Source organism: Antechinus flavipes, chromosome 4 (genome assembly GCF_016432865.1).
Source record: "Antechinus flavipes isolate AdamAnt ecotype Samford, QLD, Australia chromosome 4, AdamAnt_v2, whole genome shotgun sequence".
In the NCBI taxonomy this organism is placed as follows: Eukaryota; Metazoa; Chordata; class Mammalia; order Dasyuromorphia; family Dasyuridae; genus Antechinus; species Antechinus flavipes.
The window spans coordinates 43364460-43436548 of record NC_067401.1 but is presented as its reverse complement, the minus strand read 5'-3'; the positions used below and the strand labels follow the sequence as shown (position 1 = coordinate 43436548).

General features: G+C 37.8%; 2 protein-coding genes and 1 long non-coding RNA gene across 8 annotated transcripts; 2 read left to right on the top strand and 1 right to left on the bottom strand.

Annotated features, from left to right (window-relative positions):
* The first annotated feature begins 3616 nt into the window (after positions 1–3616).
* On the top strand, positions 3617–26668 carry HAO2 (hydroxyacid oxidase 2). The gene is given in 8 exon segments (XM_051992886.1): positions 3617–6211; positions 7849–8000; positions 10462–10650; positions 10653–10744; positions 13422–13631; positions 14247–14405; positions 17506–17575; positions 24051–26668. Coding segments are annotated over 8 exon segments (1059 nt in total). The 5' UTR covers positions 3617–6080; the 3' UTR covers positions 24107–26668.
* Positions 26669–46230: 19562 nt separating this feature from the next.
* LOC127559197 (3 beta-hydroxysteroid dehydrogenase/Delta 5-->4-isomerase-like) lies at positions 46231–65647 on the top strand. Of its 3 annotated transcripts, none has more exons than XM_051992883.1 (4): positions 46231–46501; positions 50261–50443; positions 56018–56179; positions 64437–65647. In XM_051992883.1, exons 1-4 carry the CDS (start codon positions 46246–46248, stop codon positions 65246–65248), a joined length of 1413 nt encoding a protein of 470 aa, XP_051848843.1. In that variant the 5' UTR covers positions 46231–46245; the 3' UTR covers positions 65249–65647. The 3 variants fall into 3 exon arrangements, with proteins under 3 accessions (XP_051848843.1, XP_051848845.1, XP_051848844.1); XM_051992885.1 differs by lacking the exon at positions 46231–46501 and adding an exon at positions 49603–49750; XM_051992884.1 differs by lacking the exon at positions 46231–46501 and adding an exon at positions 49603–49750 and having other exon boundaries at positions 50258–50443.
* Positions 56188–64236, bottom strand: LOC127559198 (uncharacterized). 4 transcript variants are annotated; one of them, XR_007953081.1, is made up of 3 exons: positions 63512–64236; positions 60908–62407; positions 56188–60828 (listed from the first exon to the last, which is right to left on the bottom strand). It is a non-coding gene; the product is annotated as an uncharacterized LOC127559198 (long non-coding RNA). The 4 variants fall into 4 exon arrangements; XR_007953083.1 differs by having other exon boundaries at positions 56188–60749; XR_007953082.1 differs by having other exon boundaries at positions 56188–60749; positions 61065–62407.
* Positions 65648–72089: the final 6442 nt, after the last annotated feature.

Sequence of the window (72089 nt, the reverse complement as noted above, 5' to 3'; positions counted from 1 at the left end):
TACATAATATGAATCATAAAATAAGCTTATCCACTCCATACTCCCATACTCCCTTCTTACTGAGGAGGAAACCGAGGCTTAGAGATTTAATGATTTGCCTATTGTCACAGAGGTAGTATAATAAAGTCTGTCTCAGCTCGAAATCCTAAATCCACAACCTATATGTTAAATGTTCTTTGTAGCTGTTTGTCTCCAGTTTTTCCATTTTCCTAACCTTAGACACATTTGTTTCTCTCTGATCTTGGTAAGTTTTCAAAAGCCACATATTTCTGCCACAGACAAGGACCTTCATTTATAATTCCAGGGATAGTCATGCTGTTATTAGGAAGCAGCTGATAAGAGTTTGACGCATGAACCTTACAAGAACATTTGTTGTCTAGCAAGTATCTAAGCTTTTAATCAAATGAAACTAGTATGGGAAATTCCCCACAAGAATATCACAAAAAGAATGTATTGTAACTCGTGTGTTCCAAGCACTGTATTCAGACTGAGAATACAAAGATAAAAACCAAATTGTCCTTGATCCTCATGTTACATTGTACTCTGTGGTTTGGGCAGAAAATAGTATGTGTACAAGTAAGGAAATGGAAAATCTATATAAAATCATTAAAAAGAAATTTCTAAGAGGGGTGCACTAACAGCAGGGAAAGCAGGAAAGGAGAACAGAGTTTGAGCTGAATATTGAAGGAAACTGAAATCCTAAGAGGTGGAAGTAAAGAGGAAGAATATTACATAGGGAATAGCCCTGCTGTGCTTAGTGAGGAGCACATTCCGGCTAAAATGGCTGGAACGTAGAGTACAAGAGGTGAGATTTCTAAAACCATCTTGGATGGTTTGGAAAGTTCAGCTAGAGTCAGATGGGGGAAGGCTCTAGAATTTCCATGGAGGTATCTGTATTTTATCCAGAGGTAACATGGAATTATTAAAGCTTTATGAGCAGGACAATGACATGGTCAGATCTGTGCTTTAAGAATGTCAATCTATCAATGATGTGGAAAATGGATTGAAGATAGTTTTGAGGCACGGAGTTCATTTAAGAAACTAATACAATAATCCAGACAAGAAGTGATAAGGATTTCAGTGAGAGTAGAGAGCAGAAAACAGGTGTGAGAAGGGAAAGGGTATGATGAGGATCTGTCTGTATATGTGGGGCAAAGGAAAATGAAAAGTCCAAAGTGTCTCTCAAGTTATAGACCTGGCTGATTCAAAGGATGGTGACACCATGGAAAGAAATTAAGAAATTAGGAAGGACTCAGTAATTTCATTCTCTGGGACTGTTTTCTCATCTATAAAATTAGGAAGTTAGACTAGATGAACTCTAAAGTCTGTTCCAGATTGAAATCCTATGACATGATCACAATTAACCATCTATGCATGAAGTAATCACTGATTAGTCAGAATAAATATTGACATAAATGCTAATAGATGATAATAGTGGAAAGACAATATAGCATGAGATTATAAAAGATTTGAACAGCACTGCTTGACCACACTAAATTTTTAAAATGAGAAATTAACAAAAGTTTATGTTGACCATGAACATTTTTTGGAAAAATCTAAGCAATGTGAATTGTAGTACAAATCATCCCTTCCACATCATGACTTTCCCCATTGTAGTTTTGATATATCACAGGCTAACATAAGAAATTAAATGGAAATTTCAGTGGAGTTTTGTGGAAACCAAAGATGATACACAAAGGTCAGCAGATGACACAGAAAACATTTAGAAACTCAGACATGTATAAAATATTTGTATAATATTGTATAATATCAACATATTTTATCTTTTAATGCCATAATATTCAGTCTTCTTTCTTTGGTGTGAAGGGAGGGCCAAAGATATTTACATGGATTTTCCAGATTTCAGGGGCACATGATCTATGGAATGAGTAACTATAATAATAAGTCAGTTGAAAGAGTCCCCACACTACATCAGCCAGAAGAGTATGTTGTAATGGGGAATGAATTTGAGTCATAGTCATAGAAGAAAAAGGAGGAGAAAGATGAGAAGGAGGAGGAGGAGGAGGAAGAAGAAGAGGAGAGGAAGAGGAGAAAGAAAGAGAGAAGGGAGGAAGGAAGGAAGGAAGGAAGGAAGGAAGGAAGGAAGGAAGGAAGGAAGGAAGGAAGGAAGGAAGGAAGGAAGGAAGGAAGGAAGGAAGAAGGAAAGAAGGAAGGAAGGAGGGAGGGAAAGAAGGAAGGAAGGGATTCCAAAATTCTTCAGAGAGACTTTGAGAGTGTCCCTGCATCACATTTTCTGATCATCATGTGAGCATTTGCTTTATAATAATCTTTCAGACAAATGTGTTTTTGGCATTCAAATGTGGCTAGCCCATCAGAGTTGTGCTTCCCGTAGTAGTTTGAATATTTGGCAGTTTTGCTCAATAAATAACCTCATTTTGTCAGGTAATCTTCGGAATCTTTCTAAGACATATCAAATGGAAGCGATTCAGTTTCCTGGCATGATGTTGTCCAGGTTTTACAGGACATCAACAACAATAACATCAGCAAAATACCTCAGTATGCAGTATAATTTTTCTTCCTTATTCACGTCTTTTCCTTCAGCAACCTAAGGTGGGATTAGCCTATCTCATATTCTTTCTTAAAGATGAAAGCCAAAAGTGCTCTAAATCATTATTGACCAGAGAAATATAAATTAAAATATATTATTTTATACCTATCAGATTGGCTTAAATGATAAAAGGAGAAAGCAATAAATGTTGAAGAGGATGTGGGAAATTGGGACACATTTACTGTTGGTAGAACTATGAATTAATCCAACCATTCTGAAGAACAATTTGGAATTATGTCCAAAGAAGTTATAAAACTGTCCTTTGAATCAGCAATATCATAATTATGTCTGTTTCCCAAATTCATTAGGGAAAAAAAGAAAAGAACCTATATGTTCTAAAATGTTTATAGTGGCTTTCTTTGTGGTGATAAAAAAAAAACCTGTTATTTTTACCTTCTGAATCCAGTTCTGCCTGTGCAACAAGAGAACTGTTCAGTTCTGCAAACATATATTGTATCTAGGATATACTGCAACATAACTAACATATATAGGACTGCTTGCCATCTAGGGGAGAGGGTGGAGGGAGGGAGGGGAAAAATCGGAACAGAAACAAGTACAAGGGATAATGTTGTAAAAAAAATTACCCTGGCATGGATTCTGTCAATATAAAGTTATTATTAAATAAAATAAAAGAAAATATTAAAAAAAGAAAAGAAAAGAAAAGCCACCTAAAAAAAAAAAAACACCCTGGAAATTGCAGTGATGCCCAGTACTTAGGAAATGACTAAACAAATTTTGGTATATGATTATGATGGAATACTACTGGGCTACAAGAATTAATGAGCTCAATTATCTTAGAAAAATATGGAAAGACTTGCATGAAATAATAAAGAGCAAAACGAGCAAAACCAAGAGAATGTGGTATACAGTAATAGCAATATTGTTTTAAGAACAATTTTGAGTGAACAAGTTATTCTGACTACTATAAATAATCAAAATAATTACAAAGGACCTTATGAAGGAAGATATTATTTGCATCCAGAGAAAGAATTGATAAATAGAAATAAGTATACTATGATTTTACACACACACACACACACACACACACACACACACACATATACATACACATACATATTTTTGTTTAATGATAGCCATCTCTAAGGTAGGGAGAAGGGGCAGTGGTGATGAAGGAAAAAACATTACATGATAACTTTGCTACATATTTTAAAAGAAAAGCAAATTGTACATAACAGATTTGGAGTTTTATGTGCAATTCTTTTTTTCCTATTGAACTTTCTTATGGAAGTGCTTGTTTTATTTTTTAAGTTGAAAATTTAAAAAAAGATGGAAGCCAGAAGTACCCAAAGTAACAATTCTTGAAGAAGGCTGGAAATTTGAAAAATACTGAAAGAGGCTAGTAGAGAATGGAACTTTTTTCCTTTCATTTGGGACAGGGTTTTGATCTCCACCAATAAGGAGAGAATATCATATCAATGAGCTTTGGGACAAGAGTTTCACTTGTGTGTGTGTCTATTGTTATATTATGATTTCATATCATTATATATTATGGTATATAAAATCAAACAATGATAGGTAACTAAGTATTGATACCAAAAATATAGCAAGTGCTAAACAGTGAATTAAACCTGATTTGAAAGAGATAGGCAAGAATTGCAGAAGATAAGAAGTATAGGGGTTGTGGTTTAACCTGATAGAGAAAGTGGCACAGAGTTATATAAGAACAAGAATATTTTCTTTCTAATGGTATTTTCCACTACTCTCTTATATTTATTATTATCCCTTCCAGACAGCCTGAAATAATGATTGTCCCTCCAATATATCATGATATTCCTGCCATCACAACTCTGTTTATGCCACTCCACCTCCACTGCCCACCCTACCACCGTATCTACCCATTTTCATATCAAGTTTCTCAAATCCTAACTTTTCCATAAAAACTCCTCTAGACCACTATGACTATAGAGACCTTCCTGCATTTAATTCAAAACATTTTTTATCTATGATATACACAGCTATGATTTGTTTGTAATAGATCCTCAATAAAAAGTTTATTGAATGAATAAATGATATATTATTCACCACTTCATATGTGTTGGGAGAAAAGTGATTCATTTTTACATAGTGATATAGCAAGTTGATCTTGGCTCTGAGGTAGCCAGGGTAGCAGACAATGCATTTTTCCCCATAGGGTCAGTATAATGGGGAGAATAGAAGCATTGATGGATGTTCAGGAGGAAGAGAGCCCAGTTAATGCCAAAGGAGATTTCCTGGGATGTTGCACTGGTTGGAGGAAATAGGTGAACTGAATGGAAACTGACCACACTGGTATACAGATATATTACAGAGATATATTATTCATCACTTCATATATGTAGGGGAAAAGTGATTCATTTTTAAAAGATATTATTCTTTTTCTTATCTAAATGCTTCACTGTCACATACTGTATTCAAATTTCTAGAAAATCCTTGGGATTCTAGATGTATGACAGTATAGTTTGAGGATTAATTACAAATTTGGAAGTATGGTCCCTCTTCCAATATATGAGCAATATATAGTCTATATTTCTTCCATCATTCACTACTTACTCCCTCAAATCTGGGTACACCTTTTGGGGTAAACTCTGCAGCATCATAAGCCATCATCTTAATAAACACTTTATTTTATGCCTGCTATTGTTTTGTGTTATGGTTATCTATATGTCACATCAGCCAACTTGATTACAAAGTTCCCAAGGATAGAGGTCAAGTTTTAGTTAAACTCAGCATACTTTGACTGTAATTCATACTTTCTGAGGGCAAAGATGGTTTCATTTTTGTGTTTTTATCCTCAGCACCTTGCCCAATGTCTTACACCTAATAAGTGTTTAATACATTTTATTAATACATGTTTTTAATACAATTTTGACCAAGGACAGCTTTGAATTCCTACTTACCTCAACTTAAACATGAATGAAGTAAGATTTAGCACTGACACCCTGAATGCCATCACTGAATAATGCCTTCCAGATCCAATTGCTCTATTCCCTGTAGCCACTCTATTAATCTCACCAATAGTCCTTTTCACCACAAAGTAAAAGCCAGTTTGATCCAAAAGAATCTCATTAATTGACTAAGTTAAGTCCCCATAAAAGATATACCTGTGTGGTTTGTTTCCATTCCGTGGAATGGAAACTGGGCTCTCTTCTTTTTCCATATTCATCAGTGTTCCCATTCTCCCTGTTGCACTGCCAACCCTATGGGGAAGAATACATTCTCTGCTACCCAGGCTATCTTAGGGCCAGGGTCAACTTACTAGCAATGTAAACTGACACCCACAATAATGGACAGAACTCATGAGCATGGAGAAAAACTAGAATCCATTCTTTCTTATTCTATGGTAGCAATGTTAACATGTCCCTTATTCTATGTTAGCAAAAGTCTAAAGTTACTATTGTTGCAAACATGATAGGGATTGTTTTTTCTTCTTTAACGAACTGTTATTTCCCTTTCTGTCACTGCCCCATATCTGACAAATTTTAACTGTTCTTTTTCCAAGGTCCTTCCAAAAATGGCTTTCCTATGCCTGTCTGACTTTCAAGCATATGCCAAAAACCATCTTCCTAAGTCCACTTGGGAATTCATTGAAGGAGGAGCTGATGAATGCATCACAAGAGATGAGAATATTTCAGCATATAAAAAGTTTGGTATTTCTTCTTCTCCTCCTTCTCTTCCTCCCCCTCCTCCTCCTCCTCCTCTTCTTCCCCATCTTCCCTATCTTCCTCCTCCTCTTCTTCCTCCTCTTCCTCATCCTCCTCCTCCTCCTCCTTCTTCTTCTTCTTCCTCCTCTTCTTCCTCCTCTTCCTCTTCCTCCTCTTCTTCTCCTCTTCCTCCTCCTCCTCCTCCTTCTTCTTCTTCTTCTTCCTCCTCTTCTTCTTCTTCCTCTTCTTCCTCCTCTTCCTCCTCTTTCTCCTCCTCCTTCCTGCATTTAATTCAAAACATTTTTTATCTATGATATACACAGCTATGATTTGTTTGTAATAGATCCTCAATAAAAAGTTTATTGAATGAATAAATGATATATTATAAATGATTATGGCTCTTCCTCCTCCTCCTCCTTCTCTTCTTCTTCTTCTTCTTCTTCTTCTTCTTCTTCTTCTTCTTCTTCTTCTTCTTCTTCTCCTGCTTCTCCTTCTTCTCCTGCTCCTGCTCCTGCTTTTGCTTCTCCTTCTTCTTTCCATCTTCCTCCTCCTCCTTCTCCTTCTCTTTGATTCCTGGTAATAAGAGACTGAAGAGAAATGACAAAAGAGCTCTCCAGCACTGAGGCTGCTAATCCTTCAAGAGGAGAATAGAGTTAAGGAGGATTACCAATTATATAGTCAATTATATTTAACTCAATTCCATTCTCTTGTCCTTTTATTAGATCCCTAAGTATATCTCATGAGGGAGAAAAGGACACAGGGGCAGATTTAGATTAAATCATAGAGTACAAAATTTGGGAGAGCAGTGTTAGAGATACATAAGAAATGTCATTATATATTCACCATGGCAAGAAATAACTACAATAATAGACACAAAGGGAGAAGGAATGGTCTGGTCCCAACCTTCAATGTGTTTATGGTCTAGTCTGGGAGACAAGGCACTGAAGATTTAGAAGAACATTGACAGCCAGGACAAGGAAGTGTTTGGAGTCTGTTACTAATAAGAGTTTGTTGAAAGAACTGGGCAGGCTTATTCTGGAAAAGAGAAAAATGTGAATGTACAGGAAGGGAGAAAAGACTTAACTGTTTTCAAGTAACAATAGCTAGCATTTATATGGCACTTTAAGGTTGCAAAGTGCTTTACAAATATTATCTCATACTATCTTTATAGTACTCTTTACAGGTAGGTGTTATTTTACAGATGAGAAAGGCAAGATTAAGTAATTTGCCTCCTTAGCTAGTGATCCACTGAATTCCACAGCTAGTAAGCATCTGGGGTGGGGGGCGGATTTGAACTCAGGTCTTCTTGATTCTGTACTTTCTCCACTTCACTACTTAGCTGCCTCTAAAAAAACATCCCCATGCTGATCCATTTTAGGTTACATCCACTAGCTCTGTTGTTTCTAAATATGCTCCACTTTGCCATATTCTTTCCAATATGGGAAGCTTAGAGGTAGAGGATCTGACTGCAAATTCTAGCATTTATATACTGTGTCACTTTGCACACATTATCCCCCCAAAAAAGACCAAAAGTTTTCAGAAGTCAGATACTTCCCCTCTCAGAATCTCTGATCTGAAGAGCCTAGAACCAAATAGTGTATTAACCAAGGAGGTAATCTTGTTATTTGTGCCTCACAGAATCCGTCTCCGTCCCCATTTCCTAAGAGATATGTCTGTGATAGACACCAGGACCACCATTCAAGGATCTGAGATCAGCTTTCCGGTCTGCATCGGACCCACTGCTTTTCATTGCCTTTGCTGGCCTGATGGAGAACAGAGTACAGCTAAAGGTACTGACCAACCCCAAAGATTCCTTCCAGGCTACTTAAAGACCTTGAGCTCTTGAGAGAAATTATGGTGTAAGAAGTGTAACCCAAAATCTTAAAGAAAACACTAACTTCCCCACATTCAGCCCTAAAAAATTAGCCATGTATTCCTGAATAGAATCTACCCCTTTCTGGTACAGGTCATAGAATTTGAGTCAGAAGAGATCTCATTGTCCATCTAGTCCAAGGCACTAAAATGAATCCTCACCAAAACATACCTTACTGATGGTGGCCATCAAGTCTCTTCTTGAAGACTTCCAAGGAGGGAGAACCCACCATTTTTAAGATAACCCAATCTACTCTTTGATAGCTCAAATTGTTGGGAAGTATTTTTTGTGACAAGTCTAAATTTGCTTCTGCAAAGCCTCTATCCCTAGTTCTTGGTTCTGCTCTTTGTGAATAAATGCAACATCCATTTTCTCTTCTAGATGGCTATGTGGTACATTGGGTAGAGTGGTGGCCTTGGTGTCAAAGGGAGCCAAGTCTGAATCCTCCATCAGGCACTTCCTAGCTGTGTGACCTGGATAGACTAGATAATCTGGTTAATATAACATAATATATATTAATATAATATTAATTAATTGTGATTGTATAATTAATTAATATTATAAAAATAAACCTGGATAATCTCTCTACCTCAGTTTCCCCATCTATCCTCTGAGGAATAAATAGCATTTATAGTGTAGGTTGTGAAAAGTAGATTTAAAGAACTTTGCAAACTTTCTAGCTATTATTCCAAATAACAACCCATCAATTCTTCAAATAATATTCCTCAAATCTATATGTCTCAAGTCCTCTCTTCTCCAGGATAAACATACTTGTATTGGTGTCTTTAAACAATCCTTACATAATATGAACTCTAGCCATTACTCATCCTACTTGGCTTCTTCTAGACACTCTTCATATTGTCAACAATGCTTCAGGTAAGATCTAATAAGGGCAGATTATAGAGAGACCATCACCTCCCTATTCCTAGAACATCTGCCTCTCATTACAGCCCAAGATTACATTTATTGTTAGGGCTTGCCACATCACATTATTGACCCATAAGGGGTTTACAGTACCCTAAAACCCCCAAATCATTTTTAAACCATTGCCTTGCAACCATCCTTTCATCTCCATAGGCAAAAATAAAACACCTTTGCGTTAAACAATAATCCACTGACTTTAGGTCAAGCAAATAATACTAATCATTACTATAACCCATCAGTTTCCAGATTCCCAGAGTAACTGACCTATAAATCCTGGTTGCTCATAATTATCAGGCTTTTTATGTTGCTTGTTAACATTTTGTTTTTATTCCAAAATTTGCAACACCAAATGCAATGGTCATATCCATATGCATGCTAGAATAGAAAGGAAGAAAGCAAACAAGCATTTAGAGTAAGTACCTACTATGTCAGGCATTGTACTAAATGTTTTATAATTATTATATTATTTTGAGCCTCACAACACTTTTGGAGGTTGGTGCTATTATTATCCCCATTATATAGTTGAGGAAATTGGACAGGTGTACATGTGTGTAAGAGAGAGACAGAGACAGAGAAACAGAGAGACAAAGAAAGACAGACAGAGAGAGAGAGAGAGAGAGAGAGAGAGAGAGAGAGAGAGAGGAGAAGGAGAGGGGGGAAGAAGAGAGGGAGAGATCATGTTTAAAGTTTAAAGTGAAGATTTTCAACTATGATAGACTTGAGTCTTCTAGTTCAGTAATCCAAGAAAATTCCAATAAACTTTGGGTAGAAAATACCATCCCTATCTAGAGAGATAAATTTTATTTAAAATTTCCCAATAACATTGTAATCTCATCAGAAAAGGGGGGTACTTTTGTAGGCTGCCTATTTGTCACCTCTACCTTGGATCATATGTGTCTTTTTGCCTACTTTCTCTTCTGTTGGAACTTACTCAAGTTTATTTGATATGTGGGTAAATTCCTTTCAACTCCTACTGTGTCCCCTCATTACTACAACTGGAACCATTCAGATTCATCACTTAACCACATTAGAAGAAATAGATGGAACTGGGGAATTTTTTCTAGCATTTCTGCATCTATAATCAAATATCTTCCTTGACAGAGAAAGAAACTGAGGCATAAAGATAACACCATTTTTTTCTCAAATTGCATCACAATCATGGTAATAGATTTAATTCTATTCCAAGGCTTCTTCACCTTTTTCCACTCACAACCCCAATTTTTGCCTGAGAAAGTTTTATGCAACCCTGGGCATATAGTTATAGAAAATAGAATCAAACATTATAGATAATTAATCATGATTTTGAGACATTCACATTCAGTTGTGTGACACCATATGGAGTCACAACCCACAGTTTAAGAAGCTTTGCTCTATACCAAGGGCTTCCCACTTCCAAGCCAGGACTTCTATAAAATCTTCTCTAATTCATTTCTTGTGTTGATTGTCTCTTATAGCTGCACAAGCTATGAATATCTGCTATATTACAAGTACTTTTTGCACATGCTCCTATGAGGACATCGTGGCTAGTGCTCCCAATGGCCTCCGATGGTTTCAACTATATATACAACAGGACAGGCAAATAACAAAGAAGCTGATCCAGAAAGCGGAAGCCCTAGGCTACAAAGCTCTAGTCCTCACTGTAGATGTCCTGCTTTGGGCAATAGATTGCAAGATAATCGCAACAAATTCTCTTTGCCAGAATCAATAAGGATGAAAAACTTCGTCGTGGACATTGAGGTATGGGGAATATTTCATGAAAGTTAGGGGTGGGAGTTAATGGGTGAGTGATACAAGGAAGAAGATTTGACTCAAAAGGAGAACAAAGTTTCAAACATTTAAGAGGTGAACTAGTAGAATAGACGGCCTCCTGAAAGAATTCACTGTTTCTGAAAGCAGGGCAGGTAAGGGGTAAGCAAAAACTGAAGGACCCTTATGCCATGGCATAGAGCTGATTCTGAATTGTATGGAATAAAAGACTAGATGGAGAGTCTATGGCTCTAAAAGACAGAGTATCCTAAGAAGAAAAGAAAAATGATAAAGACACAGTTGCTTCTGGTGATACTGGCGTTTCTAGAAACAATTTTACAATTGTGACTTTTGTAATAACTAGGCAGCTGTGGTAGCATTATGAAATGCTCAGATCTTGGACTCGGTATCTCTGGAGTTGTCAGCTAGACTTGGAGTGTGTTTTTTCCTTGTCATCCTTGGCTTACCTTAGTCTCTGAGGAAGAATGAGTTGAAGAGAAAATAGACATTATATAACAATGAAATTAGGATGATCAAAGTGATGTACCTGAAACCTGCAGAATTTCAAAATTGGAAGAATTTTCCTCCAGTGACAATTTGGGCTAAGCTAGACCATAGATAAATCCCTTTTAACAACAACACTTAATATCTTACCAAAATTCCTAGTTTTCTTTAAGACTCGTTCAAGTGCCATTTCCATGAAAACTTTTCTGATTCCTGCACAATAATTCCCTACTTTTCATGTTTTTATTTTGTACATATTATATAGATATTTAGATATATTCGTGCTGTCTCTCTCATTAGAAGGTAAGCTGTTTCTCAAACAAGACAATTCTCCAGATTCTGGGTATTTTTGCTGGAAATTCCCCATTTCTGGAATTCTTTCCCTCCTTACCATTGCCTGGGCTTTCTTCAAGCCCTGGCTATTGTCTTACCTTAACTTTTCCCAGTTCCCCTTAATTTCAGTGCTTTCCCTCTGTGATTTTCTTTCGTTTACCCTTTCTATATCTTATTTTTAATAGTTGTCTGCATATTGTCTTCCCCTGAGACTTATAAGCAGGGATTGCCTTGTGCCTTTCTTTGTAATCCCAGCACTTTGCATGATGCCTGATATGTAGTAGATGATAATAAACACTAATTGACTGACAGGCTGATTGATTCTCTGAGGGAGTAGTTCATATGTAGCTTACTATATCTAAAAGAGCTCTAACCATGTTTCTCTTTACTACCTGTTTATCTTCTCACCAGTTTCCTTGCTGCTACCCCTGTATATTCTGTCCCTTCTGTGTCTTTCTTGTTCAAGAATTATAATAAAATCATCACTATCATGCTCCTGAAGGTATATCAATCTATTCTTCTGTGCCTCTACTTACTATTCCTGCAATTTTCCAAGCAAAAGAATCCTCCATGACTATTGCTTCAGGTCAACAAATACTTGTCAAGTGGGAATTCTTGGCAAGAAGCCTCAGATTTTTTTCAGTAAATATGAAGCAAGATGAGAAGGTGAGATGAGGAAAAGTCATGGGAAGTTTGAGAAGAGATGAAAAGATTTGGAAATACCACTGTGATAAGTGGGATATTGAATCAATTAGGAAGATATGAAAAAATTACCTAACAGCAGTGTCAGACCGGTTGAGATGATATAGTATACATTTTTAGTGGATCCAGGAATTATTGTGTTGTATCAAGTGGTCAAGATGAGAAAAGGAGAAGAATGTAGCTAGAGCAGGAATGATAATTGGGGAAAGAACTCATCCAATATCTTGTATAGCTCAAAAACTTTGTTTCCTAAAAGTTCATCAAAGTACTAAAGGGCTTTACCAACCCCTCACTTTCTCCAAACTTTACAAAATCATGGGTGAAGCCCTCTGGCTATTCACCTTTCCTTTCAAACTTGCCAGTTGGCCATCTTGTACTCTTCCTCTAGAGTTCCTCATTGGTCAGACATTTCCAAATACTCACATCCCACCATAACATGTATCTCTAATGTCCTATGGGTGATACTTGTTTTTAGTTGTTTGAAGGGAGTCATAGTCTATGTGTTAGTGTCATATAGCAAGACCAATAAGAAGCTCACAGTTTAATGTGGGAGATAACATGCAAACATCTAAGTACACTCAAAATATATACAGTATAAATAGATAATTATCTCAGAAGGAGAGAGAGAGGACATAAGAGGGACTGAAAACAGCTTTTGTAGAAGGCAGGATTTGAGTTTTCTTAGAGGAAGTCAAGACATAAAATTAAACAGAGAAAGCATTCTGGGCAATCTGTGTCAGTGAAAAGTCAGAGTCAAGAGATAGGGATCATGTGTGAGGCAAAAGGTAGTAGGTTGGGATAATAGAGTAAGGGGATGAGGGAGCAAAGCATAAGATTCTAAGATAGAGATAACACAGGACTTGAAAGGCATGAAAACTAAACAGAAAATTTTATATTTGATCCTAGAGGTAAAAAGCAAGGTTGTGATGTCAATAAATAAACAGAATACTATTTATCTACATTGGAAGGGCAAGAAAGTTCAACTACTATGGAATTGTGGGTGGGGATAACAGTTCATAGTGATCCTGATCCAGAAGGCTGGTGCCTATATCAAAAGCTTTGATCTGGTATTCTAGTCCAAAAAAGTGTGGTTCACAATAATGTGATGTTTCCTTTTTTGCCACTTAAGGAAAATTCAGAGTCTCTTCTCCCAGTCTCAAAAATTGATTCATCTGCCTCCTGGAAAGACATTGCCTGGCTAAGGAGCATAACACAAATGCCCATCATCCTGAAAGGAATTTTAACAAAGGAAGATGCTGAACTGGCCATAAATTACAATGTGCAGGGTATTCTCGTCTCCAACCATGGTGGAAGGCAGCTGGATACAGTTCCAGCCACAGTAAGTGGCTACTATTTGCATGTTAAATACAGTCTGTGTATACACATCTCTATGTATTCACTTATTTCCCGCATGTTTCAAGACACTTCCATGTGTCTGTCTTTGTCCTATTTTAGCAGCTATAATCACTTAATAATAAAGTACAAAAGTGAGTCCAAAATTATAAGACTAAGAACATATGGTTCTTCTCCATATGTCCACATTACAGTGGAATATTTTTATAGATATCTCATATTTTTACATCTTCCCATAGGAATTCCAACATTGACTATTTCTACCTTTTGCCATCTTTTCCAATTTGCGAGATGTGAGGTTAGATGTCAGTATTTTTCTTTTACTGATGTAAGCTCTTTCATTCATAATTTCCCTTGACATTTTTAAGTTTTTTCTTGTTCCAGATGAATCAAAAAACATTTCCTGGAATATCAAGAAAGGCTTTGGTAGTTTGATTGTTATGGCATTGAAAGGGAAATTTAATTTAGACAATATTTCATCAATGGATTGTGTCATCATGTTCTCAGAATGCCATCCACTGATGCCCTGATTTCCATAAGTTCCCCATTTCTGCTAAGAAAGAATCAAGATCAGCAAGGACAAATGTGCTTTTCTTTTCAGATTGATGCCCTGACAGAAGTTGTAAATGCTGTGCAAGGAAGAATCGAAGTCTACTTAGATGGTGGCATCCGAACTGGAACAGATGTATTGAAAGCACTAGCACTTGGTGCAAGGTGCATTTTCCTTGGAAGGCCAATCTTATGGGGACTCACTTACAAGGTGAGATAATAGAAAGGAATACATCAGGTTAAAATGCATCTCCTCACGTTGTTGTTTGAGGTACTGCCCAAGATCTAGTCCCAGAAGGAGGACTTAGAGATTATCTCAATTTAGATACATAGAAACTGAAATCTTAGAGAGATCCAAGGACTTATTCGAGGTCATTCAGCTTGTACATGGTGGAGTTGATATTTGAGCAAATCCAATGCTATTTCTATTGTACAACATTTACATAAAACTACAATCTATGCTATAACTCTGTCTTAGTTCTGCTCTCCAACACCAAGTAAAAGAAATCTTATTTCTATCTCTTTCATTATATTTCATTTCTTCATTGTTCTTTCTGTAGAGTGCAAAGTTAATATGGGGCTAAAATCACTGCCAAAATCCTTTGGCAACGTTGTAAACAAACAAAAAAAAGTATTGTAAACAACACTGTTTACAGAAAATACTCTCAAAACTTCCCAATATGAAATAAAACTGGAAAGACAGATAGAGGAGGGTTTCTGATTTCATAAACTCTCATTTCCAATCAGATATTTTTATTCTTGTTCTCTGAATAAGCCTCTTGAAATTCTATTTCCCTGCATCAAATCATCCTTCTACTTGGAATATTTTCTCCTTTCTACTTCTGCCCAGCTCAACTGTACCTGTCTTGAAAGCCCAAGCCAACTTTAATTTCTTCCAATGAGACTTATCTGACTACCCCAGCTAGCACAGACCTCCTTTTCCTCTGAAATCCAATAACATTCATTATCTGTTCTACTCATTTAGAACTTGCTTCAAGATATCTTATATTTCTATTTGATCATTTTATGTGTTAGCCCCTATTACTTCAAATAGATCACATTATCCTTGAAGCAGAGATCACATCACATGCTTCTTTAAATCCCCCATAGGAGGCCTCCAATAAACACTTGCTTGTTGATCAATTTAAGGAGACCTAAGAAATAAGCTTCTTGATATCCTTTGCAAATGCTGGTGATTCTTAACAACAAGGAGTACAGAGTACTAGAATAAGCCAGGAGTCACAGGCCCCAGAGAATGAGTGTGCTGACACACCTAATACCTGTGAAATCCTAGGGTTCTAGCTTCATACAAGCTTAACCTATCATGCTGTGAGAATCAATGACATTTTTTGGATTTTACCAATTTTCAAAAAAAAAAGTTTGTATGGGATAGGAGAGAACTATAAACAACACTGCTGAGAATATTGTTGTGCAACAAGAAGGAGGTTTGCATGGCAATATGACGCAGAATACTAATATTAGTAAGGTAGTGATTATCATAGTTACCCAACCTTTTGACCATGAGATTAGATTATTCTTTAGGGATGAAAAACTTCAGTGCTTGGTTTAAGGAGAATAGTAGAGCATTCATGGCACTTAGGGGAAGTGTTTTGGGGAAAGATAGAGTTATTTCACCTGACAACTATCAAACAATTCCTCCTCTTGAATAGTACTGTTTCTTAGGTTGTTATTATTATGTTTTTGTTGGCTGGATGTCCAGCTGTACAGATGAGACCTACCTTCCCCATCCTTGTTCATAGTGTTCTACAAACATCATCCCCTTAATTTTAGAGTTCAATCTGAATGAAGATCATCGTATCATTTCCTACAGAAAACATCTAGCTAGCCTCTTGTCTGGTTGAAACTTGTGGCCATTCTACAATGGCTCACTCATGTCCCTACCCTAATTGTGGAAGGAGCATGAGAACAGAAAAGAGTGGAAAGGAATAGCAGAATCATCAAGATATTAGAAAGGATTGGTTGGGAACAGTCATTATTATTATGTCAACATGACATCATTATATCAACATAATATAATTAATATATAATTATGTCAACAAGTACAAGGCCTGATGCAAAAAAGTATCTATTCTCCTAGGAATGTTTGGGTCTTAGTTCCTTTGAGAAAGTACATGAGCAAGATAACACTAATATTATAAGAGAAATTTAAGCAAAAAATATATATGAGTAATAGATCATAAGCCTTAACCTATTCTTATAAAGTAAATCAAAACAGATGTTAAGTGTCCTAGACCTTGAGGGACTGCTTCTCTAATTGTCTATTGACCACTACTATGAGAAGTATTTTCTCGAGGGGAGAGAGATGTCCATTAAATTTGTAACATCTCCCCAGGGAGACTTGTAACCTTTAAAAATAGCTTGAAGTTGAATAATGAGTGCTGCAGAATCCTCATCAATTTGGGGGATGTCTCTCCACACAGAAAGGTCAGATGAGCTAAAAGGCTGGTACAGCAGATCTCTTGTCACCCCTCATTATATACCATTTTTTACCAAAGGAGAAAGATACTGGTAACAAGTTTGAATGTTTTAGGATTAGAATAGGTAAGAAGAGGTAGACAAAGGGCTTCTTTTTGAGGAACTGGTTATAGACCATCTGATAAATCAGCCCAACAGAGTCAATAATTCATGTAGCCAGGGTAGAGTACTTCAATAGCTGCTCTCAATTTTTTCAATGTGCAGTAATCAAAAATGCCATATCAAGGTCAAAATAATTTGTTAGCCTAAACTCTAGCAGTTCTAGACTTAACAACACATTATTTTGACATTCCTGGTTAAACTCAGAGTTTTCTCTGGTCCCATGACCTTAATATTTTCCCCAGGAGATACTATGACCATTTCCCATGATTTTACAATTTGTCTAATGCTTTAGAGGCAAGTCTGGTTTCCAATAGTCACAATTATCTTTGTACCACAGAGACTTTCCTACTGGCTGCCAAAAACTTAACAAAACCTCTTTGTTAAATTCCTTGTTTAGGTGTTTTAGGAATTTTTCTCATTGTAAAAGAAACTGCTGAATGATGAAAAATGAAGAAATTAATATTTTACTACAATGATGATTTAATAAGAGATATCTCTTATTTTAAAAGCTATCTGAAATAGGCTGAATAAGCAAAAAATATGTCATCAGGATGAGCAATACTAACTTAACTAGGGATTATCTCCTTCACAATCTAATGTAGGAAGAAAACATGCAAACAATTATGGACAAACAAGATATTGTTTGTAGATAAAATGGGTGATAATTAATAAATAAAAAAGTTTGCCTCACAATTCTTTCCATTTGGAAATAGGGTGAAGAGGGAGTTCAACAACTCTTGAACTTATTAAAAAAGGAATTTCATAGATCCATGGTCCTTACAGGTAAGATCACTTTAAATCTAGACTAAGTGTAAGACATCCAAAAAAACAAGCACAATCCTTTTTTTATCCCCACCTTCCTTCTATGGTATATTCCTCCTTAGAATGGGCATAAGGGAGAAAGACAATAAGGAAAACTTAATATGAGCAGATAACTTAATGTAACTGCTTAAAAAGGAGGAGGGAGTGTTGCACTGTTTGTCGAGATTACAGAGAGTCCTTTGCTAAGCTAGCATACTTCTACTTTACTCAAAAGACTACATCAAGAGTACAGGATGCCACTCTTTAAAAAGCATTTTCTATACTAAATTAAGTGTGGCTAGAGAAAGAAAATATTACAAGAAGGGACTTGAAGAACTTGGGATGTAAGGGACAATTAAAATATTCTTAATTTAGACTGTAGAAAATGACATTAAGAAGAGACATACTATCTGTAAGCATTCTGAGGGCTATTATGGGGAAGAGTAAGAATATTCTATTGTTTTTTTCATTAAGTCCTTTCAGTTATGAGTGACTATAGGACGCCGTTTGGTTGTTTTGTTCTTTGGCAGAGATACTTTTTCTTTTCCAGATAATTTTACAGATGAGGAAACTGAGGCAAACAGAATTAAGTGAACTTTTGCTCCAGAATCACATAGCTAGAAAGTGAATAAAGCTGGATTTGAACTCAAATCTTCCTAAATCCAAGTCCAGTGCTCTATCCAATGTACCATCTAGCTACAAAAATCAATAGAAGTTAGAAGAAAGCAAATGTCAGCTCAGTAGAACAATTAAATGCTCAATAATTGGAAGGGCTACCATTTATTGTATAATGCCTGACACTGGACACTGTCCAGCGTCCAGAGAAATAATAAGCAGTATAAACTTACTGGATTCAATTGAGATAGTGAGACAGAAGTTCTCAAATGCTATGAACATTAATTCAGCCTACTAGAGGTGATATTTCTGTTGCACTTAGTGGAAGATTAGGCTTCTAATGTCTTTTGTAGCTTTAAAATCTTTGGTTATCTTATTTTGGTCTGGACCCATGAATTCTTGGAGGAAAGGAACTTCTGAGGAGGAAATTCCCTTATGAAAATAAGGAGTGTCTGTTTAAAAGTAAAAGAATAAAATCAAAATATTCTAAAGAAGAAAAAATGTCCCTTTATATCCCACATCCAAACTTGTGATCACTCTATGTGTATATGTGTGTGGGTCTGTGGATGGGTCTGAATGTATACATATATATGGAGGGCCAGTGTGTGTGTGTATATATATATATCTATTACATATATCTGTGCTTAACTATAACATGCTTGAGGATGGAGTGGGGATGAAAGGGAGAAAAGAATAAAGTAAAAAAGGTGCACAGAAAAGAACAAAAGAACAACTTACAAGGTAGCAAAGAAAACATGAGTATTCATGAATATAATTTCTTCTACTGTTATATCTCTCTCTTGAATAGTTGATCATCTAAAATATTGCTGTTATTATATACAATGTTCTTTTGGATTTTCTTACTTCACTTTGCATCTATTCATATAAGTCTTCCCATCTTGTTCATTATTTATAATACAGTGGTATTCTACTAAGCATATAACATAACTTGTTCAGTCCTTCCTCATTGATGGATATTCTCAAATTCCAATTCTTTGCCACCACAAAAAAGAGCTACTATAAATATTTTTGTATATATAGGTCCTCTTTCCTTTTTTACATATCTCCTTAGATAACAGACCTAATAATAGTGATGTTTCTGGGTCAAAGGATATGGACTATTTTATAGCCCTTCAGACAGTTTCAAATTTTCTCCAAAATGGTTGGATCAGCTCACAGCTCCACCAAAAATAGTGATCCAATTTTTCCACATCCCTTCCAATATATGTCATTTTCTTTTTTATGTCATATTATCTAGTTTTACAGGTATAAGATTATTTTTTTCTCAGCCATTCATGGAACTTATACAAAAATTGACCATGTGTTAGGGTATAAAAACTTCAAAATCAAATGCAGAAAGGCAGAAATTGTAAATGCATTTTTTTTCAAATCATGATGCAATAAAAATCACATGCAATATAAGGCCAGGACAAAATAGACTAAAAGGTAATTGGAAACTAAATAATCTCATCCTAAAGAATGAATGGGTGAAACAGCAAATCATAGACACAATTAATAATTTCATCCAAGAGAATGACAATGAGACAATATACCAAAATTTGTGGGATGCAGCCAAAGTGGTAATAAGGGAAAATTTTATATCTCTAGATGCTTACTTGCGTAAAATAGAGAATGAGAAAATCAGTGAGTTGGGCTTGCAACTAAAAAGTTAGAAAAAAGAACAAATTTTAAATCCCCAATCAAATATCAAATTTGAAATTCTAAAAAATAAAAGAAGAGATTAATAAAATTGAAAGTAAATAAAAAGCTATTGAATTAATAAATAAAACTAAAAGTTTTATGAAAAAACAACAAAATAGATAAATCTTTAGTTAATTTGATTAGAAAAAGGAAAGAGGAAAACCAAATTGTTGGTCTCAAAAATGAAAAGGGAGAACTTTCCACCAATGAAGAGGAAATTAGAGCAATAATTAGGAGTTACTTTGCCCAATTTTATGCCAATAAATTCGATAGCCTAAGTGAAATGGAGGAATACCTACAAAAATATAGATTGCCCAGACTAACAGAAGAGGAAATAAATTACTTAAATAACTCCATTTTAGAAAAAGAAATAGAATAAGCTATTAGTCAACTCCCTAAGAAAAAATCCCCAGGACCAGATGGATTTACATGTGAATTCTACCAAACATTTGAAGAACAATTAACTCCAATACTACTTAAACTATTTGAAAAATTAGGGAATAAAGGACCTACCAAATTCCTTTTATGACACAGATGTGGTACTCATACCTAAACCAGGTAGGACAAAAACAGAGAAAGAAAATTATAGCCCAATCTCCCTAATCAATATTGATGAAAAAATCTTAAATAAAATATTAGCAAAGAGATTACAGAAAATCATCCCCAAAATAATATACCATGACCAAGTAGGATTTATACTAGGAATGCAGGACTGGTTCAATATTAGGAAAACTATTAGCATAATTGACTGTATCAATAACTAAATTAACAAAAAACATGATCATCCCAATAGATGCAGAAAAAGCATTTGATAAAATCCAACATCCATTCCTATTAAAAATACTTGAGAGTATAGGAATAAGTGGACTTTTCCTTAAAATATTCAGTAGCATCTATTTAAAACATCAGCAAGCATCATATGTAATGATGACATACTGGAACCATTCCCAATAAGATTGGGATGAAACGTTACCCACTGTCACCATTACTATTCAACATTGTGTTAGAAATGCTAACTTTGGCAATAAGAGAAGAAGAAGAGATTAAAGAAATTAGAGTAGGTAATGAGGAAACCAAATTATCACTCTCTGCAGATGATATGAGCCCAGAGAATCAACTAAAAAGCTATTAGAAATAATCCACAATTTTACCAAAGTTGCAGGATTCAAAATAAATCCACATAAATCATCAGCATTTTTATACATCACTAACAAAATTCAATAGTAAGAGATAAAAAGAAAATTTTCATTTAAAATACCTGTAGATAACATGAAATATTTGGGAATCTATCTGCCAAGGGAAGTCAGGAACTATACGCAAAACTACAAAACACTTTCCACACAAATAAAGTCAGATCTAAACAATTGGAAAAATATCAAGTGCTCTTGGATAGATCGAACAAATATAATAAAGATGACAATACTACTTAAACAAATCTATTTATTTAGTGCTATACCAATCAAACTCCCAAGAAAATATTTTACTGACCTAGAAAAAATAACAACAAAATTCATCTGGAAGAACAAAAGGTTAAGAATTTCAAGAGAATCAATGACAAAAAAGCAAATGAAGGTGGCCTAGCTGTGGTCATCAAAACCATTTGATACTGGCTAAGAAATGGAGTAGTTGATCAGTACAATAGGTTAGGTTCACAGGACAAAATAGTCAATAACCATAGTAATCTAGTGTTTGACAAACCCAAAGATCCCAGCTTTTGGGATGAGAACTCACTATTTGACAAAAACTGCTGGGAAAATTGGAAACTAGTATGGCAGAAACTAGGGATTGACCTATACCTAACACCATATACTAAGATAAGGTTATAATGGGTTCATGATCTACACATAAAGAATGATATCATAAACAAATTAGAAGAACATAGGATAATTTGCCTCTCAGATCTGTGGAGGAGAAAAGAATTTGTGACCAAAGATGAACTAGAGATCATTATTGATCACAAAATAGATAACTTTGATTATATTAAGATATTATACTTGTACAAACAAAACTAATGCAGACAAGATTAGAAGAGGAGCAATAAACTGGGAAAACAGTTTTACATTCAAAGGCTTCATTTCTAAAATATATAGAGAATTAACTCAAATTTATAAGAATTCAAGCTATTCTCTGATTGATAAATAGTCAAAAGATATGAACAGAAAATTCTCAGATGAAGAAATTGAAACTATTTCTAGTCATATAAAAAGGTGCTCCAAATCATTACTGATCAGAGAAAAGCAAATTAAGACAACTCTGAGATACTGCTACACACCTGTCAGATTGGCTAAGATGACAAAAAAAGATAACAATGGAGGGAATGTGGGAAAACTTCGATATTGATACATTGTTGGTGGAACTGTGAATGAATCCAGCCATTCTGGAGAGCAATTTGGAATCATGCTTAAAAAGTTATCAAACTGTACATACCCTTTGACCCAGCAGTGTTTCTACTAGGCTTTATATCCCAAAGAGATTTTATTATTTTTTTTAAATTTTATTTTATTTAATAATAACTTTGTATTGACAGAATCCATGCCAGGATAATTTTTTTACATTATCCCTTGCACTCGCTTATGTTTCGTTTTTTTCCCCTCCCTTCCTCCACCCCCCTCCCCAAGATGGCAAGCAGTCCTATATATGTTAAATATGTTGCAGTATATCCTAGATACAATACATATTTGCAGAACCGAACAGTTCTCTGGTTGCACAGGGAGAATTGGATTCAGAAGGTAAAAATAACTCGGGAAGAAAATCAAAAATGCAAATAGTTCACATTCATTTCCCAGTGTGCCTTCTTTGGGTGTAGCTGTTTCTGTCCATCATTTATCCATTGAAACTCAGTTAGGTCTCTTTGTCAAAGAGATCCACTTCCATCAGAATACATCCTCATACAATATCGTTGTCGAAGTGTATAATGATCTCCTGGTTCTGCTCATCTCACTTAGCATCAGTCCATGTAGGTCTCTCCAAGCCTCTCTGTATTCATCCTGCTGGTCATTCCTTACAGAGCAATAATATTCCATAACATTCATATACCACAATTTACCCAGCCATTCTCCAATTGATGGACATCCATTCATTTTCCAGTTTCTAGCCACTACAAACAGGGCTGCTACAAACATTTTGGCACATACAGGTCCCCCAAAGAGATTTTAAAGGAGGGAAAGGGACCCACATGTGCAAAAATGTTTGTGGCAGCCCTTTTTGTAGTGGCTAGAAACTGGAAACTGAGTGGATGCCCATCAATTGGAGAATGGCTGAATAAAATATGGTATGTGAATATTATGTAATATTGCTCTGTAAGAAATGATCAGCAGGATGATTTCAGAGAGGCTTGAAGAAACTTACATGAACTGATATTAAATGAAATGAGCAGAACCAGGAGATCATTATACACAGCAACAAGAAGACTATATGATGATCAATTCTGATGGGCGTAGCTCTCTTCAACAACAAACCAGTTCCAATTGTTCAGTGATGAAAAAAGCCATCTACACACTCAGAGAGAGGCCTGTGGGAACTGAGTGTGGACAACAACATAGTATTTTCATATTTTCTGTTAATGTTTCCTTTCATCTCAGGTTTTTGTTTTCCTTTCTAGTTCTGATTTTTCTTGTGCAGCAAGATATCTGTATAAATATGTATACATATATTGGATTTAATATGTATTGGACTACCTGCCATCTAGGGGAGGGGTGAGGAAAGGAGGGGAAAACTTGGAACAGAAAGTTTTGCAAGAGTCAATATTGAAAAATTACCCATGCATATGCTTTGTAAATAAAAAGCTTTAATAAAAAAAATAAGAATCTTCCTCACTAAATCTAATGAAAGAAAACTAGTTTAAGTGGTAATCTTTTTTTAATGAATTGCATTACTTTCCATAGTATATAATGCCTTTTGAGGACTACCTGAATAAAAGATAAAAATTACTTGTAATTCTCATAGTAAAATTTTGTTTTTAAATTAGTGCTTCAAAAGTATTTGAAATAATTTGCTTTTTCAAATGGGTTAGGGATTTCCTGTTAATTGGCTAAGATGACATAAAAGTCAGTCTAAGTCTGCTTTTATATGAATTAACATAGACCCCTGATTAGCTGACTAAAGGAATCCAGATACATATGGCTGTGTTTTATCATTTTAGGTTGCCGGTCAATCTCAGAGATCAACCAGGACTTGGTACAGTTCTCCAAGCTATAAGAGTGACCTTTCCAAGGAATCTGAGGACTGGATATATCAAATGACCATATAGACCCTGTATATATCATGTATGTGCCTGTGTGTGCGTGTGTGTACTCACACACACACACAAAAAATTTCATCAGGCCAGCTGTGTGATCAAACCGGATTTCAAGAACAAGAATGCCAGGATCAAGGATAACTGGAATTCTGATGCTATCCTATTATCAATATAACTGATTGGTTTTCTCCTTCCTTATGAGGGAATGATTGACTTCCTCCTTCATCTCCCTGATTGTGCTGGCACATTTTGTGCCCAGAGACTAAACTGAATAATTTGATCATCCCAATGAAACTGAAGATTTTGCAATATAGTACTCACTTGAAAGAACAGCTGCATTCATTCAGTGACATTTCCATCATCGGTGATCATAGGGCCCCCAGATCCCAAGGATACAATGTTGAAAAGAAAAGTTTTCTTTCAATATGTGGGAACTATTCCTTTTTTTGGAATGCATTTAAAAAAAACTGGGGATAGGCTTCTAAGCGATTCTAGAGAAGATCTTTACTGACACACAGACATCAAACTTTGTCTTTCCAGGCTTCAATTCACTATCTAGAGAAAGCTCACATTCAAGATCCTTACTTCTTTTCTAAACAAAGGGAAAACATTGAGCAACTATGTTTTGATTTTATTATATTTTATTCTGAACTTAAGAAGTAAAAAAGCATTTCCATATCAAAATGGGATAGAAAAATAGGAGACTGCACCTGAAATTGAAGATCCATTATGTAGAACTTGATATTCCTTTCAAATATATGACAAAATTATATTTTCTTTTTTTCCCTTCTTCCTCCTACCCCAAAATTAAAGGATGACTACCATTAGATATAAATCTTTGTGTATATATCTGTATGCTATATGTGTGTGTGTGTGTGTGTATCAGTTCTTTTTTCTGGAATCAAACAACATCTTCCCTCATAAAATCTTTGCAGTTAATTTCATTATTTATAATAATCAGGATGACTTGGTTGCTTAAACTTGTTCTTAAAATATTACTGCTGTTACTCTATAATGTTCCTTTGGGTCTGCTCATTTCACTCTTCATTATGTCATGGAGATTTTCATCATTTCTTATAGCAGAGTAATAATCCATCATAAACATATACCACAATTTGTTTAGCCATTGCATAACTTACAGACATCCCCACAATTTCCAGTTCTTTGCTACCACAAAGAGAGTTACTATAAATATCTTAGAACATGTACATTCTTTTCCATTTTTCCTAATCATCTTGGAAAACAGACCTAATAGTGGTATTGTTGGATCAAAGGGTATAAGCATTTAATAATTCTTTGACCATAATTTCAAATCTCTCTCCAAAAAATGTTGGATCATTTCACTGACTCACCAACAATGAATTAAAGTTCTAATTTTTCCACATTGCCTCCAACATTTATCACTTTCCTTTCTATCATTTTAGCCAATTTGGTAGGTGTAAAATGGTATCTCAAGATTGTTTTAATTTGCATTTCTCTAATCAATAATGATTTAGAGCATTCTTTCATATTACTATGAATTGTTTCAATTTTTTCATTGGAAAACCACCCCTTCATATCCTTTGACCATCTATCAATTAAAGAATGACTTGAATTTTTATAGATTTTATAAAGTTCTTTATATATTTGAGATATGAGACCTCTATTTAAGAAACTGTCTACAAAATATTTTCCAAGTTTTCTGCTTTCCTTCTTGTAGAGGGCCACAGATAGTGGGGGAACTCTGAGTGAGGTATAAGACCCTTCAGCCAGAGGAAATATATCTGGTTTGGCTCCCCATTTTCTCTTTGGACTTTCTCACCTCCCCCCACCCCTGAGAAGTCAGGGAGGGCATGACCACCTGTGCTCTACTTGAAGCAAGGATACAGGTGCTTATAGTTAAGCACATATCAGTGTAATTGATGAGATAATGGTTCTCTAGTTCACATATACTTAGTGTGATATAATGATGTAATCACTCTAGTTGGCATATACTTAGTGTGATGTAATGATTTATCATACTGAGGTATTCAAGGGGTGAGAGGACTGGAGACATGCTCAAACTCAGACACAGAGAGAGGAGAGACTCAGACACAGAGGAGACAAGAAGACAGAGACAGAAACAGAGGTCCTCCTGGTAGCTCTCCTGCCTTCATCACTCCTCCGCCTAAGACCAAGGCTCATCCAGAGATCCTCCAGAGAGCTAGTCCAAATATTACACCTTCTGATCTTGACTACATTTGTTTTATTTGTACAAAACCTTTTTAATTTAATGTAACTAAATTATTAATTTTCTGTCTCACAACACTTTTTATCTCTCGTTTATTCATAAATTGTTCATCTATCCATAAGCCTGATTAATAATATGTTCCGTAGTCTGCAAATTTTCTTGTGATATCTACCTTCATATCTAGGTTCATGTGTCCATTTTGATCTTATCTTGGTAAATGTTGTCAAATATTGGTCTATGCCTAATTTCTGCCAAACTGCTTTCCAGATTTCCCAACAATTTTTGCCAAATAAATTCTTATTTTCAAAACTCAGGTCTTTACACTTGTCAAACACTGGGTTATTATATTCATTTGTTGCTATAGATTATATATCTATCCTGTTCCAATGATCTATCTTTCTATTTCTTAGTACCAGACAGTTTTGATAATTACTGCCTTATAATATAGATTAAGATATAGTATGCTAAACTGCCTTCCTTTACATTTTCCCCCATTAGTTCCTTTGATATTCTTATATTTTTGTTCTTCTAAATGAATTTTGTTCTTATTTTTCCTAGCTCTGTAAGACAACATTTTAGTAATTTAATTGGAATGACATTGAATCTATAGATTTTGGTTATGTTATCACTTTTATTATATTGGCCCTGCCTACCCATGAACAATTAATATTTCTCCATTTATGTAAATGTGATGGTATTCATATAGTTTTTTTTGTGATTTTGTTCATATAGATCCTGAGTTTATTTTAGTGGTATATTTCCAGATATTTTATGCTGTCTAGCATTCTTTTATACTTGGTATCTATAACTCTATCTTCCTGCAGAATCCTATTAGTGATATATAGAAATGTGAATGGTTTATGTCCTTTTACTTTACATCTTGCTACTTCACTGAAATTATTTCAATTAACTTTTTAGTTGAGTCTTTAGGATAACAAGTATCCTAACAAGTATAACACTTGCAAAGAGAAATAGTTTTATTTTTTCTTTCCCTATTCTGATTCTTTCTATTTCTTTTTCTTTCTTTTATTCCTATTTCTAGAATTCCCAACACAATATTGAATAATATTTTTGACAATAGGCATCCTTGTTTCACATCTGTTTTTACTGGGAAGATTTCTGGCTTTATACCCATTACAAATAATGCTTGCTGATGGTTTTAAGTAAATATTCTAGTACAAAAACTTTTTTAATTTAATATAATCAAAATTATCCATTTTGCATTCCATAATTTGAAGTTCTTCTTTGGCCATGAATTCCTGTCTTCTCCACAGATCTGAGAAATAAACTATCCCTTTTCTTCTAATTTGCTTATAATAATACTCATGTCTAAATCTTGAGCCCATTTTGACCTTATCTTGGTATAGGGTATTAAGTATGGGTCAATGCCTAAAATAATTTCTAATTTTTTCAGCAATTTTTGTCAAACAGTGAGTTCTTATCCCAAAAGCTGGGGACCTTAAGTTTATTAAACACTAGATTACCATAGTCATTGATTATTGTGTCTTATGAATCTATCCCACTGATCAACTACTATATTTCTTAGCCAGTACCAACTGATTTTGGTGACTGCTGCTTTGTAACATAGTTTTAGATCTGGTACAGCCAGATCACTTTCATTTGTACTTTATTTTTCATTAATTCCTTTGAAATCCTTGACTTTTTGTTCTTCCAGATGAACTTTATTATTTTTTCTACCTATGTAAAATAATTTCTGAGGAATTTAATTGGTAAATAAGTAGATCAATTTAGATAGTACTGTCATTTTTATTATATTAGCTTTGTCTACCCATTAGCAATTGATATTTTTCTCAATTGATTAGATCTGACTTTATTTATGTGAAAAGTGTTTTATAATTGTGTTCATATAGTTCTTGACTTTGCCTTGACAAGTAGACTCCCAAATATTTTATCTTGTCTAGAGTTAATTTAAATGGAATTTCTCTTTGTATCTCTTGCTACTTGACTTTTTTGGTAATATATAAAAATTCTGATGATTTATGTGAATTTATTTTGTATCCTGCAACTTTACTAAAGTTGTGATTGTTTCTAGCAGTTTTTTTTAGTTAATTCTCTAGTATTCCCTTATTATGTCATCATACTTAGATGCAAAAATGATAATTTGGTTTCTTCATTACTTACTCTAATCCCTTTAATCTCTTTTTCTTCTCTTATTGCCAAAGCTAACATTTCTAATACGATATTGAATAGTAATGATGATTGTGGGCAACCTTGTGGGAATGCTTCTGGTTTATCTCCATTATATATGATGCTTGCTGATGGCTTTAAATAGATGCTATTGATCATTTTAAGGAAAACCCCATTTATTCCTATACTCTCCAATGTTTTTTTTTTTTTTTTTTTTTTGCTGAGGCATTTGGGGTTAAGTGACTTGCCCAAGGTCACACAGCTAGGAAGTGTTAAGTATCTGAGGTCGGATTTGAACTCAGGTCCTCCTGACTTCTGGGCTGGTGCTTTATCCACTGCACCACCTAGCTGCCCCCAACTCTCCAATGTTTTTAATAGGAATGGGTGTTAAATTTTGTCATTTTTTTGCATCTACTAAAATAATTATATGATTTTTGTAAGTTTGACTATTGATATGTCAATTATACTAATACTTTTCCTAATATTGAACCAGCCCTGCATTCCTGGTATAAATCCCACTTGGTCATGGTGTATTATCCTGAAGATAACTTGCTGTAATCTCTTTGCTAATATATTATTTAAGATTTTTGCAATGATATTCATTTGGGAAATTGGTCTATAATTTTATTTCTGATTTGACTCTACTTTGCCTATTGTTCATTCTTTCCCTATTTTTCCAAGTAGTCTGCATAGAATTGGAATTAATTTATGTTTGGTAGAATTCATATATGTTATGTGAATTTAGGAAAGGTTCGGATTTGCTCCTATAAATGACACTTTCTGACTCAGTTTAAGTGAAAGTAAAATTTAATTATACAATACACAGAATAGATTGCCTACAATTACAACCACTACAGTAAATAACACATAAAAGACAAAGAAAAAGGAGAAATATGATTAAAATATAAAGCATCACCTGTCCAAAGGAGCACCATCTCTAAGTTGCAATTCTTAAGTTGCAGCAGGCTGGGAAACCTCGAATGAACAGCCTTTGAGTTCCGAAAGGAGAGAGATTCCAGGTGGATGAGGTTCCAACTATGATTAAAACTGGCCTGAATTTATAGTGTTTGAAAACAAAGTCGGCACAGAGCCAACTTGCTTACATATAGAAAGTTAGGTATAGGAGAAGGAAATGCCAGATGGGCTTCCAAGATATGACTTAATTAATGTAGATGTCAGGGAGGAGGCCAACCCTCACTGACATCCATTGTGTCCCACGGAATGGCTAGTTCCTGGAATTGTAGAAGTGAAGCCAAAAACATGTGGCATGTTCACGGTCTCATAGGGTTAAAGAAAGCTAGGTTCCTATGGAGAGAGTCACATTCTTGAAATGGTTTGAAATGAACTTACTAATTAGAAGACATTTCTTATTCAACATATAAATCCATCTGACCCTAATATTATTTTATCAGGGAGTTGATTAATAGCTTGTTCAATTTCTTTTTCTAAAATGGGACTATTTAAGTAGTTGATTTCCTCTTCTATTAATCAGGGAAATCTATATTTTTGTAAGCATTCATCCATTTCACTTACATTATCAGATTTATTGGTATACAGTTGGGCAAAATAGCTCCTAAATATTGCTTTAATTTCCTTTTCATTGGTGGAAAGTCACCCTTTTCATTTTTGATACTAAAAATTTGATTTTTTTCTTTCTTTTTTCTAATTAAATTAACTAAAGGTTTATCTATTTTGTTGGGTTTTACATAAAGCCAATTCTTAGTTTTGTTTATTAGTTCAATAATTTTTTTTACTGTCCATTTTATTAATTTCCCCTTTTATTTTCAGAATTTCAAATTTGAAATTTAATTGGGGAATTTTGATTTGTTCTTTTTCTGGCTTTTTTAGTTGTGTACCAAATTTATTGATCTCTTTCTTTATTTAATGCAAGTAATCATCAAGAGATAAAACTTCTCCTAAAAACTGCTTTGGCTGCATCCCATAAATTTTGAAATGTGGTCTCATCATTGTCATTCTCTTGGATGAAATTATCAATTGTGTCTATGATTCGTTGTTTCACCCACTCATTCTTTAGGATCAGATTATTTTTGGTCTATTTTTCTCTAGCCCTTTGTTACTAAAAATTTGTAATTTTTATTGCATCATGATCTAAAAAAAATGCATTTACTCTTTCTGCCTTTCTGCATTTGATTTTGAGGGTTTTATTCCCTAATACATGGTCAATTTTTGTATAGGTTCCATGAACCACTGAAGAAAAAAGTATACTCTTTTCTGTGTCTCCATTCAATTTTCTCCAAAGGTCTATCATACCTAACTTTTCTAAAATTCTATTTACCTTTTTAACTTGTTTCTTACTTATCTTGTGATTTGAGATGACAAGTTTGAGATTCCCAACTGGTATAGTTTTTCTGTCTATTTCTTCTCACAGTTCTCTTAATTTCTTGTCTAGGAATTTGGATGCTATATCACTTAGTCTATATATATTTAGTATTGATATTACTTTGTTATCTATGGCATCCTTTAGCAAGATGTAATTTCCTTCCTTTTCTCTTTTAATTAGATTTATTTTTGCTTTTGCTTGATCTGAGATCAGAATTGCTACCCCTGCTTTTTTTTTTTTTTACTTCAACTAAAGCATAACAGATTCTGTTTTAGCCTTTTACTTTTTTCTGTATATATCACTCTGCTGTAAATGTGTTTCTTGTAAACACCATATTATAAGATTCTGGCTTTTAATCTAGTCTCCTATACACTTCCGTTTTATGGGAGAGTTCATCCCATTCACATTCACAATTAAAATTACTAACTCTGTTTTTCCCATCATCTTATTTTCCCCAGTTATGCTTTTCTCTTTACTTTCTCCCTTTCCCTTCTCCCCATTATTTTGCTTCTGACTACCTCAAACAGCCCACTCTTTTTACAGCTTCTCCCTCTTTCTTATTCTTTTCCCCATTTACTTCTGTTTTCCCTTCTATTAGCCTTTCCCTTTCCTTTCCCCTTTCCCTTCCTACTTCCCTATAGGATGAGACAAGCTTATCTGTGGAGCTAAATTTGTCTGATGTCCTCTCTTTGAGACAAATCTGATGAGAGTAAGATTCACACATGCTCATTCCTCTTCCTTCTTTCCCTCAATTGTAACAGATGTTTTTTTTTTTTGTTTTTGTTTTTTTTGCCTCTTCTTGAGATGTAGTTTACCTCATTCTAACTCAATTTTCCTTTTCTTCCAGTACAATCTCATTTCCACCTCTCTCTTTTAAGATCCTTTTTGAATTCTTTGAAGAAACCAAATCATATCATCCTTTGTGGCTTCACCTGGAACAATTTGCCTTTAATGTCCTCATAGTTTGAGGTCTGTTCTTCTCTTTCTTCATAAAAGTTTTTTATGGCCAAAATTCTTTTTGCTTTTGTATTCCTTTTTAAAAGGTTGAGATATGCTCGTAGGGCAAAGAGAAGATTATCTCAAGCTTCCTCTACAGGTGATAGCAGTTTTTCACTGCCCTGAGCTAGTGTTACTGACTTTCTTCCTGTGGTGGTTGGATGTGGCCAAGTTTCTGGTTGTTCTGGGGTTCAGAAGCTCCCTATGTGCCTTTTGCATTTGTTTTTGGGTATCTCACAACTAATCTGCTGACCTGCTGGCTTCTGAACCAGGAGAGTAGCCATCCCTGTTATGTTATGCCTACTGGTAGATTCTATGGAGCCCTGCCCTGAGTCCCTGCATTGCACTTGCACTTAGCCACTTTCCCCTCCCCCCTACCTAATTGAAACAGACCTTCCTGAACTTATTCTGAAATATCTTCTGCTGGAAATTTCCTACACTCCAAATATTTTTGGGTTCTGTCACTCCAAAACTAGTTCAGAGTCTTGATCTGGTATTGATCTAAGGGACACCAGGAAGAGCTCAGATAAAGAACTGTCTACGCTTTACCATCTTGGCTCTGTCCCCTAACTAAATATTCTTATCAATTTAAGGAAAAATTAATTTATGACTATACTTTCAAAAGTATTTAAAAATGAGTACTGTCCTTTATCAAATTTTTTTTCTGCATCTACTGATATTAGTATATTTTGCTACTATTGTTATTAATATAACTAATTATGCTAACAGTTTTTTAATGTTAAATCATCCCTGCATTCTCAGTATGAATTCCACTTGGTTATAATATATAATCTTTGTAGTATATTGTTATATTCTTTTACCTACTATTTTATTTAGGATTTTTGCCTCCATATTCATTAATGAAATTGGCTTAAATTTTTTTTCTTTGTTTCTATAATTTTTTCCTGGTTTAGGTATCAGTATCATATTTGCTTCATAAAAGGAGTTAGGGAGGACCCTTTTGTCTATTATACCCAATAGTTTATTTAATATTGCAATTAAGTGATCTTTAAATGTTTGCTAAAAGTAACTTGTAAATCTGTCTAGTCCTCATGCTTTTTTCTTTGGAAGTTCATTTATGGTTTGTTCAGTTTCTTCTAAAACAGATCTATTTAGAAATTCCACTTCCTTTTTTGCTAATTAGTCAATTTGTATTTTTGTAAATTTTTTTTCATTTCACTTAAGTTGTTAAATATATTGACTAATTGAGCAAAATAACTATAATTACTTTGACTTCACCTTTCATGGCATTTTTGCTATGTATCATTTTTGATACTAGTAATTTGGTTTTCTTCTCTTTTTTTTAAAAAAAAATCATATTAACTAATGGTTTATCTCTTTTGGTGACTTTTTTTATAATGTCAGCTCCTTGCTTTTCTAAACTAATTTAATGGTTTTCTTATACTCACTTTTGTTAATTTCATCTTTAATTTTTAGGATTTCCAATATATTGTTTAATTGGAGATTTTTTATTTATTCTTTTTCTAGTTTTTTTAATTGCACACCCAGTTCATTGGCCTGATCTTTCTCTCTTTTACTGATATAAGTACTTAGAAATATAAATTTTCCTCTGATTACTGTTTTTGCTATATTCCACAGGTTTCGATATGTTTCATTATTGTAATTTTGGGGAGTTTTTTGTTTTCTTAAATTCATATTCTTTTTTTCTTTTCTTATTATTGTTTCTTTTTTAAATTTCAGAACATTGTCATGTGCTCAGAAGAACTTTAGGGAGGTTTCAAAATATATAACGATAAATTTTCAGTTCAAAAAAGGATATAGAATAGTAGAAGAAATTATATTCATAAATGTTCATCTTTGCTTCCTAGATTAGTCTTTTGTTCTCTTCTGCACACTATTTTTTACTTTATTCTTTTTTCTCCTTTCATCCCCAACCCCAACCCCAAGCATGTAATAGTTAAGCACAAATATATTTAATAGACATGTACACACACACATACACATACACACACACATATACAGACATCTGCCTCCCACATATATATAGATATAGATATAGATATATAGATATTCACATCCAACCACAGACCCACACAGATATACATATATCTATACACACAAACATAGAGCAACATGCATACATATCTACATACACACACATACATATATACACTATTACTGCTAACTTCTCTATTTTAATTCGCTCTTTAATTTATCTTGCTATTACTTAACCTCCTTCCACCCAAGGATCCCTCCTTTGCCTTCTTCCCCTACCCTTTGTTTCCCCCTCAATCCATCCCTCCCCTTTTATTTCTTTATAGATTTTGGAAGATGCTATACTCTTTATGGTTTATTTATAGTATTGCCTATTTAACCCATTTCTGATGTGAAGAGATTTTCAGAACTACGAGTTCCCCTCCTTTCTCTAATGCCTCTTTGTCTATTCTTCCTCTGCACTCATTTGTATAAATCTTTCTTTTGAACTACCTGATTACTGATGTCAGTCTTAAATATATGATATACATTTCCATGCAAAAAACATAAACAATTTGTCCATGTTGCATGCCTTGAAATTAATTTTGGATATTGGTTATTACATGTTAAATGGTCTATTGAGTTAAAATTTGGTTAAAAGTCCTGAAAATCTGCAAGTTCACTGAATGTCCTTTTTTCATTCAATGTTATGGATAATTTTACTAGATATGATATTTTTAGCCAAAGGTCTAATTCTACCGGTTACCAGTATATATGCTTCCAGGTCCTGAGGTCTTTTGTTTTGACTGCTGATAAATCCCATACAATGCTAATTGTAGCTAAATGTAGTATTTAAATTGTTTGTTTCTTGCAAAATTTTCTCTTTGATCTGGAGTTTTCAAATTTTGGCAATACTATTCCTATGTGTTTTCCACAAAGAATCTCTTTGAAGGGGTAATCAATGAATTGTTTCTACTACTTTCCCCTTGTGTTCTATCACTTCAGAACAATTTTCTTGGATTATTTCTTGCAATGCTCTTTTTTTGGTCACAGCTTTCAGATAGTCCAATCATTGTTATATTTTCTCATCTTGTTCTGTTTTCCAGATCTATTGTTTTTCTTATAAAATGTTTCACATGCATTGTTGGTGGAGAGCAATCAGGAACTATGCCCAAAAAGTTATCAAACTGTGCACACCCTTTGATCCAGCAATGTTACTACTGGGCTTATATCCCAAAGAGATACTAAAGAAGGGAAAGAGACCTGTATGTGCCAAACTGTTTGTGGCAGCCCTGTTTGTAGTGGCTAGAAACTGGAAAATGAATGGATGCCCATCAATTGGAGAATGGCTGAACAAATTATGGTATATGAATGTTATGGAATATTATTGTTCTATAAGAAATGACCAGCAAGATGAATACAGGGACACCTGGAGAGATTTATATGAACTGACGCTGAGTGAAATGAGCAGAACCAGGAGATCATTATACACTTCAACAATACTATACGAGGATGTATTCTGATGGAAATGGATATCTAAGATAAAGAGAAGATCTAATTCAGTTCCAATTGATCAATGATTGACAGAATCAGCTACACCCAGAGAAGGAACACTGGGAAATGAGTGTGAACTGTTTACATTTTTTGTTTTTCTTCCCAGGTTATTTTTACCTTCTGAATCCAATTCTTCCTGTGCACAAGAGAACTATTTGGTTCTGCACACATATATTTTATCTAAGACATACTATAACATATTTAACATGTATAAGATTGCGGGCCATCTGGGGAGGGGGTGGAAGGAGAGAAAGGAAAAGTCAGAACAGAAGTGAGAGAAAGGGATAATATTGTAAAAAATTACCCAGGCATATGTTCTGTCAATAAAAAGTTATTAAAAAAATGTTTCACATTCTATTCTTTTTTTTCATTCTTTATATCATGTTTTTTTTTATTTCTTGGTTTCTTATACCTTCACTGGTTTCTTCTTGCCCAATTCTAATTATTAAAGAGTTGTTTTCATCTTTAAGATTCTGTATCTCCTTTTCTAATTGGATAACTTTTTTTTCATAATCTTCTTGTTTTTCTTGGATTTTTTTTTTAGTTTTTCCTCAGTGACTCTCATTTGATTTTTAAGTTTTTTTTTTTTGTTTGTTTTTGTTTTTTTTTTTTTTTTTAGTTCTATAGATTCCTTCTGGACAGAGAGCTATTTAATATTTCTCTTTGGGATAGAAGAAACTTTTTTTTTTTTTTACTTCCGTGTCCTCCTCTGAAGAAAAACCCTGGTTTTCCTTGTTCCTATAGTCAGTTCCCATGGTTGGATTCTTTCTTCTTGGCTGGTTCATTTTTTTTTTTCAATAAGAAGTTCTAATATAAATTCCTCAAATCATGGGGTAAGAAAATGGTGCCTTTACTTTCACTTCAGCTCTCCTATCTGAGCTGATACGCCAGCCATGAGTTCCTCCCTGACATAAGTATGTGCAGTTAATAGTGTCTCTGCCCCATTGCTCCTGCACTCACCAGTTGTGCAAGTTCATTCTTGCCCAAGGTATGACTCTGCAGCATAGCTGGGCCTAGTGTTCCTAATTAGTAAAAGTTCCCTCAGTCTTCCAAGAGTCATATTCCCGACTCCACAAACAATCCAGGAAGTGAAAGTTTCTGTGGTTCCTTCTGAGGCTCCAATCCAACCTGGTGAGTCCAATTGGTGTTTCTGTGGAGCTAGCTAACCTGAAAGTATCTGCACTTCACACAGATTAATCTGGTTCTGTTGTCTTTCTTCAGATATTCTTGGGTTATATCTAGAGGACTCTGTTCTATTCCAACTCCTCTTGATTTTTCACCAGTCTATATTTGCCTTGAAGTGCAAATTTGTTCTGTTTGTAGGGGATATCTGGAGAGCTTGAAATTTACTGACCTATTCTGCCATCTTCCCAGAATCATTTTTTTTAATTTTTTAAATGAAATTACTGATTGTTCCTATCATTTGTTCTTTAACCCATCATTATTTAAGATTAGGTTATTTAGTCTCCAGTTAGCTTTTTCTCCCTATGCTTCCATGAAGCCTTACTAAATATAATTTTTATGGCATTGGGGTATGTAAAGCATTTAATATTTCTGCTTTTCAGTTTTTAGCTATAGAATTTCTGTGTCCTAATATAAGGATAATTTTTGTGTAAGTACCATGAACTGCAGAGAAAAAAAGGTATATATTTTTATTGCCATTCAATTTTCTCCAAATAGCCATCACACCTAGCTTATCTGAACTTCTATTAATTTCCTTCACTTATGATTTTTGCTAGATTTGTCTGATTCTGAGAGATAAAGATTGAAGTCCAGCATTATCATAGTACTATTATCTATTTCCATATATAATTCATTAACTTTTCCTTTAAATTTAAATGCTTTGGTATTTAGTGACTATAAGTTTATTACTGACAATGCTTCATTATCTATGGTCCTTTTATCATAATGTAGTATAATGTTCTCTGGTTTGGTTTGGTTTTCCTGGGGTCTCTGGAAGCGCCTTCATTTCAGTTCAGTAATCATCACAAGAACATCCAGGTGTTAAAGTCCAAATCCTATATTATCTCCTTCCTCGGGCTGGGCAGCTTTCTGGAGAGCCTTTCAAAGTGGCCTTGGTCTCAGTGGGGGAAGTGCAGGAGGCCAGGCCAGCCTCCAGAAGCCTGACTGAAGGTGAAATGAATTTCTGTCTCCTTGGCTCCGAGAGCTTCTAGTGCGCTTGTCCTTTGTGGCTCTCAGTCCCTGCTCATATGCTTTACACTGAGTATAAACCAATCATTATATCACAGGAAACCATTATTTGTTGTAAGATTAAATCAATCATACCGAACCATGCCAAACTAGATAGCCATTGTTTCATCAATTCTACTTAGTACCTTGTAAGCATCCTCGTTTCAAGTTCAGAGTTCTGGTCCATAACAATGTAGTATCTCTTAATTAAATCTACTTTAGCTTTGATTTTATCTGATATCATGACTGCTATCTCTGCTTTTTTTATATTGACTGAGGTACAATACATTCTACTCCACCCCTTTATTTTAACTCTGTGTATATCTCCTATTTTAAAATTTTGTTTCTGGTGAGCACTGTATTGTCAGATTCTGATTTTTAAGCAATTCTGCTCTTGGTTTCCATTTATGAGCAAATTTGTCTCATTTGCATTCACAATTATAATTACTCTTTATGAATTTCCCTCCATCCTATTTTTCCTCACTATTGTCCTTCTCAGTCTCTCTTTTTACCTCCCTACCTCCCTATTCCACATCTTTTTAAAGTTCTCCCAAGAATTCTTTTGGGACTTATGACCATTTAATGTTACTCTTTGGGGTAGGAGAGGTTCTTTTGTTTTGTTTTGTTTTTGCTTAAGTATCCATCTCGGAAAATTAATTCAGGTCTTCTCTTTCCCCATAGTAGCTGTATGTGTTTGGATTCTTTCTCCTTTGCTAACTCATTTTTATTTTATTTTTGTTTTTAGCAACTTGTTATTATAATCACAGCTAGTCTTTGGAAATGTGCAGGGGATGGTCTCTCTGATCTTAGGTCCTTCTTCCTGTTATTTCATGACCTTTGTCCAGGAACCAACCTCAACACTCTTTTCCCTGCCAAGCCACGGCTAGGGCCTCTAACCAGTAGCTGTAACACTCATTTCTCCCCTCTGACCTGGAGTGGAAGCCAAGAACTCCACTCTCCTCTAAGTGCTTACAGTCAACAGCATCCCTGAACCACTGCTTTTCATCAAAGTATACTGGTCCTTTCTTGCCTTCAGCCACAACCAATACCCATTTCTTCGTAGTCCAGCTGGGCCTGGCATTTCTGGGCAACAGAGACCCTTCAATCTTCCCCTGCCCAGAGGGGCTTCCCCAGTCTGTGAGGGGAAAATTCCGTAGCTGAGACTGAGACTACTCACCCTGACCTAACTGCCCTCAGACACTTGGTTTGTTGTATCAGCAATGATAGCTTAGTGATGTTTGCATTTCTCTCTGGCCAAACCTCGTTTTCCAAGTCTTTTCAGGTTTTCTTTATGTTCTGCCCCAACTTTTGTTTACTTTTGCTGCTCTAAATTTATCCTGAGTTGCTATTTTGTCTTGTTTGTGAAGGAAATCCGGAGGGCTTGTAATATTCTGATCTATTCCTCCATCTTCCCAGAATTTTCCTATGTATTGTTTAAGAAAAGCTCGGTCTGTGATTGACTGTTACTGCTTGAGGTAGCAGAGAAAAATACAATAATATAGATAAAACATTGATAACTTACCTATATTTTTAAAAACAATTTTCTCTTTTCATATCACCTTTCTCCCTTCATTCTGGATAAAACAGAGGTACTCTTACTACTCCTGCTAGTAAATGGAGTAATGGTCATGGAGTCAGTAACAGCTGGTTTCAAATTCTCTGTGTTATACTTACTAGCCATATGACCCTATGACACAATAATACTCAATCATTCTCTACTTTGCAGGGATATTATAAAGCTCAAACAAGGTCATGTCTGTGACGTGCTTCACAAACTTGAAAGCCCTCTATAAATGGGTCATTCTCATTACCCTGCTTTTGAAGGAGGGAAGAAAATGGGGGAGAGAAAGTGGAAGGGACGTGCTGTACAAGTCATCTATTAATGTACTCTGACTCCCTTTGATGCACTAACCTTGAGCATGTAGACTTGATGTACATTTTTTATCTGTAAAATATGAGTGTAAGACCCAGGGGTCAGTAAGATCCAGCCCAGTTGAAAAATTCTATGAAAACAGACTCACCATCATATAATACTTAAAGGTTTACAAAGTACTCCCCTCTATATTATTACCTCACCTGTAAAAAGGAAATTAAAATGAAAGGAGGTATAGGGTGAGTTATCAAGTAGGCAATGAAAGTATTATTTCCCCGACTTGAAAATGGTTTAGATAAGAAAAACAACTTATTAATGGGCTCGATGTTACAGGCACTATTTCCACCATACTGAGGTGTTTTTGTAGAGAAGAATTTTTTGAGGGAGGGGATTTTTTATAACTCTAAGGAGAAGGAAATTAAAGCTCTCCAGAAACATTTGAAGATACCATGCCGCCACCTTCATTCCCAACACTCCCTCCTTCTAATTTTCTTCCCTTTCTAAGCCTTGCCTGCAAGATGAATTTTTGGCCTTGGATTCATTCCTATTCTGCCTCTCCTAACCAAATAACCTTTTCAATCATATATCAGAGACAAAATAGAACTTTCTCAGAGTCAGTGAATCCTTTAATACAAAGGAGCCTTGAAAACTTGAGTCCAAGTTAAAGAACTTATTTTAATATTCTCTTTTCCCACTGTTTCCCAAGTCAGAATCCCTTGAATTCTATGTCTCTGGACCACTGGTGAATTTTCAGTGAAAACATCTTAGTTTTTCAAGCCCCACTAGTTATTACAGGATAAAATCATGACTCTGTCAATTCTCAGGCCATTTTTTTCATATCTGGGACCCTGATATCACAAGTTAAGCTTGGTTTGAAGCAATCTTAAGTTAATCTTCAGTAATAAGAACAGCATAGCCCATGTTACACAATTCAATTCAATATAATTCCTAAAACATTTATTAAATGCCTGCTATATGTAAGGCACTATGTTAGGGACTGGGAAACCAGAAATTAAAATACAACAGCACCCTGTTATCAAGAAGGGACAAACAACAGCTTCTTAAACTTTTTTCCATTTGCAACCTCTATTTCACCAGAGGGATTTTACATGATTCTAATAAGTTTATAAAATAGGTATACAAATCAAACATTTACTGAAAATAAATCATAAAGAAATTTATTTCAAAACAATTCTTTAGTATACATGTAATTTTGCCATTTATTAAAGATGAAATCAAATTTGCATACTACTGAGGTGAATTATGTTTGTTTATTTTTTACATAAAGAATTAAATCTTGGAAGAATATTTGATACCTTTTATTGTGGCCAAATTTTTCACAATCCCCATATTCACTTACATGACCCCACATGAGCTCACAACCAAAACTTTAAGAAGCTATGGGATAAACCATACACAGAGACAATCAGAGGAGGAAGAGATCATTAACAACCAGAGAGATTAGAGAGACCTTCATTGAGGAAGTGGTGTAAACTTAAAGGAATTCTCTGAGGAAGGAAGGCATCCCAAGTATAGATACCATCATCCATGCAGAGACACAGAGATGGGAGACATCCAAAATGCGTAGGAAACAAAATTCAGGAAGGAAACCAGTAACAAAATTCAAAGACAATGAAAAGAATGGTGATCTTAGATTCATAGGATCATAGATTTCTAGCTAAAAGTAGTATTAAAGTTCATCTAGTTCAATCACCTGTTTTTTAGATGAGGAAATCAAAACTTAGAGAAGTTAAGTGATTTACCCACAATCACACAGGCAGAAAGTCTCACAACAGGAATTTGAATCTAAGTTCTCTGGTTTTAAATCTAATAATCTCTCCAAAACACTACATTGCATTATAGATTCAATTATTATAGATTATAGAAATTCAAATCCCATATCACTTAATTTCTGCTTGTGTGACTTTCTTTCTCTGGGTCTCATTATCCTCACTTGTAAAATATGGGGATTTGATAAGATAACCTTGAAATCATATTCAATTCAAAATCTATGATCTGAAGATTAATGTGGATAATTAGACATTAACCAATAAAGGATTAGAAAAGACACATAAAGGATAGAAATAAAAACAAATAACAGAGGACAGATTAACTGTATGACCTAATAATATTAAAATATATCAAAACCACTAAATAAGAGAAACCATCATTTATAAAAAATATTTCAGATGCATTAACTGACTTAAGCCACACATAAACCCTGTGACATAAATATTGGTTCTATTATTATCCCCACTTTGCAGATGAGGTAATGGAAGATCAAAAAATTTAATTTATTTGCCATTCCAATAAAATCAGAAGTGAAAGATATACATTATTACCACTACTATTTGACATGGTGTTAGAAGGGTTAAAAATAGCAAAAGAACAGGTTTATAGAAGGTAAAATAAACAATTTTCATTTCATAAAATTTTTTTTTCATTTTGATTTACCAACAAAACTAATGCAGCTAAATTAAAAGAGAACCAGGTAATGGAGATAGGGGATGAATCTTTATAGCAAGTTCCTCTGATGAGGTTCTTATTTCTAAGACATAATAGGAACTGATCCAAATTCATTTTTTATAATAGCTTTTTATTTTTCCAAATATATCCAAAGGTAGTTTTCAACATGCACCTTTGCAAAATCTTGTGTTCCCAATTCTTCTTCCTCCTCCCCCAGACAGCAAGCAATATATGCAATTCTTCTGAACATATTTCCATGGCATCATATTGCACAAGAAAAATCAGATCAAAAAGGAAAGAAAAAACAAGCAAACAAATAACATAACATCACTACCAAAAATGGTGAAAATACTATGCTTTGATCCACATAGTCTCCTTTAAAAGATGAAAGGAAAGGGAAAAGGGGGGTTTCTTTCAGAATATTACCAGTATATTCTATTTCTACATCATTGTCTGGTTCTAAGAGATCTGGACAGTTTTCTTTAAGATTTCTTGAAATACGATGTTTAGGCTCTTTTGTGGTCATGGTATTCAAATAGTCCAATGATTCTTAATGTTTTTCTTTCCAATCTGTCTGCAGGGCAGTTGTTTTGCTAGGAGAAACTTTATATTTTCTTCTATTTTTCAGTATTTACCTGTTTTTAATAATTCTTGTTTTCTCATTGAATCATTGACTTCTATATAAGTTGTTCTCATTTTCATGGAGTTATATGGCTGAACAAGTCCTTTGTACCCCTTGCACCAAACTGTTAATTCTCTTTCCAATTCTGTCTTCCATAGTTCTCAATGTATTTTCCAAATTTTTTTCCTAAAACGCTCTCATTTAATTTACAAAAATATTTCTAGCTCTTAAAAAAAACTTTCATTCATCTCTTCTAAGAATTCTACTTCAACTAGTATTCAAGTTGTTGTTTTTAAGATGTTTTGGAATCATGTGCTTCTTTACGGTGGGGTTCTTTTTTTGTTTTCTCCTGCTTCCTGACTTCAGATTTGATGTTAGAACTAAGCTCTGCCACATTCTTGGAAGGAAACTCTGGGCTAATCCTGTTGCTACTTTCTTTGAATATTGTATACTACTACTGAACTTTGCTTCTATCAGCCAGCTAGAATGCTAGTTCAGTTACAGAATTATAGTTTCCCTTTGGTCTGGAATTCTTAACCTAATTATGAAGTTTTACCAAGCTTCAGACTAGTTTAGAAACTAGAACTGAGTTCTTAATCTACTCCTGTGGTATAAAGCACACAAATGGTACTTGTTTCTAAATTTACTCCTTTCTTAGTACACACTCCTGAACCGTCCTACACAGGAATACAATCCATATTTCAGGTTCTCTTTGTACTATGGAATTAGGTAATAATGCCAAAGAGACTAGTTGGCACCTGCTTCTGCACTCAGTGCTCTGAAATAGGTCTGGGATCCCCTTATCTGTGTTCTGATCAAACGCCATCCCTACCATTTGCTGACCTCTGTTTCTCTGTATTGATTTAAGCTGAACAAATAAGTCACTGTCTTTTTCTAGATATCTCTAATCAGGCAGGATTCAATCTGGTATGTTTTCTCCATCTACTTGAAAGTCTCTTACTTTGTAAGTTTTAAAGAGATGCTAGCTATCGTCATCATTATCATTGTTATTTTTAAGCAGTAATAATCAAAATTGTGGGAAGGCTAAAAAAAAGAAAACACAGTGGATCAATGGAACAAACTAGATAAGAAAGAAAACAAAGCAATTAAAAACAATTGCACAATGTCTGACACAAGAAGATGAAATGGAAGGACTCTCTTTTTGATTAAAAAAACTAAAAAAACTAGAATTGTTTCACAGAAATTAATTTTAGCATAACTTATCAACTCCCTAAATCATGTTAATCTTATGGTCAATTTTTTAAAATTGAGAACAAAAGAGAAAAAAAAACCTGTTTGGTAAAAGAATGACTTCCTCCTCGAGTTTGTAATAAAGAAAGAAAATCAGACAAATCCTAATATGCAGCCTATGTTAATGAAAGATATTAATTAATTAGAATTAATAAAGAATAATTAATTAGAATTCAGAGGAAGAATAGGCAAAATCCTATACTAACATTCTACCAGATATATCTGTCCAGGGCTAATGGGAAATTCTCAAGAATGAAATTTTGGGAGATATAAAAGAACAATTCCTACAAAGAAGAATTGCCAAGAAAAAATTGTCTAAAAGAAATCAGAGTTGATACTCAAGGGATTCACCAACCAATTTGCTTGGTTTCTTTTAAAGGAATGTATAGAAGATGGTAGGCAGGCAGGGCAATAATAAGGACATAATTTATTATTCATTGTTCATTCACATCTGATTCATTGTGACTCCATTTGGGTTTTGTCCTTTCATTCTCCAGCTCATTTTACAGAGGAGGAAACTGAGGTTAATAGGGTTAAGTGACACACAGTTAGCAAGTTGTCTGAAACTGAATTTGAACTTGGGTCTTCCTGATTCCAAACCCTGTGCTACATCTACATCTAGCTGGTCTCCCCTTACTAAATTTAAGATGCTTGATCCAAGTCAACATAAACCCCCAAGCCACTGCCCATATTTGAAAGATCATGAAGAAAGGGAAGCGTGTAGTACAAGAGGATTCAGGCAAATGCTGTCCCGATTTTCCAAAAGGGAATATGGTGCCTGCAGATTTAGGGCATGGACATAAACTTCAATTTCTGGGAAAATACTAAAGCATCATCAAAAGTACAGTAAACATCTAGAAAAGGAAGTGGAGATTCCAACATGATTTCATCAAAAGCAAATGATACCACTTAACACCGTACAGTAAGATAAGGTCAAAATGGGTTCATGACCTAGGCATAAAGAATGAGATGATAAATAAATTGAAAGAGCATGGGATAGTTTACCTCGCAGACCTGTGGAAGAGGGAGGAATTTATGACTAAAGAAGAACTAGAGCTCACTATTGACCACAACATAGAAATTTTGATTATATCAAATTGAAAAGTTTTTGTACAAACAAACCAAATGCAGACAAGATTAGAAGGGAAACAATAAACTGGGAAAATATTTTTACAACCAAAGGTTCTGATAAAGGCCTCATTTCCAAAATATATAGAGAATTGACTCTAATCTATAAGAAATCAAACCATTCTCCAATTGATAAATGGTCAAAGGATATGAACAATTTTCAGACGAAGAAATTGAAACTATTTATAGACATATGAAAATATGCTCCAAATCATTATTAATCAGAGAGATGCAAATTAAGACAACTCTGAGATACCACTACACACCTGTCAGATTGGCTAGAATGACAGGGAAAGATAAAGGGGAATGTTGGAGGGGATGTGGGAAAACAGGGACACTGATACAGTGTTGGTGGAATTGTGAGCACATCCAGCCATTCTGGAGAGCAATTTGGAACTATGCTCAAAAAGTTATCAAACTGTGCATACCCTTTGATCCAGCAGTGTTTCTACTGGGCTTATACCCCAAAGAGATACTAAAGAAAGGAAAGGGACCTGTATGTGCCAAAATGTTTGTGGCAGCCCTGTTTGTAGTGGCTAGAAGCTGGAAAATGAAAGGATGTCCATCAATTGGAGAATGGTTGAGTAAATTGCGGTATATGAATGTTATGGAATATTATTGTTCTGTAAGGAATGACCAGCAGGATGATTACAGAAAGGACTGGCGAGACTTCCATGAACTGATGCTGAGTGAAATGAGCAGAACCAGGAAGTCATTATATATCTCAACAACGATACTGTTTGAGAATGTATTCTGATGGAAGTGGATCTCTTTGATAAAGAGAGCCTTAATTGATCAAAGATGGACAGAAGCAACTACACCCAGAGAAAGAACACTGGAAATGAATATAAACTGCTTGCATTTTTGTTTTTCTTCCCAGGTTATTTATACCTTCTGAATTCAATTCTCCCTGTGCAACAAGAAAACTGTTCGGTTCTGCACACATATATTGTATCTAGTATATACTGTAACCCATTCAACATGTAAAGGACTCTTGCCATCTGGGGGAAGGGGTGGAGGGAGGGAGGGGAAAAATCGGAACAGAAGTGAGTGCAAGGGATAATGCTGTAAAAAATTACCCTGGTATGCGTTCTATCAATAAAAAGTTATTTAAAAAAAAAAAAAGCAAGTGATACCCAACTAAATTTTCTTCCTTTGTTTTCCCCATAGAATTGCTATACTGGTCAATCAGATAAAAGTTGTTGTTGAGAGCTAGAACTCTGGAGAAGTATACTTGAAACAAGGTGTTAACTCAGAGGAATTAGACAATGGTTATCTAGTTTACACATATACTTAGTACTTAGCATGGTGATGTAATGGCTCTCTAAATTCACACATGCAGAGTGTGCTGTAATGATGTAATTGTAGTAGAATATATAAGGACCAATGAAGACTGGAAGAGAGACATTCCATCTCCCACCATCCTGGTGGCTCTCCTGCCTCCTGAATTCCTCCACTAAGACCAAGATCCATCTGAAGGTCCCCCAGAAAGCTAGCCTGGCCCCAGGCGAAGGAGACAGACTGAAAGAGAAAATAAAGACTTTGGACTTTATATTCTTGACTATTCTTGTGGTGATTACTCTTCTGAGACCAAGGCTGGTCCGAACATTACAAGTTGTAGACACTGGTTACCTAAACTTGGGTAAGTCATTTAGTAAAGTATCTCACGGCATTCTTATTTTAAAAATGGAGAGATGTAGGTTAATTTATAGGAACTTTTATCCAAATAATATGTAAAGTTTTTTTAGATTTAGAGATTTAGATTTACTGTCATTTGTTTCAGAATTTTCTGATACATAAATACCTGATGAGAGTAAAATATGACAATATAAAATATAAATGTTCATATGTGTATAAATAATAATTATATATTAAAAATAATAAATAAAATAAAATCATTTATAGTACCATTCTCTATACAGTAAATATTGTAGTTGCTTCTCTATTTAGTGATAAGATTTTTTGGGGGACTTTGCTTCAATTTTAAAAAATTAATATTTATTCTGTATACCATCTCATCTCAGTGATATTTTCAATGTATATGTCATTACTCCATCTAATGAAATTCCACACCATCAATTTTCTAATTTTTTGCATGTTTAGAATTAATTTTCTTTAAAAATGGAGAACCTTAAAAACGACCAGTCAACTCAAAAATGAGTTGTTAATGCATACTTGGCAGATGGTCTCTAATAGAGAACCCCCAAAATCTCTGTCTGGCACAATGCTACTTAATACTTTTTTATCAAGGACTTTGATAAAAGCATTAATGACACACCCATTGAATTTGCAAAGTGAAACAAAGCTGGAAAGAATAACTCATTGGATGACAAAGTCAGGGACCTCAAATATCCTGACAGGATAGAGCATTGGATTATGAAGGTGTTTGAGATTCAATGAAAGTTGCCCCATTTAGTGGTATATTTAGAATTCAGCATGCGTGAAAAAGACCTAATTGTTAGTGGTCTGCAAGCTCCATGTGTTATCAATGTAATGTGACAACCAAAATAAAACAAAATCTATTTTGATCATGGGTTTCAGTAAGAGAGTCAGGGATAAGGAAATGAGAGAGCCACTGTACTTTTCTCTGCTCGTGCATTTTTTTACTATTGTTTTTATCTTTGGGTATCATAGACTAGTGAGTTCAGTGCTGGATCAGTTACTTCTATCTATGACTTCCAATTGTATGATAGTATTCATAGGAAATAGTGACATACTGAGTATCCACCCAATGCAATACTTAAAGATAAATGTAGAGACCATACGTTCCAGATCCAGCCTTCTACTTGGTTTGAAAAAAAAAACCAACAACAACAACATGAGAAGTGCAAAATGAGAGAAATATGGCTAGAAAGCAATGTCTAAAAAAGACTAAGTGGTCTTATAAAAGTGCAAAATTGCTATATAGTTGCCACGGGTTAATTCAATGTTAGGTTTAATTAAGAGAAACATAGTGCCCAAAATGAAATGAGAAGCAGAAGGACAGTTTCCACAATGATCTCAACACTGAAGATAATAACCTTGAAAGGCTCCAGGGTTCTAATCATAGTAGCAACTAATCATAACTTTAAAAACTTGATAAGGAAGCACATCTTCTACTTCTTGGAAAAGAAATAGACTTAAGAGAATGAAACATAGGTTTTCAGGTGTGATCAATCAGTTGATCATAACCATTACAAGAAATGGTTTCTACTTATAGATGAAGTAATTTAGTGGGCAGTTATACAGAGTTAAAAAATTTAAAAAGGGAAAAATTAGCAGTAATAGAATATCAACAAACACATAGAATTAAACAAGTAAGAAATCCAAAAGGGGACATAATTTGAGCAATTTTGTTACTGCCTTGGGCATATTTAATATGCACAATTAAAAACTACCAAACAGAAATTCACCATTTCCTGTACAATCACCTTTCTTTGTTTTTTAATGGGAATTTTTTAATGATAATAGTGAAGTTCATAATTTTTTAATGAGGAAAAAGGGAAAAAACCATCAGAGAAAGAGAGACAGAAACAGCAGTCAGACAAAATAAAGAGATAAAGACAGAGACAGGCAAAAAGAGAAAGAGGGAGACAATGTGTCCAGAACTTGGAAAGATACAGTTATACATTCTGTCCTAGGCAAATGATATGTGCAACACTCCCTTTAGTTCCAGAGACGAGCACATGTTAGGAAGGGTATTAGAAAGCTGGGGAAAAAATACAGGAAAGAACAGGAAGTATAATGAAGGATAAAGCGCAGGATCACAATATACAAGGATTGAAATCCTCTTTCCTCTCCCTCTATCTCTGCTTTCTGTCTGTCTCTTCTGTATTTCTCTCTGCCTGTTTCTGTCTCTCTGCCTCCTTTTGTCTCTCTGACTGTCTCTTTCTCTTTGTCTCTCTGTGTGTTTCTTCTCTCTCTTTGTCTCTCTGTCTCTCTCTCTCTCTCCACTCTGTGTATCTCTGTCTCTGTATTTTTCTCTCTGTCTCTCTCTCTCTGTGTCTCTATCTATCTATCTCTGTCTCAAGATTAGTAAGCAGGGACAGCTATTTGGTATAGCAGATAAAGCACCAGCCTTAAAGTCAGAAGGATCTAAATTCAAATCTGGCCTCAGACACTTAACACGTCCCAGCTATGTGACCCTGGGCAAGTCACTTAACCCCAATTGCCTCAGGAAAAAAAAAAAGATTAGTAAGCCCAAGAAGGATGACCATATGCTGGGGAATGGTATGGAGGGGATACTTTTTCAGGTATGATTTGCTCAAGATGGCCATTTAAGTCTCTTTCACCTTTGAGATCTGTAATTTTGTGGACTCTAGAAATCTTTCTCCTTCCAGATAACTTCTCCCTGAAGTGATGCTGGAATTATACAAGTCCTCTCTTGAAATCAGATATTATTCCCATTTTACAACTGAGAAAACTGAGACAAAAAGAGGTTAAGGATCATATAATTACTAAGTCTCTGAGACTGGATTTGAAGTCAGGTGTTTTTGACTTCAAGCCCAACACTCTTACCTACTATTCTACATCCCTGTCTGGCGAATCAGAAATGCTTTTCTGGAAAATAGCTCTCAATCTTATTCAATGACTCCCCTGTCCAAGACTCACATCACCCCACTGGTTCTCCTATTACCAAAAATGGATGTAAATTTATTTCCCACATCTGGAGTAACCTTGGGATCAGCGTAAGCCTAGGAACAATGATGAAGTTGACCTTGCTTAAAGGGGGAGGAGAAATCCTGTAATCAGAAAGAGAAACAATCTGGTAAAAACCCCATGTTCCAAGGCAAAGAGGAGGACCCAAAAGCCTATCTATCAGTGGGACATGAAACAAGTCACCTGTCTTTAGTGATAAAAGACAACCAGCATTCAGGCTTGTTCATCCGATTGCAAGATTCTGACCTGAAAGGTACTGTCTGACATCCTAACAGGAGTTAGTTTTGGGATATATGCATGGGAGATGTGTCTGTGGTTGGATCAGGGTCAGGGAGGGACTTTCCTTCTTGGCCCCCCATTTCACTTTTAGTTTAAGGGGAGCTAGAGGTCCTCTAGGAATAAATACAAATGAAGGAATTGGATCAGACTAAAAACTAGAAGGGACTTTTTTTTAGGATCATCTTGTACAAACCTCCATTGATACTTAAAGTTCTCTTTAATACTTTTGGACTGTGTGGCCATTCTGACGTTGCTTGATGTTCTATGATAACAGGAACTCATTATCTGTGTTACCAGTCTGTTCCAATTTGGGCCATCTCCAACTATTTAAGAACGTTTTCCCTGAGAGAGAGCCAAAATCTGATTCTCTGCAACCTCCATATCTTTCAAAGCCTGAGTCTAGCTTGGGACTCCTTTTATCAATCCCTCTGAAACCAGACTAGGTCCCCCAGACTGATCCCAGGTTCTCTGTTTTCATCAGCAGTTTTCTATCAAGAGGTATTTGGTACTATGCTACCGACGAATAAATGGAGCTGTCTGGTGACAGGAGCAGGAGGATTTTTGGGTCAGAGAATCGTTCACCTCTTGCTGGAGGAAGAACAAGAGCTGGAGGAAATTCGGCTCCTGGACAAAGTCTTCAGCCCTCAATTACTATTGGAATTTTCAGGTGAGTAAGCTCAATAGTTCTGGGTATGTTCTTGTGGAATTTAGAGTTAGGAAGAGTTGAATTCAAATCCCACCTTAGACACTTAATAACTGCAAACCCAGGCAAAGCACTGAATCTCTCTGTGCCTCAGCTTCTTCACATAAAAAACTCAATAGTTTCTAAAAAAAAATTTTTAAATCTAAATCTATGCTTGTGATCTTATCATTCATGTTGGAGAGCTCCCAAATGATCATGGACATTGGACCTAGGTGAAACATGCTGTTCATTTATTTGATTTCCAAAGATCCAACAAAAAATAAAAATCATATCAGAGAAAGGGACGTTGGAGAGAGTGTCCAGAAACCTAGCTTTTAGCCATAACTTTGTCACCGTGAAGTTATATAAGCAAAGCACTGGCCCCCAGTTTCCCCTTTATTAAATGGAGGAAAAAAGGGAACAACAACAGGAGGACATAAGGCAAACAAACCAGAAAAAGAAAACGCTAGAGTGTCAGATTTGGAAGTCTTTTACTGTAGCAGGAAACAGGAATCCATATAGGCTGGGGGAATATTCAGAACAGAAAGAATCTTCTAAATTACTTTCTAGATTAGCTAATTTCTCATTCCTCCATTTAATCCTTATTGTTTCACTTTAAGAAAGGTGAAAAGAGAGTAGTGAATAAAATTATAACCAGAATGTGTTAGTATTAGAGGTTCTGGTTAAAAAGTTAGGAAGTTAAAAAGCTAAAACACTGAACCACAAACTTCACTGATTAGCTAAAATTTAATATTGTTTTTCCTTACCAGAAAAATCCAGATTTGGCTAAAAAAGGGGAGAGTAAATTTTATAGCTAAACTTCACTAGTTAGCACTTTTTAAAAATAAATCTCTGTGGTACAGAGCAAAAATGGAACAGTTTCTGACACTGGGTTTTACAAAGATTTTTTACCTTCTCCCCTCTCATATCCCAGCATATCCCTAGATCCTCACAACTCTTTGAGGGAGACAGGACAATTTGTTAGCTCTACTTGATAGACAATTTTCTTTTAGAAAATTAAAAGACACTATTAGATATGAACTTACTTGCAGAGACTATTGTGATCCAATCAGGTATAGAATCCAGATCTCCTTTTCTGACTTTGAAACTAGTTTTCTGTGATCTGAGTTAGCTCACTTTTTAAAGTTGTGCAAATGCAGAATGTGAAATAATACCTTGGTTTGTCCTTAGTAAGGGGAAAAGGTAAGATACTTTTGAATCCCCTAGGCCATGGTATTTAATCATTCATTTGCTAAGCTGAGGTGTTTTCTCTGTTCAAGTAAATGATGACTCGCTTGGTTTGGTGCTAGAAGAAGAAGAGGTGTCAGAGATAATTTTTCAAGTTGTGAGCTGGTAAGAGCTATAACCTTGAAAATGGGTGCCAAGGACCCTATTTCTCTCTTTTCTCAGCTTCTTGCTGCTTTGGCAGAATGTTAAATAAATAGCAAAAACTTATGAAATACTTGCCCTTTACCTTTTTCTTTTCCTTGAGCACAAAAAGCACAATATGCTTGCTTCCCATTATTTTTCCTCATAAGCACAAAAAGGCAACGTTCATTTAAAGGATGTGTACTTCTATGAAGAAATATGCCAGAGAGATTCAGGTTTCTGAGTTTCAAGACACTGAAACTGATAGCCAGGCTAGGGAAAGCTGAGGGGTTAATGGACAGCAGTAAGAGATCACATAGACAGAGCTGTGTTTGTGGAGACTGCAGAGTTCTCAATAGTACTGTTTAAATTTTTTATTTTTCAGCAAGCCTTTCTACTTTTTAATCCCTCTAAGAGATAATTAATTATGGTCTCTATGATTATCCCTAATTTTTTTAACCAGAACTATGATTTCCCTGATATAAGGAACTTCTAATGTGGGAACTGTCTCTACCAATCGAGATTATATTTAATTTGTAATTCTTTAGTCTAAAACCAGGGGTTCCAAATATGCTGTGAACTTTTGCATTTAAAATTTTTTTTTAGAATTTTTAGAATATTTTCATAACTATATTTATATATTGTCATTTAATGTTTTTATAATTACACTTCTATAAAAATGGCTTATTTTTTAACCCCGTGTATTTTATTTTGTGCATTTGAAAAAATTATTCAGAGAAGAAATCCATTGTCTTTACCAGACTGTCAAGGGGTCCAGGACACAAAAAACAAAAAGTTAAGAACCCCTATTGCTTGGGCAATAAGAGACAGACTGATTTGTTCAGTGTCTTACTCTCAGAGGCAGCTCTTGAAGGCCCTCGTCTTCCTGTCTTGAGGTTCCTCCACATCTGCTATGTTACACACTGCTTCTCATCCTAGGCAATTTCGTGGGTGAGGAACTGATGGCAAGTAAGGTCAGATAACGGTCCCACATCACACAAAAAGTTAGGGTCAGTTCTGAGAACCAAACTTCGACGTTTAAACTCCCCTTCTTTCCCAATTGTTTCCTTTCTATCGTAACGCCGGAGAAACTGAAACAAGATAGAGATTAGCCCCGGCAGGGGTCCTCAAACTATGGCCTGAGGCCAGATGCGGCAGCTGAGGACGATTATCCCCCTCCCCCAGGGCTATGAAGTTTCTTTATTTAAAGGCCCACAAAACACAGTTTTTGTTTTTACTATAGTCCGGCCCTCCAACAGTCTGAGGGACAGTGACCTGGCCCCTATTTAAAAAGTTTGAGGACCCCTGCACAGGGTTCTCCGGGGTCTAGAGAAGGAGAGACAGAACCAGGGCCGCCTCAGTCTGTCCCCATCGAGAGCGAGGACGTTCCTGGGACAATGCCGGATGGGCATTCGCCCTTCCAGGGCCCTGGGCTGGTCAGTGAGTGCCGCCCATGCGGGTGCCCAGGAGAACTCTTAGAGAAATTGCTTCTCTCAGGGCTGCCACGAGTGCCTCGGCCCACTCTTTCCTGCTGCCTTAGCTGGTGTGTCTCGGGTATTAAAGACTTTCAGAGCTATCTCGACTAGTTGGGATATATTCATGCCCTCAAATCCCTCCTGCTTCTGTAATTTTCTGCCTATGTCTGAAGCAGATTGACTAACGAACGCAATATTCACAGATCTATATCTCCCGGAACTCCAGGTTCAGTAAACATTCAAACGTTCTAGGAACGCCCCAGGGGATCCCTCTGCACCCTGAGTAACCCAGAAATCTTAGCCCTGTTAATGCTGCAGCTTTAAGGCCCTGGAGAAGCTGTCTGGGAGAAGCAGAAAGCGCAGTGCGACGGGAGTGAAGGTCCCAGGAAGGCCTCTCGGGGAAAGCTAGCTTCTACCTGATTATAATGTTCTTCTATGAACCCCCACTAGATCCGAGCACAGCTGTCCCAGCCTCAGCTTAATCTTCTCTCTCTCCTCTGGAGTGAAGAGGGTAGTAAGGAGTGGCTGACAATCATCCCACGGGGGCTGGTGGGTACGGAAAACAGATTCAAGGTTCATCAAAGCTTGTGGTTTCTCAGAAAAAGGGGATTTTGAGTTTTCCAGTTATAAATGTCATTCGTAGAGAAGGGGACATAAACTAAGAAGGGGACCCCCTCTGAGCCCACCATTTCCCTTAGGGGCAGAACAGGTTCGGGGAGAACTGGGGGTGGCTGGACAGATCCCGAAGCATCGTGTGAGACTCCACCTCGGGTACAAGAAGGCAGGAGAGATAGAGGAGACGAAGGGGAAGGCGGAGTGGGAAACGGCGCAGGAGAAACAGGGGAGACAGGAGGCAATGGGGAGGGAGCCAGTTCTTCTGTGCCGGCTTTCCCAAGCCCCTGGGTGCTGGGGGGAGGAGAGGAGGTCCGGGAGGGAGAGGGAGAGAAGCTGACAAAGGGCCTGGTGCTTTTTCAGAGCATTCAGTCCCTCAGGGAGCAATTCAGGTGGGAAATTTCCAGGAAAGGGTGGATACAGGCGTGAACCCACATACGGTGGGGGAGGGGGATTATCTAAGGGGTCTTCCTATAGGACTTTCTTCTCCGGTTTGGTTGGAGTAACCGGCAGTTTACAACCTTTCTTATCTGGCCTCAGGGACTGGGTGACCAGAATGCAAATACCATTTCTCATGGTCACAGCCTTCAGCCAGGAAGGGGGTAGGGGATGACTTGCAGCCAAACATCAATGTAGGAATAGTAATCTGGATGGCCAGGCTCACCAGTAACTACCTGGTCTGTCTCAGTTTACTCACTTAGAAAATGGTCACAATAATAGCCTTTACCTTAAAAATTGTTATAAAAATCAAATGAGATAGCGTAGTTAGAGTGCTTTGCAAACTTTAAAGTGCTGCATAAATGATATCTTTAATATTAGATGAGATTTGAAAAATTACAAACTTCAGGTAATTAATAATCAATTTATCAATTACACTAGTAACGAATTATTTGATCATTAGTAGTTTATCTCACTAACCAAAGACCCCCAAGTGAGACCCTGAAATGCCTTAAATATCTCCTGAAAAGGAATCCTTAACAAGTGAAACTCAACCTTGATTGGTGGACAGTTAATGGAAATGTGGGCAAAACTACAACTGAAAAGGTGGCTGGATTATCGTTGGGCACTCTCCAGCAATCCGGAGAGGGGAAGTCATTTCCATGCAGACCTCTCTGGCTGGTTTTTCCTTTATGAGCTGAGTCTCCCTAACCTCCAACGGAGAGGACCAAGGTCGGGGATTTCTTCCCTCAGAGGAAGAGCTCACTCACTCAGACTAGATTCTATTTAAACTCTAAACAGAAATTAGTCCTTGTCGTTGGGTGTCCCAAAGTTGAGGAGCACATGCCTTGAGGACCAGGAGCAATCTCATCACTAGCCATGCCTTTGGGGAACTGACCCACTTTAGTAGGAGTTAGGTGTTTTCAAGAAATAAAAGGAAAAAGGATGGATCACCATTAGTCATTAGAAATTAATATCATATTATAATATTAATTTCTCTCATATCTTCACCTTGTCTCCTGCTTGGAATATCTCCAGGGTTTAGAATTAATCTGGATATTCTGGAGTAGCCTTGGGCAAACTAAAAAAAAATAAAGAAGGGCATAAGGGAAGCAACTTTTGATTATCTGGGTAAATCCCAGGGACAAAGCAGCAGAATTGGCTCTCAAGGAAACTGTGGGAAAGGTCAATTGGCTTTCACTCACTTCCCTCCCTCTGTTCCATGTGATTCTCCCAATCATTTCTTACCTCCCACCCACATTTTCCCTCCTTCTAGTCTCTTTCTCCTCCTCCTCTTAATGATTTTCCCTTCTCTATAACTCAGTGTTCCCTATCTTTTCTATCTCCACAATCTGTTCAAACACAATCAGATTGTAATGTCAATTTGATCCTGCTTAAGAACAAAGGACAACAGCCAACTGCCACAGCTCAATATCCACTTTCTACAACAGGTCCCTCCTCCTTCTTCCTTTTAGAGATGCTCATCTCATGCTCCAGCTTCTAGTTTCAGAGATCAAGGGCAGGTCTTCTGCACAGCAATGGGATGACAATGATGATGAGTCTTCCATTTTCAAAGTCAGCTTTTCTGCTGGTCCTTTAAGGAGTGATTGCAGCCATCCTTGGGTTTTGAGAATGGTTCCTACTAACCCACTTTCTATTCCTGCAGAGCTCAAGCACAAGACCAAAGTGACTGTGCTGCAAGGAGACATTCTAGACGAAGAGTTCCTCCACAAAGCCTGCCAGGGAGTCACCACTGTAATTCACAGTGCGTGCATCATTGACATAGGACTATGGCGAAGGAAAGAAATCATAAATGTCAATATGAAAGGTATGAGAGCTGCTCAGGCTGGTGTGGTGTCCTTCCCCTACTGTAGCATGCTACCATCTTGGAAGATAGAGCCCAGTTCAACAATCACGGTCCATCATATCCCTTAATCAATCATCAATCAATATTTATTAAACACTTATGAGGCAGCTAGATGGATCAATGGATAGAGCATTAGTCTGGAACTGGGAAGTTCCAGCTCAACAACTCGTCTCTTCATCATATTCCTTAATCAATCATCAATCAGTCAATCAATATTTATTAAACACTTATGAGGCAGCTAGGTGGATCAATGGATAGAGCATTAGATCTGGAATGTGAAGAGCCAGTTTCACAACCCCAGTCCTTTCATCATATTCCTTAATCAATCATCAATCAATCAATCAATATTTATTAAACATTTATGAGGCAGCTAGAAGGAGTAATGGATAGAGCATTAGTCTGAAATGTGAAGATCCAGCTTAACAACCCCAGTCCTTTCATTATGTTTCTTAATCAATCATCAATCAATCAATCTATATTTATTAAACACTTATGAGGCAGCTAGATGGATCAATGGATAGAGCATTAGTCTAGAACTGGGAAGATCCAGCTCAACAACCCCAGTCCCTTCATCATATTCCTTAATCAATCATCAATCAGTCAATCAATATTTATTAAACACTTATAAGGCAACTAGATGGATCAATGGATAGAGTATTAGGTCTAGAATTGGGAAGATCCATCTTTAATGTTCAAATATATACACAAAATAATTTAAAAAGTTACTGCAGGATGGGAATGGGTTTGAGGGAAAGAGGGCAAGCACTAATAACTGAGGAAATCAGAAAAAGCCTTTTTTAAAAAGTAGAAGGGCCACTAAGTGAGTTCAAATCCAGCCTCGGCACTAGGTATATGCTTCTGATCAAATCATTTAACCTTGATTATTTCCAAAAAATATCCCCAAAACATAGAACTTTAGAATTTAAATCTTTGGTGATGGTTTCTTGTTCTAAGTGTAGCCTTAATCTCCTTAAAAAAAATCAGGCCTGAAGATCAGGCTCTGCCTGCCCTGTAATCACCACCTTTTGTCTTGGTACAGTCAATTTCTGACACTACAAAGGCTTTCAACTCCTCCAAAATGGGTCACTCTCACCACGGTCATCAAGATGGAAATGTTCACTTACCTAACTGATCACAATATAAAGTGATGATTGTGTGTTTCTACTTTTAAGCCTTTCCAAGAATGATTCTACCAAGGTTCCCAAAACTCAGAACTTTGGTTATCTGGGAATGCTTCACAGTAGATCTTTTTTCATATAATATTTAGCATTTCCAAGGTTACCCAGGAATGTCCCCAGAGATTGTAGTCCTTTTCTAATGCCCCTGGGACTAAGTGAACCAACTTCCATTTATCTGCCCCAAATCCAAACCAAAAAACTAAAACTCTCTCCAGAAAATCACTGCAAACTTTCCCTGCAAATCAAGGGATGAAAATCATCTTGCCCTTCTTCAGACACATTCACACATAAAAAACAACTATCCCTTCACAGCTAAGAAGTTTGTTATCTTCAAGGAGCTCATTTCAAGACTGCCAATAGATTCTCCAAAAATAATAGTGTTGCTGTCAATTGTTCCAGTCGTGTCTGACTCTTCATGACCCCAGCTGGGGTTTTGACCATAAAGGTGCTGCAGAATTTTGCCATTTCCTTCTCCTGCTCATTGACAGATGAGGAAACTGAGGTAAAAAATGATTTAAACTGGATTTAAATTTAGGACAACCTGACTCCTGGATCTATCTTCAACAACAAAATGCAGCACCTGTACCTACAAAACTCCATATGTGGCTGACCAGGGCAGAAGGCAGAAGGTATAACCTACCTTGTTCTAGGTCTGGGGTTCTTAACCTGGGAAGCAGACTCCAAGGAATCTATGATATATAATTTAGGGAGCCTGAGATTTTTAAAAATATTTCACTAACTATATATCAATATAATTTGCTTCTTTTTGTAATCTTATTTTATTTTGTGGATTTAAGACCATTATTCTGAGAAAGGGTCCATGTGATGTGGGTGATGTAGACACCAGATGATGGTAGGTACCAAAATTGGGGTTCTGACTGAAGAAATATATATTTATATATTTATATTTATAAATTTATATTAGGGGAAAATGGAGAGATATAATAGATACTGGAGATGATAAATATGAAATAGAGTGGGAGAGTATATGAAAGACAAGTTCCCCAGTAGAAATCACCATTACTCAGTAGAAATTGAGCACCCCATAAGGTTGGGATACCACAGGATATGATAGGGCATGAAGGAGGGATAAGGGGAAAAACATCATGAGGCAGGAACTGACCCTAAGGAAGGTAGTGGTGAAATCATAGACCTTATGGTAGATTTTTTAGGGAAAATTTAACCTCAAGGACGTTAATGGGATTTCTGAAGGTCATCATGACAAATTAAGGCTGCCTGAGACTCCTATAGAGGGTGGACCTCAGGAATTTGACATAACTTGGATTTCTGACTAGAATCTCCCCAAAAGGAGGGACCATAGAGCTAATCTCTATTGGTGCCTTCTCCCTGCCTGCTATAGGGATTAATTTTTATCAGTTCCTCTGCCAACCATACCCAACACTGAAGACCTCATTACATAAACATTACCAGATTGCCAGAGTCCCATGACACCCCCCAAAAAGAAAAAAGCTAAGACCCCTTGTCCAAGATACTATGATTCTTTGAGGGACCCTAAATGTTGACAGATACCTCAACATTTAATGTTAAGGTCCCCAGGTTAGTGTCACAGGTATGGTGAAAAAATTCACAAACTCAATTTGTTTCCAAGTTAAGGGGCAAAGATTTATTACTTTATTATTAAGTTCCAAAAGAATTTCACAAAGAACCAGTCAAAAAAGGTAAACTTATAGAAAAAAAGATAGAGAGACCAGGTGTTTCATGTCACTGAGATGCAAATTTTATGGCTTAGAGATAAAATTGAGAAATGGTCCCATATGCACCTCATTATACATTGTTATCTGACAGCCAGCAATGATTGTGGACCTACAAGCAGGGTTCCCGAGGCCAGGGAGACCTTAAGGATATCATTACATCTTCCCTAGAAGCTGCACCCCATTATTAGTTTTTTGACTTCTATGTAAATTCATGTTGAACTAGCAGTCCCCTAAAAATGTCAGATCAATATTCACATGAATATTCTGTTTGTGTACAGTTGTTTTTAACTCATTTGGAACTTTACATTTATCCCTATTAAATTTCCCTAATTAGATATGATCCATATGATTCAGCTTGGGGAGGCTTTTTTTTTTAAAGATTATCATGATGTCATCTGATTTTCCTTCATTTGGGATCCCTATAAAATTTCACTTATTGAATATGTCCATATGATCCAGGTTGGAGGGACAGTTTTGTTTTTAGAATCTCATCCTGTCATCTGATTTGCCTTCATCCAAACAAATAATAAAAATGAATGTAACAAAGTGAAGCAGGAAGCTCTGAGAAGTGTTAGGGGGATATACATTGCACCTTTTCAGGTCCTATTTTTCTAGTCTTTTTTATACTTCACTCCTCACCATGTACCCTTTGATCCAATGATGGACAGCCTCTACAAATAAAACACTTCATTTCCCTGTTCCGGGAACTTTCTCTGACTTTTCTGACCTGTTTGGGGTGTTCTCCTTCTTCAGCTCTATTAATTTCTTTGGATTCCTTTAAGTCCCAATTAATATCTCGTCTTTTATAAGAAAGCCTGGGGGCAGCTAGGTAGTGCAGTGGATAGCCACCAGCCCTGAAATCAGGAGGACTTGAGTTCAAATATGACCTCAGACACTTAATACTTCCTAGCTGTGTGTGACTCTGGGCAAGTCACTTATTCCAATTGCCTCAGCAAGAAAAAAAAAAAAAGCCTCTCTCAACTTCTCTTAATATTAATTAATGCCAGCCTCCCTTCAGCTAATTATTTCCTAGTTATCCAGTATATAGTTTGCTTTGTATATATTTGCATATTTTCTCCCCCAGAAGATTGTAAATTCTGAGAGCTGGAACTGTTTTGTGTTTCTGGTAACATAAGATCCATGTTGACTGAAATAGAGATTACCGGCAAATAGGAGGAAATGCGGGAGCTCAGAAGAGAAAAGAAGGCTGGATATGTTGATTTGGAAGTCCCCAGCAAAGAGGTAGTTAAAATCTATGTGAGCAGATGACATCAGCAAAGGGAGAAAAGGGAAGACAATACCTGACTTTACTACTCCTAATAATCTGTTCCTTCAGTCACTTCTTACTCTTTTACTATCACTCAGCCTAAATTTCTTCAAGAATCTCAGATTTTAACCAGTCACTGACTGACAGCTAAAAAACACTATGTCTAAGGCACTGCCCTGAGATACGTGTACAGCGACTAATTTTTTTAATTAAATAAAAGAAGGTGGGTTGTTAGTTCTTAATGAAACACCGGATGGGATGTATAAGCCGACTGTAACTGTTAATGCATTGGAGATGTAGCCAATATGAAAAAGTTTGAGTTGCACAAACTTAAGTGTTCTTGCTATTACTGCCGGCTTTCTCTTGCCCCCCTGAGAGCCTTCCTTCGGGTCCCTCGCCCTCACCGTCTGCTCCCTTAGTTCTTGCTACTGCCAGCTTTGTCTTGCCCCCCTGGGAGCCTTCCTTCGGGTCCCTCGCCCTCACCGTCTGCTCCCTTAGTTCTTGCTACTGCCAGCTTTGTCTTGCCCACCTGGGAGCCTTCTTTCGGGTCCCTCGCCCTCACCCTCTGCTCCCTTAGTTCTGCTGCGGCCGGCTTTCTCTTGCCCCCCTGGGAGCCTTCCTTCGCATCCCTCGCCCTCACCGTGGGCTCCCTTAGTTCTTGCTGCGGCCGGCTTTCTCTTGCCCACCTGGGAGCCTTCCTTCGGGTCCCTCGCCCTCACCGTGGGCTCCCTTAGTTCTTGCTGCAGCCGGCTTTCTCTTGCCCCCCTGGGAGCCTTCCTTCGGGTCCCTCGCCCTCACTGTCTGCTCCCTTAGTTCTTGCTGCGGCCGGCTTTCTCTTGCCCCCCTGGGAGCCTGCCTTCGGGTCCCCTGCCCTCACCCTCTGCTCCCTTAGTTCTTGCTGCGGCCGGCTTTCTCTTGCCCCCCTGGGAGCCTTCCTTCGGGTCCCTCGCCCTCACCGTGGGCTCCCTTAGTTCTTGCTGCGGCCGGCTTTCTCTTGCCCCCCTGGGAGCCTGCCTTCGGGTCCCTCGCCCTCACCGTGGGCTCCCTTAGTTCTTGCTGCGGCCGGCTTTCTCTTGCCCCCCTGAGAGCCTTCCTTCGGGTCCCTCGCCCTCACCGTGGGCCTCCTTAGTTCTTGCTGCGGCCGGCTTTCACTTGCCCCCCTGGGAGCCTTCCTTCGGGTCCCTCGCCCTCACCCTCTGCTCCCTTACTTCTTGCTGCGGCCGGCTTTCTCTTGCCCCCCTGGGAGCCTTCCTTCGGGTCCCTCGCCCTCACCGTGGGCTCCCTTAGTTCTTGCTGCGGCCGGCTTTCTCTTGCCCACCTGAGAGCCTTCCTTCGGGTCCCTCGCCCTCACTGTCTGCTCCCTTAGTTCTTGCTGCGGCCGGCTTTCTCTTGCCCCCCTGGGAGCCTTCCTTCGGGTCCCTCGCCCTCACTGTCTGCTCCCTTAGTTCTTGCTGCGGCCGGCTTTCTCTTGCCCCCCTGAGAGCCTTCCTTCGGGTCCCTCGCCCTCACTGTCTGCTCCCTTAGTTCTTGCTGCGGCCAGCTTTCTCTTGCCCCCCTGAGAGCCTTCCTTTGGGTCCCTGGCCCTCACCCTCTGCCTTCTTAGTTCTTGCTGCGGCCGGCTTTCTCTTGCCCCCCTGGGAGCCTTCCTTCGGGTCCCCTGCCCTCACCGTGGGCTCCCTTAGTTCTTGCTGCGGCCGGCTTTCTCTTGCCCCCCTGGGAGCCTGCCTTCGGGTCCCCTGCCCTCACCGTGGGCTCCCTTAGTTCTTGCTGCGGCCGGCTTTCTCTTGCCCCCCTGGGAGCCTGCCTTCGGGTCCCCTGCCCTCACTGTGGGCTCCCTTAGTTCTTGCTGCGGCCGGCTTTCTCTTGCCCCCCTGGGAGCCTTCCTTCGGGTCCCTCGCCCTCACCGTGGGCTCCCTTAGTTCTTGCTGCGGCCGGCTTTCTCTTGCCCCCCTGGGAGCCTTCCTTCGGGTCCCCTGCCCTCACCGTGGGCTCCCTTAGTTCTTGCTGCGGCCGGCTTTCTCTTGCCCCCCTGGGAGCCTTCCTTCGGGTCCCTCGCCCTCACCCTCTGCTCCCTTAGTTCTGCTGCGGCCGGCTTTCTCTTGCCCCCCTGGGAGCCTTCCTTCGGGTCCCTTGCCCTCACCGTGGGCCTCCTTAGTTCTTGCTGCGGCCGGCTTTCTCTTGCCCCCCTGGGAGCCTTCTTTCGGGTCCCTCGCCCTCACCCTCTGCTCCCTTAGTTCTTGCTGCGGCCGGCTTTCTCTTGCCCACCTGAGAGCCTTCCTTCGGGTCCCTCGCCCTCACCCTCTGCCTTCTTAGTTCTTGCTGCGGCCGGCTTTCTCTTGCCCACCTGAGAGCCTTCCTTCGGGTCCCTCGCCCTCACTGTCTGCTCCTTAGTTCTTGCTGCGGCCAGCTTTCTCTTGCCCCCCTGAGAGCCTTCCTTCGGGTCCCTCGCCCTCACCCTCTGCCTCCTTAGTTCTTGCTGCGGCCGGCTTTCTCTTGCCCCCCTGGGAGCCTTCCTTCGGGTCCCCTGCCCTCACCGTGGGCTCCCTTAGTTCTTGCTGCGGCCGGCTTTCTCTTGCCCCCCTGGGAGCCTGCCTTCGGGTCCCCTGCCCTCACCGTGGGCTCCCTTAGTTCTTGCTGCGGCCGGCTTTCTCTTGCCCCCCTGGGAGCCTGCCTTCGGGTCCCCTGCCCTCACTGTGGGCTCCCTTAGTTCTTGCTGCGGCCGGCTTTCTCTTGCCCCCCTGGGAGCCTTCCTTCGGGTCCCTCGCCCTCACCGTGGGCTCCCTTAGTTCTTGCTGCGGCCGGCTTTCTCTTGCCCCCCTGGGAGCCTGCCTTCGGGTCCCCTGCCCTCACCGTGGGCTCCCTTAGTTCTTGCTGCGGCCGGCTTTCTCTTGCCCCCCTGGGAGCCTTCCTTCGGGTCCCTCGCCCTCACCCTCTGCTCCCTTAGTTCTTGCTGCGGCCGGCTTTCTCTTGCCCCCCTGGGAGCCTTCCTTCGGGTCCCTTGCCCTCACCGTGGGCCTCCTTAGTTCTTGCTGCGGCCGGCTTTCTCTTGCCCCCCTGGGAGCCTTCCTTCGGGTCCCTCGCCCTCACCCTCTGCTCCCTTAGTTCTTGCTGCGGCCGGCTTTCTCTTGCCCACCTGAGAGCCTTCCTTCGGGTCCCTCGCCCTCACCCTCTGCCTTCTTAGTTCTTGCTGCGGCCGGCTTTCTCTTGCCCACCTGAGAGCCTTCCTTCGGGTCCCTCGCCCTCACTGTCTGCTCCCTTAGTTCTTGCTGCGGCCGGCTTTCTCTTGCCCGCCCTGGGAGCCTTCCTTCGGGTCCCTCGCCCTCACCCTCTGCCTCCTTAGTTCTTGCTGCGGCCGGCTTTCTCTTGCCCGCCCTGGGAGCCTTCCTTCGGGTCCCCTGCCCTCACTGTCTGCTCCCTTAGTTCTTGCTGCGGCCGGCTTTCTCTTGCCCCCCCTGGGAGCCTTCCTTCGGGTCCCTCGCCCTCACTGTCTGCTCCCTTAGTTCTTGCTGCGGCCGGCTTTCTCTTGCCCCCCCTGGGAGCCTTCCTTCGGGTCCCTCGCCCTCACTGTCTGCTCCCTTAGTTCTTGCTGCGGCCGGCTTTCTCTTGCCCCCCTGGGAGCCTTCCTTCGGGTCCCCTGCCCTCACCGTGGGCTCCCTTAGTTCTTGCTGCGGCCGGCTTTCTCTTGCCCCCCTGGGAGCCTGCCTTCGGGTCCCCTGCCCTCACCCTCTGCTCCCTTAGTTCTTGCTGCGGCCGGCTTTGTCTTGCCCCCCCCTGGGAGCCTGCCTTCGGGTCCCTCGCCCTCACCGTCTGCCTCCTTAGTTCTTGCTGCGGCCGGCTTTGTCTTACCTCCCTGAGACCCTTCCTTCGGGTCCCCTGCCCTCACCGTGGGCTCCTTAGTTCTTGCTGTGGCCGGCTTTCTCTTGCCCCCCTGAGAGCCTTCCTTCGGGTCCCTCGCCCTCACCCTCTGCTCCCTTAGTTCTTGCTGCGGCCGGCTTTCTCTTGCCCCCCTGGGAGCCTTCCTTCGGGTCCCTCGCCCTCACCCTCTGCTTCCTGACCAGGTACCCAGCTCCTGTTGGAAGCCTGCATCGCGGCTGAAGTACCCGTCTTCCTCTACACCAGCTCTGTGGAAGTGGCCGGCCCCAACTCGTACACGAAGTCCGTCCGCAATGGCCACGAGGACGACCTCCTTGAGAGCAAATGGAACAACGCTTATCCCTACAGCAAGAAGCTGGCCGAGAAGGCCGTGCTGGCGGCCGATGGGCAGCTTCTTAGGAATGGCACCGTCCTGCGCACCTGCTCTTTGAGACCCGTGTATATCTATGGGGAGGGGAGCGTTTTTCTCCAAAATGAAATAAACCACGCCCTTAAGAATGATAAGATCTTTGCGAGGAAGAGTAAGGGTTCCATGGTCAACCAAGTGTACGTTGATAATGTGGCTTGGGCACATGTCCTGGCGCTCAGAGTCTTGCGGGACCCTGAGAAGGCCCAAAGCATTGGGGGTCAGTTCTATTACATCACTGATGATACACCCCCCCAGAGCTACTCTGAATTTAACTATGAAGTGACTAAGGAATGGGGCTTCAAACTTGGCTCAAAATTAGGCATTCCTGTAACATTATTATACTGGGCAGCCTTCGTGTTGGAGATGATAAGTTTCATGCTATCCCCTATTTTCATTTATGAACCTCCCTTCAATTGCCATTTGATAACATTGACCAACAGTGTTTTCACCTTTTCCTACAAGAAGGCCAAGAAGGATTTGGGTTATGAGCCTCGGGTCAGCTGGCTTGAAGCCAGAAAGAAAACCAGTCAGTGGGTAGGCACGTTGTTGGCAAAGAACAGAGAGAATCTGAAGATAAAGGCCCCCTGATATGGACAGGGAACTAGGGGTGGGGGTTCAGGACATCACTGCTTTAGGCCCTTCCCTTCATGGAACATTAGTCCTGTACCTCCCCTACTTACAAATTTCTGGCCATGTCTCACTAGCATCCTTTTCTTCCTCCCCACCTAATGAAGCCCTGAGAAGACAGGCTGAAAAAAGGAAACGAAATGAAATACAAGCTCATTTATTCACTTTGAAGGTTGCTTTCAAAGCCACACATTTTTGCTCTGAAAAGGATATTATAAAAGCAAGGTGTCTATGGCTTCCTGTTTCTTGGGTTTCTATTCTACTCATAGTATAGCACACTTTTATGTTTTTAAACCTTTTGAATTTTAATCTGTACAAATTTTTAATTCATGTTTAATAAAGATGATGAAAAATGTCTAATAGATCTATTTTGCCTACACCTAGGATTTAAGATAACCCCTGCCCAGACTTTCTTCCATTGGCAGGAAAATCAAATGTCTACCCTTACCATGCTAAAGAATGGAGTTTCATCTCTATTTTAGACTCAACCCTTGGCAGAGCACCCCAAATACCCAGATTTTATTTTAAAGAATTTCTTTTTTTAAAAAAGTCACCTCTTTAGCTCATTTTAGTCTCACTTTGAGACTCTTCTGGGAGCAACTATGTATGTCTCTCCATAAATCTGAGTAAACAGACTCTCATAAAAGTCCACAAAGTTGAAATGTATTTTGGTAATAGAATGGTCTTTATTTCACCCTACCAAAAAAAAACCCCAGAAAATCCACAGGATCCACATTATCTTGTCAACATTTGACCCAATTTTCTCGTTCTGCTGAGTCCCACCTTCTCTTGAGGTAATCCTTCACATCATCCTATTTAATTCCTCCAAAGGGGAACAAGTTTGGAGATGCTAGAGAGGCTCCCCCCTCACCCTCCAACATTCTGTAAGTCCCTGGATTTTACTCCACATTTATGGTAAGAGTTTGGAATCACTACATCAAAAGGAAATTATCTTAGGGCTATTCCAGAGGATCCTAATTCCAGAAGAGGCATTCTCTTCTCATATGATCTACACCATCCAAAAATAGAGAACAGTAAAGTATAGAGACCAGGACTTTTTTTTTTGCTTTTCTGTTCCATGGCTCTGTCTCTTGAAGATTTTCCATTAATAGTGCCACTTTTCTCATTTGCTCCCAGAGAATGATATTACACACAAGCTTCCTCTTCTTTCTCTGGAGTGGGTGAAGGATCCCTCAAAACTGAGGTTATCATTGTGTGGGATTTAGAAAGAGAAAATCAGGCCTTCAAGCTTCAGATAATTAAGCAGACAGTGGTCAAGCTAATACACTAAATATCAATAAATATCCAGTACTGATAAATGTCATCAGCTCAGGTTAAGTAAATATGTTTATAGCTGGCCAAGGCTCAAGGCCTGCATATATTATACAAGTCACAGGGGAAATGCAGAAATAATGAAAATAAAATACAGAAAAAGAATTCACACATTCCTGTAAGTTCTTCACCTTATCTCTCTATTCCACACACCAGACTGCCCCCAATCAAACCTATACTGTTCAAATAACTCACCATCAGAATGAAAGGTTTTTGCTGCTCACATTGTGATTCAGTCCCTTAAGACTCCTCCACCTCTAGGTCCACTTGCCCGATGTTTTTCTGCCCCAAGAGACTAGTGTTGCCCAAGAACTTCTGTCTCCAGAAGTTTCAGGAACTCTTAACATTTCTTCGGGAAGCCTGTTGTTAGGGAATTCTTGCCATTCTTTTGTTCTTTTTGTTCTTTTGCTGCATTATTAACAGTGAACGCCACTAAAACATGCTGCTATCAGTGGCCTTTCCATGTCTGGATGCAGGCACTTGTACCACTGTCATCAGCGTTGGACAGTGGGATGCTCAGTCCCTACAAAACTGCTACTCTACAGACACCTCCCAGGACCCAACATTCATTCTTAGGTCTCCTTAGTGTTATAAAAACATTACTCACTTAATTCACCTCATTAGGAAGGTAAAATTGTTCATTTGCTCCTATTTTTAAGTATTTTCTCCTAATCCCATTCTGCTAAGTTTCCAAAGCTCAGATCTTTGAGAACTCTGGGATGCTTCAAGCCCTATATAAATCAGACCTATATAATCTTGAGCACTTACAGGGTTTTAAAGTGTGTTACGGTAATAGTGTCTCTTGGAATTAAAGTCCATTCTCCTCTGTTCTCTCATTTGTGCTTGACTCTGTCCAGATAGACAAAGAAAGGAAAAACTACAAGAACTGAAAATAAACTGTTTCAGTATTATCCTTAGATATAGGTTATCTGGGGAAATGGTGCTGCCCTCACTAGAAAATTCAGAGAAGGGGAGGGTTAGAGCAGAAATAGGATTATTTCTGTTTACAAGGGAGGGGAAAAAATTAGGACACAGGGTTTTCTGAATGTTGGAAAATTATCTATGTATACTTTTTGAAAATAAAAAGTTTTAATTAAGAAATGAATGTTAAAAATGGTCTTTAAATGAATTTGGAATAAATAAAATACTATTTTTAAAAAGCAAAAAGAATAGAAAACTTCACCCAAAATCCTTCATATGGTAAAGAATACTGCAAGAACAAGAACAATAACAGCTTGTTGCTATATAGCCCTTAAAAGTTAGTAAGTTAAAAAAAAAAGATAAAAACTGTTAAAAAGTTAATGTTGTTGATGATGATGATGCTAATGATAATAATTAGCCTTTATCTAGCTTTTTGAGTACTTTTTATATCTTAATTCATATGACACCAACAATCCTGTATTATTTCCACTTTACAAATGAAGAAATAGAGACAAAGAGCCATTAAGTGATTTCTTTCACAGGGATCACACAGCTAAGCAGTGTCTGAGGTAGGATTTGAACTCAGATATTCCTGATTACAAGTCCTATGCCCTGTCCACTGGACCTCTCTGCCATGCTTTAATTCCATTTTGATTTTCAGAGCAACCTACATGGCTTTGCTCAGCAAAAATTATTGACATTCTTATTTTTATTATTTATTATTATTATTTTATTTTTATTATGACTACCATCTAACTGATGAGGAAAATAAGATAAGTGATAATTATTCTCAGTTAAGTCCAGGTCTCATTCTGCTTTATTATAAGGCCTCTCTAATAATAAGATGCTGTCTCACCAGTTCAGTCTCACATTCCTCATTTGCACTTATTTCCCATTTTTATGAGAATAATCAAAACATGAAATGAGGTTGTGGGTTGACATTCATCTCTAGCCAGTAGACTAGACTAAATATGTATTTGTGAATGTAGGTGAGAGAGAAAGAGAGAGAGAGAGAGGGAGAGACAGAGAGACAGAGATAGAGTAAGACACAGAGACAGAGAGACACAGAAAGAAACAAAAAGAGGCAAAGACACAGAGAAAGAACAGATGTCCTTGGTTTATTAGTGCAATATTTTAATCATGCAATATATCAGATTTGAAAAAAAACAAAATCATCTTTTCTGATGTAAAGATGAATTGGAATCCCTTATAAAATGTACTCAGAATGTGGTCACGCAATATTTACTTAATCTCCCATGACCTCCTGAGATAACCCATTCTACTTTAAACAGTTCTAATGACTACAAAGCAAAAACAAGCAAAAAACCTCTCACATATTGACCAATCACTTTAAGTTTTTTTCCTCACAAATGCGGTAAGAATGATATGTGGTTCCATACCCCAAGATAAGATCAAAATGAGTTCATGACCTAGACATACAGAATGAGATTTTAAATAAATTAGAATATAGGATAGTTTACCTCTCAGACCTATGGAAGAGGGAGGAATTTATGACCAAAGAAGAACTAGAGATCACTATTGACCACAAAATAGAAAATTTTGATTATATCAAATTGAAAAGTTTTTGTACAAACAAAACTAATGCAGACAAGATTAGAAGGGATGCAATAAATTGGGAAAACATTTTTACAGTCAAAGGTTCTGATAAAGGCCTCATTACCAAAATATATAGAAAATTGATTCTAATTTATAAGAAATCAAGCCACTCTCCAATTGATAAATGGTCAAAGGATATGAACAGACAATTCTCAGATGAAGAAATTGAAACTATTTTTAGCCATATGAAAAGATTCCAAGTCATTATTAATCAGAGAAATGCAAATTAAGATAACTCTGAGATACCACTACACACCTCTCAGATTGGCTAGAATGATAGGGAAAGATAATGTAGAATGTTGGAGGGGACATGGGAAAACTGGGAGGAAGGGAGGGATGAAGAGAGGGAGAGAGGGGAAGAGGAAGAGGAGAAAGGGGGAGAGGGAGAGAAGGGGGGAGCAAGGGAGGGAGCAAGGAAGGGATCGAGGGATGGAGGGAGGGAGCGAGGGAGGGAGTGAGGGAGGGAGTGAGGGAGAGAGGGAGGAGCCAGCAAGGGAGGGAGCAAGATAGAGGAGGAAGATGGAGGAAGGAAGGGAGAGAGAGACGGAGGTAGGGAGGGAGAGAAAGACAAAGGGAGGGAGAGAGAGAGAGAGGGAGGAAGAGAGGGAGAGAGAAGAAGAGAGAGAAAGGGAGTGAGGGAGAAAGCAAGGAAGGGAGTGAGGGAGGAAGGGAAGGAACAAGAAAGGGAGTGAGGGAGAGAGCGAGGGAGAGAGGGAGAGAGTGAGGGAGGGAGCAAGAGAGGAAGGGAGTGAAGAAGAGAGCAAGGAAGAGAGCAAGGAAGAGATCAAGGGAGAGAGCAAGGAAGAGATCAAGGAAGAGAGCGAGCAAGGGAGGGAGGGAGGGAAAGAGAGATGGAGGAAGGAAGAGAGAGAGAGAGACAGAGAAAGGGAGAGAGAGAGGTAGGGAGGGAGCAAGGAAGGTAGCATGCAAGGGAGCGAGCGGGAGTGCAAGAGGTAGTGAGCAGAAGCATGCGGGGGAGAGAGGAAGGGAGGGAGGGAACAAGGGAGGAGAGAAAGATGGAGAGAGGAAGGGATGGAGAGAGGGAGGGGGGAGAAGAAGAGATGGAGAAAGGGGGAGAGAGAAAGAGAGAGGGAGGGGAGGAAGGGAGGGAGGGAGAGAAGGGAGGAAAGGAGGGAGGGAATGAGGGAGGGAGGGAGAAAAAGAGAGAGGGAGGGAGAGAAAAAGGGAGGGAGGGAGGAAGGGAGAGAGGAAGAGAGATACAGAAAGAGGGAGGGAGAGAGGAAGCAAGGAAGGGAGTGCACAGGGGAGTGAGCAAGAGAGAGGAAGAAAGGGAGGCAGGGAGTGAGGGAGGGAGCGAAGGAGAGAGCGAGGGAGGAAGCGAGGTAAAGATGGAGGAAGGAAGGGATTGAAGAGGAAGGAATTTATGACCAAAGAAGAACTAGAGATCATTATTGCTCACAAAATAGAAAAATTTGATTATATCAAATTGAAAAATTTTTGTACAAACAAAACTAATGCAGACAAGATTAGAAGGGAAACAATAAACTGGAAAAACATTTTTACAGCTAAAGGTTCTGATAAAGGCCTCATTTCCAAAATATATAGAGAATTGATTCTAATTTATAAGAAATCAAGCCATTCTCCAATTGATAAATGGTCAAAGGATATGAACAGACAATTTTCAGATGATGAAATTGAAACTATTTCTAGCCATATGAAAATATGCTCCAAATCATTATTAATCAGAGAAATGCAAATTAAAACAACTCTGAGATACCACTACACACCTGTCAGACTGGCTAGAGTGACAGGGAAAGATAATGTGGAATGTTGGAGAGGATGTGGGAAAACAGGGACACTGATACATTGTTGGTGGAATTGTGAACACATCCAGCCATTCTGGAGAGCAATTTGGAATTATGCTCAAAAAGTTATCAAACTGTGCATACCCTTTGATCCAGCAATGTTTCTACTGGGCTTATACCCCAAAGAGATACTAAAGAAGGGAAAGGGACCTGTATGTGCCAAAATGTTTGTGGCAGCCCTGTTTGTAGTGGCTAGAAACTGGAAAATGAATGGATGCCCATCAATTGGAGAATGGCTGAATAAATTGTGGTATATGAATGTTATGGAATATTATTGTTCTGCAAGAAACAACCAACAGGATGATTTCAGAAAGGCTTGGAGAGACTTACATGAACTGATGCTGAGTGAAATGAGCAGAACCAGGAGATCATTATATACTTCAACAGTAATACTATATGATGATCAATTCTGATGGACGTGGCCATCTCCAGCAATGAGATGAACCAAATCAGCTCCAATAAAGCAGTAATGAACTGAACCAGCTACACCCAGTGAAAGAACTTTGGGAGATATCTATGACCACTACATAGAATTCCCAATCCCTCTATTTTTGACCACCTGCATTTTTGAGTTCCTTCACAGACTATTTCAAAGTCCAATTCTTCTTGTGCAGCAAAATAACTGTATTTAACTTGTTTTAACGTGTTTAACATGTATTGATCAACCTGCCCTCTGGGGGAGGAGGTGGGAGGAAGAAGGGAAAAATTGGAATAAAGGGTTTTGTAATTGTCAATGCTGAAAAATTACCCATGCATATATCTTGTAAATAAAAAGCTTTAATAAAAAAAGAAAAGAATGATGTGTGATTTAGGGTAGTCTGGTTCAGTTCTTTAAGAGAACAAAGAAACCAACTTTAGTATTTGCTAATTTCAAGTCTTTCACATCATATGAGATATAAAAAAACTTAGCCTATGTGTGGTAAGTTCAGGATTCCTGAATTTTGAGGGAACCCTACTTTCCAGCAGGGCATCTTTTTGATCTGACATTGCTAACTATAACCCTGGCCATTTTCTGAGGTAAAAGAGAACAATGTCTATCTTTAATAATTATGTCCTTTTAATTTCTTCTTCCAGAATTTGCATTTTATGATTCATGAATGTTTCTG

Coding starts and splice junctions, on each gene's coding strand:
- LOC127559197 (XM_051992883.1), top strand. CDS start 46,246: ATGAAGACTGGAAGAGAGACATTCCATCTCCCACCATCCTGGTGGCTC. Junction 50,444..56,017: donor ATTACTATTGGAATTTTCAG/GTGAGTAAGCTC, acceptor CTATTCCTGCAG/AGCTCAAGCACAAGACCAAA. Junction 56,180..64,436: donor CATAAATGTCAATATGAAAG/GTATGAGAGCTG, acceptor CTTCCTGACCAG/GTACCCAGCTCCTGTTGGAA.